The sequence below is a fragment of the Cupressus sempervirens genome, chromosome 6, assembly GCF_028749045.1.
Source record: "Cupressus sempervirens isolate cs-2001-9-10 chromosome 6, ASM2874904v1, whole genome shotgun sequence".
NCBI lineage: Eukaryota > Viridiplantae > Streptophyta > Pinopsida > Cupressales > Cupressaceae > Cupressus > Cupressus sempervirens.
This window is the reverse complement of record NC_143123.1, coordinates 310,510,651-310,582,739: the sequence shown is the minus strand read 5'-3', so window position 1 is coordinate 310,582,739 and position 72,089 is coordinate 310,510,651. Positions and strand designations below refer to the sequence as shown.

The window sequence follows — 72,089 nt, the reverse complement described above, 5'->3', positions numbered from 1 at the left end:
AATAGGGTCATGCTAAGTGAAGTAAGAATGTGAAGGATAGTAATTATGCAAGAGAAATAGAGCAAACAGTAGCTTTGAAATAAGGTATGGTTGAATTAGCAAAAGGAAGCATGTAGTAGGATACATGTGAATGTCACATCACAAAGTAGTTAGAAGTGCACTCATCACTGCATTTAATGGTGATAAGTATTGTCACATCAAGGAACAGTCAAAAGATTTCAAACTTGAATTATTTCTAGTGATACAAGCCATCATGGTCATAGGATATGTAATAGCTCTCATGTTTGCAGTATGAACTTTGTTATATTTTGATCTGAAGATACTTTATTACTCATGTATTTTACATTTGAGATGACCTGATGGTCAAAGTTTATATTTTGATTACCAGTATCATAGATGTTAGATTACTATGTTGTTCAATTGATCATATCTATGTAATAACAAATTTGTTTATATGACAGGATGTTTTATGATGAACATATCCTCTGTTTATGTTTATATCTTGGACTTGTTAGATATTTACTTCATTCTTGCTCTGTGATGTTTTATGTCAAAGTGAGCAATGTAAATGCATTATTTAGTGCAATTAACTAAATGGTTAAATGAGGTGATTTAATATTGCTTCGGCTATATTATTATATGCAATCGCACTTGATAGTATTTTTTAGTGTGTAGGATTTAAGTCCCTAGCTGTGGCACATGGAGTTAGTGATTCAGTTGTTCTTATTTAGCCAATGTTGTCCATGTATGGTCGGCGTATCTTTTTTAATTATTTAAATTAAACTCTCTAGTGATTGAATAAATCCGGACTCATTTTCATTATGTGATAGACCCATGAGCATATCTATGCATTTAGAGGTTTGCAATTGTCGCAAAATTTATTAAAGAATTTTGTTGAGTTTTGGGTTTAAGCGACTTTTGGGCTTTATTTTATTTTATTTTATTCCCGACAATTTTACCATAGTTGAATTCCAATTACTTGGAATAGCTTGTTTTCATTTCGGTTGATTAAGAGTTTTACTAGGTGACCTAGTAATTACCCTAATCCTTTATTCACTCGAAAAGTGAATATATATCCAAAAAGGAATTTTATTCCTCACTTCTCACTTTTGGAATTAGAAATTTGAGAGCAAATTTTCAAAACCTCTTCTATAGTATTGCATTTATGTTTGTTGTAGGAGTTACAGGTGTGGGATCCTCGCGAGATTGGTCTTATTGGATCTAGCTCGATGAGACCTTAGATTGTTGTGATTTTTGGCAATTTTTGTGAGAATTTTATTTTATTATTCAAATTCTCATATTTGACCTATTGGCTAAGTAGGGCTCTCCTATTTTTTTTGTATCTACTTCTATTTTTTGGTATCCATTTGTTTGGAGGTTAAAAACTACTGTTTCTAAGTGTTAACTCTACCCAGTTGGGCAGGTAAGAGCATTTCCCTATTTTTCTAGATGGGGTTTGGGGTTTTGCATTGTTATGCTGATCATTTTTGCATACGGGGTTCAAACCCAATTTTTATTGGATTTCTCTAGCTCGTTTACCCAAGGGTAGAATGGGTTTTATTTTCATTGATTTTCGTCAATGTTGGGTTTTTGAGGTTTTAGCCTTGATTTGTGTGCCACCCTATTTTCTCAGGTTTTCTTGGCATGTTGTTGATCATGGATTTAGATTATCTATAGGATGTCAATGTGACCACTATTTCATTTAATGTTTCCATTGGGATGTGTGTTGCATCTATACTTTCGATCTTCGATTGAGTGTTGTTTTGCTTGTGTTCTCATCAATCCCTTGTTTGTGTGATCTTCATGTTGTTGGTGTGCCACACTTAACCACACACGAGCACATGCATGTGCATTTTTTAGGTGCTTACAAGGCCTAATCTCCCATTTTTTTTCGATGAAGTTATGTTCGTTTGGATTGGATTGGGAATATGCATCACCTATGGGCACTCATTGTGTGATAAGCATGGGAATGTAGGGTAGACAATGGAGGGGCTTCTCTGGTAACCTTGGTGACCTTTTCCTAGTGGGTTGGCATGAAGAATTTTATAAATAAGTGATAACTAAATAAATTACTGGGTAATAAATCTAAGATAATCAAAATGTGAGTACCCGATGGTGATCCGAGGGTATGGGCCTGATGGTAAATTCGAGGGCATGTGTTTGTATGGTTTTGTCCAAGGGAACAGTGTGATGGCTTCCCTAGGGCCTCATGATGCTAAGAGACTTACTCTCCACCAGAGTCCCTACATAGTTGACCCATAAAGTTTTTGACCAAGACTTTTTGTATTTGCATTGTCTCATGATCTTGGTTTCAGTCCTCTTTACTATCTAGCATGAGTGTTAGTCATGGAAGACTTTTTTATGTGTTTCTTGTTGGATCATTATCTCCATCAGCATGGTGGGAGTGAGCCTACGGGTTCCATGTGGTTGGGAGGCGTAGCTACCTATACCACTATTGGGGACCAATGTATAGAGATGGTCTATTTTTAATTGAGATTGATGCTTAACATTCACTTGGTATTTTGAATTTCTGGAGTATGTTTCCTTATGATTTATGTGTTAATTGGAATGCTTGGATATCATGTTAGATGATGTTAGTTTCACTTGGTGCATTCCTTTATTATGATGTTTTATCATATTGGTAGATGTGATTCATTACTAGGTGGAGTATCTATGTTTGATGGATTAGCATGTTAGACCTTCTTGTTCTTATGATGTTACTTACATTTGTAGTAGTAACACCCTCATAAGATAGCTTAGACTATCTAGTTGGTAGTTTGGGATGTTACGCTAGGGGAATGGCTAGGATGTATGCAATCTCATGATACCATTACAGTTGGGAAGAACTAAGCATGAGTTTTAGATGTTTTGGTACTTAGTCGTTTTATGCTTTCCTTCACATGATGTTTGGATTATGAACCATGTCTGTACATTCTCATGTTATTGTCCACATGTTCTTTCATATGTTGTTATGGATTAAATGGATAGATATTTTCCCCTTCCTATGGCATCGTGTCTTGTATTTCATGTATTCGAGTGACCAAGCCTTGATTTTGTGGATGCAGTACTCCCCAATGTGGAGGAATTGTTTTACTTTATAGTTCATCTTTTGTGTTCCTTTTTGTTGTTGTCAAACCTCATGTCAGAGAGGGTTTCCTCGTGCAAGAATGTGTTCCCTCACGCGAGAAAACCATTCTCTCGCGTGAAGCGCAATGAATGCTCATGCGAGATTGTACTCCCTTTTGTAAGACATGGTATTCACTCACACAGAGCTAGGAATTCTCTCGTGTGAGCCTCAGTTTCAATGCTAAGAGTATTGTTGGCCAAATTTTGCATTTCCTCACATGGAAATTATGTTTCCTTGTGCAAGAAAGTAGTTTCTCATCAGCAACGCACTTCCTCGCACGAAGAAGTATCTCTCACACAACTTTGGAGGCTTGTGTTTCCTCACGTGAAAAACATGGGGCATCTGCATTGATTTTTGGGAAATCATTTAGGTGCTTTGAGTACCTTTCTAGGCTTTTTTAAATTGTAAATTCTAGGTTTCATAATTGTCTCTTTTCTCTTTAACAGTTTTAACACATTGGAAAGTAGCGACGCTTGGAGATTGTTGGTTGTTTGGATTGGTTGGTTAAGTCTTTCATCGATTGCATGTTGATGTTGTTTTATTTCATGTTTATTCTTTTAAAAAAATTGTTGGCTATTATTCATCCTTGTTCCAAGGATCTCCAGGTGGGGCATTACATTTGGTATCAAAGCCCATGTTGCAACATTGGGATCTCTATGTTATGCTCCCATTATGATTTTTTTTTTGCATACATTGGTATCTTATTTTAGCTTATGTTTGTGACTCTTATGATTGTTATGTATGACTCTGACCCTTATCTTGTTGCTTCATTAGTGATGCTTTCAGAATGTAGACCTAGTGGTCAAGGTAATAACCAACAAAATAACAATGAAGAAGAACACCATGAGGTGGAAGGTCAAGGAGGTGGGGAAGATTAGGGTATAAATAGTCATGGTGGCATTAGGGTATTGATGCCTTTGATACAAGAGATTATATCTCAGTTGGGACCTTGTGTAGAGGAAAACCAACATGAATGTGGCTAGGAAGAGGGATCTCATCATGGAGATTCCCATAAGTCAGAGCATAGAGAGGAAGAAGAACGTGAGTGTGAATGTCCTCGCACACCACCTAGTGGCAGAGGGCACTATCGGAGAGGTCGAGACTATGATAGTGATGATTCCATCTGCATGGACATGATGAAATCCCTTCAGCAGTCTAAACTGACATACTTTGATAGAAAGGGAAGTGACCTCAGTGCTGAGATTTGGTTACTTGATATGGAATGTTTTGTTTCCATGTATCTATATGCAACCAACTTGAGAGGTTGTTGTACAGTCATGCAGCTGAGAGACTGTGCATTTATTTGGTGGAACATTAAGGGGCAAAAGTTTCATATCAATATAGTAGATCTCACATGGGAGATCTTTGAGGACATATTTAGAGATAGGTTCATATCTCCTCAGTTCAGGGAGGCTTGGGCTGATGAAATCCATTTACACCAAGTGTTGCAGTGCTTGAGAGATCATCAAGTTGTATGGAAACTTGGGTAAGTGTGGATTCTTCTAGTCGGAAGTGAAGTATTTAGGGCACATCATCATAGGTGATGGTATTGTTGTGGATCTAGAGAAAATTTGAGCTATCATGGATTGGCCGATACCCACTAATGTCCATGAGGTTCGCAGTTTCATGGGATTGGCAGGTTACTACCATCAATTCGTGAAGGATTTTTCACATGTGGCTCATCCCATCACTTCTCTTTAGTAGAAAGGGAAGACGTATGTTTGGTTAGACTAGTGTGAGGCAGCATTTGATGCTCTTAAGGATTATTTGACCAGTGCACTAGTCCTTATAGTGCCTAATCCTATAGGCAATTTTGTGGTTTGCACGGATGCTCCGTTGGAAGGTGTTGGAAGGTGTTGATGCAAGATGGTTGTGTGATTGCATATGAGTCTAGAAAAATCGAAGACCATGAGCTCAACTACCCCACTCATGATTTGGAACTTGCATTCATAGTGCATGCACTTGTGCGTTGGAGACATTTCTTTTTGAGACACAGGTTTGAGTTGCATAGAAATCATAGGAGCTTGCAGTATATCTTTACTTAGCCAAACTTGAATGCATGATAGCATTGTTGGATGGAGTTCCTATGTGAGTATGACTTTGATGTTCACTACATTAAAGTGAAAGAAAATGTCATCATGGATGTCTTGAGTAGGAGGCAACACAAGATGTCAGTTTTTTCATTGGGAGTGGATTTATGAGGCTGTATCTTGCAGGCTTTTCCTAGTGACACATGGTATCAAGAGGTAAGGGCAGAGATTGAGTCTGGACGTACCCTTGAGGGGAGGATTTTAGGTTATTCACAAGAGTCTGATGGACTACTGCAACACTTGGGTCATATTTATGTACAAGTGTCTAGTGATCTTTGTACCTTGATTTTGTCAAAAGCACATCGTGCACCGTATTTTGCACATCTCAGCACCAAGAAGGTGCATGTCAATCTTAGACAGTTTTACTTTTTGGTAGGGATGAAGTGTGATGTTTCTAATTTTTTGCTTGATGTCTCGAGTGCCAGAGAGTGAAGGCAAAGCATCAACATCCGGTAGGTCTATTACAGTTGCATACCATTCTAGAGTGGAAATGGAATGCTATATCTATTGATTTTATCACAGGGTTGCCTATGTCATCACGACGACATGATTATATCATGGTGAAAATGGATAAGTTGTCCAAGGTAGCACATTTTTCACCTATGAGGACATCCTACACAACTTCTGTAATGCATGTTTTCTTAGAAGACATTGCTCGATTGTAAGGAATCCCTCATCGGATTGTATCAAATAGAGATCTAGTGTTTACTTCAGCACTGTGGACATCTCTCCAACATGCTTTGGGCACGTAGCTCAATTTTAGTTCGGCTTACCGCCCAAAGACTAATGGTCAAATAGAGAGAGTGAACTAGGTTCTGGAAGACTTGTTTCACATGTATTTGATGGATAGGTAGGTGAAGTGGGAAGATTATTTATATCTTGGAGTTTTCATATAACAATGGGTATCTCAGTTCACTTGGCATGTCACATTTTTAGACCTTGTATGGTAGATTGTGTCATACCCCTTTGAGTTGGGATTGTTTGAAGGACCAGGTACTTTTAGGTCCAGAGATGCTTCAGAATATGGAGGAACAAGTTGTACGTATTAGAGAGCATTTGGTTATTGCTCAAGATAGGAAGAAGAAATATGCAGATGCCCATAGGTTGGATAGTCACTTTTCAGTTGGTGACAGGGTGTTTTTGAGAGTGTGTCTGAGGAAGAGCCCCATCCATTATGGGAAAGGCTCTAAGTTGGTGTTACAATTTATTGGATCGTTTGAGATCCTTGAGAAGATCGGTCATGTTTCTTATCGACTAGCATTTCCACCTAGCCTATCGCGCATCCATGATGATTTCCATATTTTTGTTTTCAGACAGTATATTCCCGATTCGACCCATGTTCTTGATTAGGATGCTTTGTAGGTAGAGGACGGACAACTTTCTTTGGAGCCCATCTGTATCCTTCAACATCGAAGGTTGATCCTGAGAGGTTGAGACATAGAGCAAGCAAGGGTCCAATGAGACTCGAGCAATGAGACTTTTGCTACTTGGGAGGAGGATACATGATTGAGAGATATATACCCCTATCTTTTTGTAGGCTTCTAGGAATAAGCCTATGCCTAATGGGGGAGGATGTAGTGCCTCTCGTGTTTGCAGTCTATACCTCGTTATATTTTGATCCAAGAGATACTTTATTACTCATGTATTTTACATTTGAGATGATCTGATGATCAGAGGTTATATTTTGATTACCAGTATCATAGATGTTAGATCACTATGTTGTTCAGTTGATCATATCTACGTGATGATGCCTTTTTTATATGACAGGATGTTTTATGATGTCATCTAGTTATTATGTATTCAGACATATTCTCTATTTACATTTATATGTTGGACTTGTCAGATGTTTACTTCATTCTTTTATTGTGATGTTTTATGTGAAAGTGAGTGATGTAAATGGATTATTTCAATGCAATTAAATAAATGGTTAAATTACATAATTTAATGCATTTATGACTTCGGATATATTATTATATGCAATTGCACTTGATTGTGTTGTTTAGTGTGCAGGATTTGTCCCTAGCATTAGCACATGGAGTTAGTGATTCAATTGTTCATATTTAGCCAATGTCATCCCTATATGGTCGACATATCCTATTTAATTGTTTGAATTAAACCCTCTGGTGATTTAATAAATCCAGACTAATTTGCATTATGTGATTAGACCTGTGAGTGTGTTAGTGCATTTAGAGGTTTACAATTGTCGTGAAACTTATTAAAGAATTCTATGAGTTTTGGTTTAAGGGAATTTTGGGCTTTATTTTATTCCTGACAACTTTGTTGTAGTTGAATTTCAATTACTTGGAATAGCCTATTCTTGTTTGGGTTGATTAAGGGTTTAACTAGGTGACCTGGTTAATTACCCTAATCCTTTATTCACTCAAAATTTGAATATATATCCAAAAAGGAATTTTATTCCTCACTTCTCACTTTTGGAAATAGAAATTTGAGAGAAAATTTCTAAATCCTCTTCGATATTATTGCATTTTTTTTCATTGTAGGAGCTATGGGCATGGGATCATCATGAGATTGGTATTGATGGATCCATCTTTGGGAGACCTTGGATTGTCGTGATTTTTGGCAGTTTCTATAGGATTTTTATTTTACTATTCAAATTCTTGTATTTTCCCTTTTGCCTATCAGGTAGGGCTCTCCTGTTTCATTATTTCAGCTCTATTTCTACTTTTATTTTTGGTAGTCGTTTATTTGGAGGTTGAGAACTAGTGTTCCCCTCTGTTTTTGATTGCTAGCTCTACCTGGTTGGTTAGGTACGAGCATTTCCCTATTGTTCGGGATGGGGGTTTGGGTTTTTGTACCGTTATGCTAGTCATTTTTACATATGAGGTTCAAAGCCAATTTTTATTGGATTTATGTGACTTGTTTACCCAAGGGTAAAATGGGTTTTATTCTTGGTGATTTTCATCAACATTGGGTTTTTGAGGTTTCTGCCCTAATTTGCATGTCGCCCAATTTTCTCTAGTTTTCTTGGCATGGGTTGGTTGTGGATTTATATTATCCGTAGGATGTCAATCTGATCATTGTTGCATTTATGTTTGCATTGGGATGTGTGCTACATTTGTACTCCTGATCTTGTATCCAGTTGTGTTGTTTTACTTGTGTTCTCATCTAGCCCTTGTTTGCATGATCTTTGTGTTGTTGGTGTGCCACACACAAGCAAGTGCACATGCATTTGTTAGGTGCTGACAAGTCCTGATCTCCTGGTTGTCATCAGTGGAGTTATGTTCATTTGGGTTAGGTTGGGAATATGCATTGCCTACAGGCACTTATCATGAGATGAGCATGGATATGTAAGGTAGACAATGGAGGGACTTCTCTCGTAACCTTGGTGACCTTTTCCCAGTGGGTTTGCATGAGGAACTTTATAAATAAGTGACAACTAAATAAATTAGTGGGTAATAAATCTAAAATAATTAAAATTTGAGTACCCAGTGGTGATCCAAGTGTACGGGCCTAACGGTAAATCAGAGGGCATGTGTCTGTACAGCATTGTCAGAGGGCACAGTGTGATGGCCTCCTTAGGGAGTGTTTCTGCACGATATTTAGCTTGAGTTCCATGATGCCAAGCGACTTATTCTCCACTGTAGTCCCTACATAATTGACCCATAAAGTGTTTGACCAGGACCTATTGTATTTGCATTGTCTCATGATATTGGTTTCAATCCTCTTTACTATCTAGCACGAGTGTTAGCCATAGACGATTATTTTATGTGTGTGTGTCTATGTGTGATTGGATCATTATCTCCATCGGCATGGTAAGAGTGGGCTTACGGGTTCCACATGGTTGGGAGGCATAGCTACCTATACCACTGCCTAGGACCCATGTACAAAGATGGTCTATTTCCAATTGAGACCTTGATGTTCACTTGGTATTTTGGGTTTCCAAAATATGTTTCCTTATTATTTATGCTTTAATTAGAATGCTTGGATATCATGTTAGATGATTTTAATTTCATTTGATGCATTCTTTATTATGATGTTTTAACATATGGTTAGATGGTGTGATTCACTACTAGTTGGAGTATCTATGCTTTATGGATTAGCATATTAGATCTTCTTGTTCTTATGATGTTACTTACTTTTGTAGTAGTAACACCCTCATAAGACAACTCCAACTATCTAGTTGGCGATTTGGGATGTTATGCTCGAGGGATGGCTAGGATTCATGCAGTCTCATGATGCCATTACGATTGGGAGGAATCGAACACAAGTTTTAGATGTTTTGGTGCTTATTCATTTTATGCTTTCCTTCATATGATGTTTGGATAATGAACCATGTATGTACATTGCGATGTTGTTGTTTTCATGTTCTTTCATATGTTATGGATTAGATGGAGATGTTTTCTCCTTCTTGTGGCATGGTGTCTTGTATTTCTTGTATTCAAGTGACCAAGCCTCAATTTTGTGGATCTGACACTCCCTAGTGTGGAGGAATTGTTTTACTTTTCACTTCATCTTTTGTGTTCCTTTTTATTGTTGTCAAACCTCAGGTTGGAGAGGGGTTTCTTCGAGCAAGAATGTGTTCTCTCACATGAGAAAACCATTCTCTTGCACAGAGCATGGTGAATGCTCACACAAGATTATACTCTCTTGCGCAAGACATGGTATTCACTCATACAGAGCTAGACATTCTCTCACTCAAGCCTCAGCCTCAAAGTTGAGAGTATTGTTGGCCAACCTTGGCGTTTCCTTGCACGAAAATTGCATTTCCTCACATGAGAAAGTAGTTTCTCATACACAGCAATGCACTTCCTCGCACTAAGAGGTACTTCCTCACACGAAGAAGTATTCTCTCACGTGATTCTGAAGGCTTGTGTTTCCTTGTGTAGAAAACAAGAGTATCTTCACTAGTTTTTGGGAAACATGTTTAGGTGCTTTAAGTACCATTTTGGTTTGCACACCTAGCTAGGCTTCACCAAATCGCAGATTCTAGGTTTCATAATTGTCTCTTTTCTCTTTGATGGTTTGAACGCATCGGCAAGTAGTGATGCTTGGAGATTGTTGATTGTTTGGATTGGTTGGTTAAGTCTTTTGTTGCAATCTATATTCGATGGCATGTTGATGATGTTTTATTTCATGCTTATTCTTAAAATGTTGGATGTTATCCATCTTTATTCCAAGGATCTCCAGGCAGGGCGTTACAAGACATATGTGACTTCTATTCATACACACTACATCTAACAAGAGTAGCACATGACAACAATATGAAGAAAAGCTAAAACTAGGCTTGAGAATTCAAATTTTGAATTCACAGTTTAGGTTTTCAAAATTGTGTAGACAAATGACTATAGAAGGAAATAATGCTTTAGGAGAAATGGTTAGATTGCAAAATGATAAACAAGAGAGTCAAGCTATGTCAAAGTGAGGAGTGATAGTGTTTACTCACAAATAGTGTGAAGTCACAGATAGTGTGAGAGGGCTAGTGTGTTGAGAAGTCAATGAGTCCAAACAGCACAAGTGTTAAAGCCTGCAAGAGCAAGCAATATAGAGTGTGCAAGTGTTCATGTCTCAAGTTGTAGAGCCAAAGAAGAGGACATAACACAGTTGTAGATAAGTCACATGAGCAATAAAGGTATCTACACTAAAGCTAAGTGTAAAGCTAAGTGATATAGCTATTTCATTAGATCATTCCTTTTTTGTTTACTACTATCTACAATAGTGAATATCATCAAGGTTGACCCTAACAAGTTCTTTGTACTAAATTCCCTAATAGGGTGACTCATTAACTTATGCTCTGAAGTGCTTAAACAAGGTTGGTCATAACTTGGAAAGACCCTCATAGGTCTTATTTAAATCCCTTAATTGAGTGGCACCTAACAATGGCTTTGTAATCTTCTAATAGGGATAACCTCTCAACTACATGCACTAATTTATGAGAGTGCAAGCTTCATGAGGATCAACTCACACACTGTGTTTTTTATTCTAATTGGGTTTTCACGAGATAGATATTGTGTTCTATTGCTATGATTGCATTCATTTTTTTGCTTAATCCTGACCAATTATATTGTAGCTAGCACTAACTTATAAAGTAGTCTAGAGGTGATTAGAAGACAAAGGTTGAAGTGTATCATTGATTTCATTTGAATTTAATTTGCATTCATATTTTGTGTAATCGTCAAAGTTAGTATCTTTATAGTCACACTTGTTTAATAGCCAACAAGGGATCAAGATGGGTGTAATGTAATGTCCCCATCTTTTTGCCTCTCAACAAAGTTCTTAGCCTTTCATCCTTCGAAGGCTAAGTGGAAATAATTAAAATAATTTCTTATAAAGTCATTTAAAAATTAAAAGATGTATTTATATTTAATTAATTTAATATTATGAAAAGGGAATCATTGAGAAGCACAGCCAATTATTGTTAGAAAGGAGGAAGCTTCAAGAATAGAGCAATAAGATAATACTTATGATTCTTCTAGAAGGGGGGCAAGAATAAAATAAATAGAGGAGAGAACCTCATGGGAAGGCATCAAGATTTGATATTGACATTTGTATGTTACTTGTGGAGTCAAGGGCCTGCAGAATAATCAATTTGTCTTTGGGAACAAAAACTCCCAATGATAGCAATTTTGAGGGTGTGAAACATCACCTGAATTATTGCAGATTGGAGGTGATATTTTAGACATTTCATTGTGCCAAATTTGTGGCCAAGGGCTAGGTGTGAAGAGGAAGAATAATTTGGGTGTTTTCTACAGGCACCTATTGTAGGAACGTGTTATTACTTGTCATTAGGGTATCATTTTGGGCACATCATTTTGGAGCTGCTTAGCAACCTCATTCTGAAGAATCGAATACTTTAAGGGCACCGCAACATAACCAGGTTTCCCTTTTTTATTCATGCATCTTATATGCTACTGCTATAGGTGGAGGTCTTTATCAGATTTAAGCATTCGTTCATATATTTAATACCAGAGTCATGGGTTTGAAATTAGCATTGTATTGGATGAGGAAAAAATTAGTAGATTGTTACAAATAATAGTTTTGTATTCAGATCTTGTAAAGATGTCTTGGCTATAGATGATTCATATTCTGTTAGTTGTTTATCTAAATACATTAAAAAAAAGGTGAAAGAAAGCATAATACTTCATTGAGGAGCTTGCATACTAATTGTAGAACTATTTTACAATTAACAAATAAGGCAATTTGTGATCAGTTTTGAGCTAGGCTCATTAGAGTGGTATCAGAGCTTTCATCCTATCATCATGTGATGAGTGAGGGAGAAATTAGATCTTATAATAGGGAACAATGGAGACAGCAATATCAGAATCCTCAGGTCGAAGGGGATACATCCTCAGAAGCATTAAGAGAAAGAGATACCAGAAAACCAGTTCAAAATACGGCAGAAGAAGAAAATAGGGATGCAAGAGCTAAAAAGAAATTTGGTACCATACTTGATATGTTGACACGCTTATTAGCAAAAATGGATCAGCAAGTCACTCAAAATCAAAACACAACTAATCAAAACCAAAACACAGCTGAACACGGTAGAGATAATGAGGAAAGGTCTATACATCACACGGAAGACACTAGAGCATCAACCTCTAGGCCTCTTTTTCCCACCTTTACACCAAGAGAAGAACAACCAAATGTTGCTCCAGCTATTTCTTTTGGAGATGAAGCTAGACAGGCCTACTTAGAGTATACCACTCTCTCTCTTGATATGCGAGAAATATGGACATTTGATCAATTCATAAAGCAAAGGAATAGGAGAGGAGGAAGGAATGATAACTATGCTCCAAGAGCTGCAATAGTGGCTCTGGGTCGAGTTCTCTGGTTTTGTTCCTGTCTGGTGCTAGTTACCGGTTGGGGTCTCTGGTCCTGGTTTTTGGTTTTTCTTGTTTAGACTGTTAGTGGTTCCAGGTCCTTGTAAAACCTGGGTTAGTTTGTTTTTGGACTTTTCTAATGGTTTCAAGTCCCTGTAAAACCTGATTTTGATGTTGTTCTACAGTTTGTTGCAGGTTTCTTTTTTCTGTTGGGTTGTAATGCTTTATCTTTCTGCTTTTTTTAAAGGGTTTTGGGGTCCCTTCAAAACCTGCTTTTACCGTAATCTAAAACTATGCTCCAAGAAATGACTATCAACAAACACTTGGTAAGATTTCCATGCCTTACTATGATGGAAGTAACAATGCACAGCAAGGTCTTGGGTTCAAAAGCTTGATAATTATCTTTCTTTGAGACCAATGTCTGAAGAGGATGCCATAAGATTTGCCACATCTTGAAAGAGATGCTCACGAGTGGTGGTATCATGGGTTAGTCACTCTAGAAAACAACCTTATTACTTACATATGAGGAGTTTCCCAATAGGTTGATTGAAAGGTTTGATGTTAAAGATCCTGCGGTGAGTTTCCGTGAATTGGCACAACTAAAACAGCATGGTTCCCTTGATGCTTATGTGAATGACTTCCAATAGTTATCGGTCATGGTTGCTAACATCAGTAAAAGAAGATTGGTGGTCTTATTCATGGAAGGATTGATGGAGCCATTAAAGGGTTGGTTGAAAGCTTTTGATCCTCCCTCACTATAGGAAGCAATGAAGGCGGCACAAAGCATGGAGTTCGCTGTCCCTACCAACAAGTTTACATCAAAGGGAACATTTTCGAGTCATGACAACAAGAAGTTTCCTAAGAAGGAGGACAAAGCTAAAGATAAGTCTACTTTGCCACTTGACCGTGAGACTCTTAAAGATTTGAGGAAGAGGAAACTATGCTTCTATTGTAAGGGACCATATGATACTAACCATGACTTCCCTATGAAACCTAAGGGGAAGTCAAATCATGCAATGTGGGCACTAATTGAAGATTCTAAAGCGGTCTGAAATTAATGATTTAGAATCAAAAAAATTAGAACATGATGAAGAATTAGAGGAAGAAGTGAAGCTTAAAGAGGCTCGTCTCACAAGTATTTAGTGAGAAGGGTCTTTAAAGATGCGAGGGGTTCTTGCTAGTCAAAAGATTATTACTCTTCTTAATACAGGTGCGACACACAATTTTATTGATACTAGGCTTGTTGAGAGGTGTGGTATACACACTAAGAAGTTTGAGGGAATTCGAGTTAAGGTTGCTGATGGTTTCACTCTTAGGTGTGGCAAGATGATTTCAAAATTGCCCATGTGCTTGAATAATTATGAGTTCAAGGCAGAATTTTATGTGGTGAACATGGGAGACACCGATATGGTTGGGAATGACATGGTTACATGACATAGGAATATTCACCCTCAACCTTCATGAGATGGAAATGAGATTTGAGATGGAAGGAAAAACTCATGTGTTGAAGGCACTTAGAGACACCAGTTGCAAGACTATTTCTCTCAGGAAAATGGAATATCTCTTGCGTCATGACATGGTTGAATGGGCAGCATGTTATGTTTTGAAGCCAACACGGGAAGAACAGCAAAAAACATGCTTATCATCCTGATATACAAGAGTTGAGGATCAAGCATGATAAGGTATTTAGCGAGATTCCACCCTGTAGACCTCCAGATAGAGGGATAGAACACATCATCGAATTGGAGGAGGGTGCTAAGCCCGTGATGGTCACTCCCTACAAGCACCCTAAGCGGCTCAAAGATGAGATAGAAAAACCTATCAAGGAGTTGCTAGTTATGGGGCATATTAGACGGAGTAAGTCACCTTTTTCTTCATCAATAGTATTGGTTAAAAAGAAGGATTGTACTCTAAGGATGTGTATTGATTATAGAATGCTTAACAAGAGAACAATCAAGAACTGATACCCCATTCCAAGGATGGATGAATTGATTGATGAATTGCATGGTGCCAAGTACTTCTCCAAAATTGATCTGAGATCGGGTTACCACCAAATTCGTGTGAGGGAAGAAGCTATTGAGAAGACAGTTTTCCATTGCCACTGTGGACATTTTGAGTTTGTGGTTATGTTGATTGGGCTAACTAATGCCCATGCTACATTCCAGTTTACTATAAATAGGGTATTTCATTCATAGTTGAGGCAATTTGTGTTAGTCTTCTTTGATGATATCTTGGTTTATAGCCAGACATGGGAAGAGCATCTTGCACATCTTGACATAGTTTTGGGTATTCTTGGTAACGAATCTCTATATGCCAAGGAATCTAAATGTGACTTGGGCATGACAGAATTATTGTATTTAGGTCACATCATTAGTGCAGAAGGAGTTCAGATGGATCCATATAAGGTCAAGGCAATTGTTGAGTGGCCTACTCCGACGAATCTGACACAACTTAGAGGATTTTTGAGTTTATGTGGATTCTATCGCAGATTTGTCAATGGGTATTCTTGCATAGCAGTACCACTTACAGATTTGACTAAGAAAGGGGCTTTTGTTTGGACTTGTGAGGCACAGGAATGCTTTGAGATGTTTAAACGACTTATGACTACTTGCCCAGTGCTTGCATTGTCTGATTTCACTAAACCTTTTGAGTTGCAGTGTGACACTTTAGGTGAGGGGATTGGAGTTGTCCTTATGCAAGACAAACATCCAATTGCATATGAGAGTAGGAAGATGAGAGGCCTTGAGAGGAGCTATAGTGTATATGACAAGGAGATGTTGCCCATTATGCATGCATTGGCCAAATTCAGGCAGTACTTAGTGGGTAGTAAGTTCGTTGTTAAAATAGACCATAATAGCTTGATACATTTCCTTAGGCAATGGGATTTTAATGACCGTCAACAAAAGTGGGTAAGCAAGTTGCAATCTTATGACTTTGACATTTCTTTTTTCAAAGGTTCATAGAATATAGTCACTGATGTCTTGTCTTGCCGACCACATTTGAGCTCTATGGCCAAGGTTTCAGAGGATTGGAGTCATTTGATTGTGGCAGAATATGCTAAGGATTCTTGGGCTTCAGGTATTATTGATGGGTCACTGCAAGATGATAGGTACACAGTGGTGAATGATCTTATAATTTACAAGGGGAGGATTTACTTGACTCCAAGATCAGAAGTAAAGAACATAGTATTGAGGTCCTTTCATGATTCACCATTGGCAGGCCATCCTGGGTATTTCAAAACTTATCAACAAGTTCGGGAGAGGTTCACTTGGAAGGGACTAAAATCTAATGTTCTACGATATGCGAGGGAGTGTGTTGTTTGTCAGCAAAACAAACAAGACCATACATATCCTACTGGTTTATTACAGCCACTTCCAATTCCAAACAGGAAGTGGGAATGTATATCTATGGACTTCATCACAAGGTTGCCAAAAGTGCAAGGCAAGGATTACGTCTATGTGGTGATTGATCGCTTGACCAAGTTTGCACATTTTTTCCCAGTCACTATTTCATATTCAGCCACACAAGTTGCTGAACTATTTTTTCATGAGGTGTTTAGATTGCATGGATTACCATGAAACATTGTTAGTGACCAAGACAATCAGTATATGAGAAATTTCTGGAAGGAGCTTTTCACATTGTGTGAGACCAAGCTTTCTCTAAGTACTAGTTACCACCCTCAAACAGATGGATAGACGGAAAAAGTCAACAAATGAGTGGAAGGGTACCTCAGAAATTATAGTGTTGGGCAACAAAAAATATGGGTTAAGTGGATATACCTTTGTGAGTACTGCTACAACACCACTTACCATCTTTCTATTCAGATGACACCATTCATGACCTTGTATGGTTCTGAGGCTCCTAGCTTTCTTGATTTGTTGATAAGTGATAGTAGAGTGCCTAGTGTTGGAGACATATTATAGGAAAATCAGGATATCATGAGGGCTCTTCGTGAAAAAATCTAGAAGGCACAAAATCAGCAAAAATAGTAAGCAAATCAAAAGAGAATGCAACACTCTTTTGATTTTGAAGACATGGTGTATTTGATGTTGCAACCCTACAGACAGTCTACTCTCAAGAAGAGTGGTGCAAAGAAGCTCAAGCTACGATACTATGGACCCTTCCAGGTCATTAGGCGTGTGGATGAAGTGGCTTACAAGCTAGAGTTGCCGACAAACAGCAAAGTGCACAATATTTTCCATTTATCACGCCTCAAGAAGACATTGGGACATCATGTGGCTCCTTTTGCTGTTCTACCACCCTTAGATGATGAGGGTAAGTTGATTTTGATACTAGAAGCTACACTAGATTTTAGAGAGAAGCAATTGAGAAGCCATGTCATTAGAGAACATTTGATCAAATGGAAGGACCTACCTATTGAGGATGCTACATGGGAGAGTGAAGAGATTCTGCAAAATCTAGAGTTGAGATTGCTTGGGGACAAGCATTTTCCAGAAGGGCGGACTGTAATGTCCCCATCCTTTTAGCCTCTCAACAGAGTTCTTAGTCTTTCATCCTTCGAAAGCTAAGTGCAAATAATTAAAATAATTTCTTATAAAGTCATTTAAAAATTAAAAGATGACTTTATATTTAATTAATTTAATATTATGAAAAGGGAATCGTCGAGAAGCACAGCTAATTATTGTTGGAAAGGAGGAAGCTTTTAGAATAATGCAATAAGATAATACTTATGATTCTTCTAGAAGGGGGGTAGGAATAAAATAAATAGAGGAGAGAACCTCATGGGAAGGCATCCAAATTTGATATTGACATTTGTATGTGTACTTGTAGAGCCAAGGGCCTGCAAAATAATCAATTTGTCTTTGAAACGAAAACTCCCAATGATAGTGATTTTGAGGGTGTGAAACATCACCTAAATTATTGCAAATCAGAGGTGATATTTTAGACATTTCATTGTGTCGAATTTGTGGTCAAAGGCCAAGTGTGAAGAGGAAGAATAAGTTGGGCGTTTGCTACAGGCACCTATTGCAGGAACATGTTATTACTTGTCATTAGGGTATCATTTTAGGCACATCATTTTGGAGCTGCTCGACAACCTCATTCTAAAGAATCAAAAACTTTAAGGAGGCCACAACATAACCAAATTTCCCTTGTTTATTCATGCATCTTATATGCTATTGTTGTAGGTGGAGGTCTTTATCAGATTTAAGCATTCATTCATATATATAATACGAGTCTTGGGTTTGAAATTAGCATTGTATTGGATGAGGAAAAAATTAGTAGATTGTTACAAATAATAGTTTTGTATTCAAATCTTGTAAAGATGTCTTGGCTATAGATGCCTCATATTCCCTTAGTTGTTTATCTAAATACATTTTTTTTTTAAAGGTGAAAGAAGCATAATATTTCATTGAGGAGCTTGCATAGTAATTGTAGAACTGTTTTACAAGTAAAAAATAAGGCAATTTGTGATCAATTTTGAGCTAGGCTCATTATAAAAGATGTAAGAGCTGAAAGTGGGTTTATTTAAAGCATTGGTTGGGATTATAGGTAGGCAGAAGAAAAAAATTCATGGACTAAATACCTCCATGTTTTGCCCCATTTGAATAGAAGTTGGGATTAAAGAAGGAAGAATTGAGGATATGCACCATTTGAACAATTAGTTGGGATTATTAGGAAGCAAAAGAAAGAAATTCAAGAGCTGAATACATCCAAACCTGATTTTTTTTACCTTGAAGAAGATAACATGAATTGACAAGAATTCTAAAAGTAAACCTCCTTTAAATGAGAATGTACAAACAAAAGAGGCCTTAAGAGAAATAAATTGAAGCATCTAAATCCTAAGCTAAAATATAAATCTTAACAACAGGAACACTTCGTGTTTATTTTTAAAAATTACTTTCCTCTTGGCAAGATTTACATTTTAGTTCAAATGTTGACTCACTTGGTGATAGACAAAGAAGATAGAATAGAGAGCCCAAGCTTTCAATAGAGAGCCTAGGCTTTTCAAGATTGACAATAAAACCCACGACAATCCTTCATATAGACCAGATAGTAAAACTCATTATCCCTATGTTTAACGAGATTGAAGTCAATTAATTAAGTTTAGTGATTTCAAGGCCTATTCTATTAATATTTTAGTGTTGACTAATGAGATCAGTCATTTTCTTCTGAATTAATAAATGAAAGATTTTAATAACGTCCACAAGCCTAGAGCAGCCTAAGGACCACCTAGAAAAGAAGCCGGGGAATTCATCCAAACTATTTGGTATGGCTTGTTCTTATGTTGTTGCTTATATCTCTACAATTCTGGTACTATTTTTTTAGCTATTAAAAGCTCCAAACCAAACCAAAAATGTGTCAGTTGCATATATTCCCATCCATGACAGACAACCTTTATTGATTTTAATTGTCCTTCTAATTAAATTTAATGGCATAGCTTCCATCTTTCACCTTCCAATAACATAAATTTTCATGTAAATGGTATTTCTTGCCTCGGTTCACATTTAAAAGTAGTATGTATCGCACATCATCATTTCTGAACTTGAGTGTAAGATTTTTTCTGCTTTCTGCTCCACCCCTCTTTATCATTTTGATGATGCACAGAATGTGATCCAAATTGGTGATGCCAAAACTAATCTTACAAGGTTAAATCCAAAAATGATATGTGCTCATTAATATGTACTCTGGGAATCTGACGTGTTCAAGTAAAATACATGCAGAGGTAATAAGATCCAATTACCAACACGTGTAACTTGCATAATAAATCAGTAGACCAAATTTCAACCATCCAATCACGAGCTAAGTATAACACACCCCTTCATTCATCGAAGGGAGAGACATGTCCTTGCTAAAGGCTGCAATCATTTTGGGGAAGAATTGATCACTCTATGTGGCACATTTGATCTCATAATTTGTAATGGTTTGGCTAGATGGGCTAAGTCAGGCACTTTCACTTGCAACACATACAACGGAGCAAGTGTGGTAGATTATGTAATTTGTTCGCAGAATTTGTATGAAAATATTGAAGAAGTTGCAATTGGAGAACACATTTGGGATCTCAAATCAGATCATAGACCACAGTACGTAAATTTGTATTGGGCAAAGGATAGGCGGATTGGAGCAAAAACCCAAGGCCCTCATTACCCCCCTTCTCGGGGCAAATTTGTTAACTTCAGAAAACAGTAACACTTTCAAAACTACTCTTGAGGAACTTTGTATGGGACACCCTGTGTATAAACATGGTGTTAACAGTTATGATTTATCAAATTTGATTCATGAGGCTCTTTCAAAATGCAAGAGAGCAAAAAATAGAAAATCTGAAACTAATTGTTTTCCAGCCAATGCTTGGTTTGATAAGGAATGCAAGAGGGCTAGAAGAAACCTAAGGGAGTCAAATAAAACTAACCTTGACATTAAGGCCTACAAACAGATCCTAAAGAAGAAAAAAACTAATTTTATGTTCACAAGGAGAGAGGAGTTAATTTTCTTGGGCAGAAATAACCCCAAACGTTTTTGAAAAGAACTCCAACCAAGGAGAAAACAAACTGAAAATAATAATATTACTGCCACCCAATGGTTTGAATATGCTAAGAAACTTTATGAACAACAGGGTGGAGTGAGACAGCCACCTTTGGTCAATGATGATACAAATCTTTTCACTGTGCAAGAGCTAGAGGCAAGGATTAAGAAGTTAGGTGGAGGTAAAGCAAAAGACCTTGTTGCGCTCCAAGCAGAATATCTGAAGTGGGGTATGAAAACTCTTGCACCGCACATTATTGAAATTTTGAACAAAATTTGCCAAGAAAGATTTTCGAAAGATTGGACAATCAACCTTGTCATACCACTTTTTAAGAGTGGTGATGTTAACAATCCCTCCAACTACAGGACTATAATGATCAATCCCCTATTTGCTAAACTTTTTGGCAACATGATAGAAACTAGGATCAGCAAATGGGCAGAAGAAAATCATAAACGTGCTAAAGGGCAAGCTGGTTTTAGGCCAAAGCACTCGACAGTGGATCACTGTGTCACTTTGAGACACATTATTGAAAAAGAATGGGAGAAAAATGAAGAGGTATTTTGTTGCTTTGTCGACTTTAAAAAGGTTTTTGACACTGTCCCGAGAGACAAGCTTTGGTTTAGGATGGAAGAATTGGGGATTCATATGCATCTCAGAGCTGTTGTTCATAGGATGCACGAAGAGGTGAAAGTTAAAATCAAAACTTCAGATGGCATTTCAGAATGTTTTAAGAGGGATATCGGGGTCAAACAGGGCTGCCCTTTATCTCCTACTTTGTTTGGTTTATATATTGACAAACTACAAGAGTGGTTAAACATGCAAAAGGGTGAAAGCATTCAACTAGGTGAATTTGTTATAAAGTTGCTCCTATATGCGAACGATCTCATTTTAATTGCCAAATCTGCCTATGGTTTGCAAGATCATCTATTTTCTCTTGAGCGCTTTTGCGGAATGGTGGGGATGCAAGTCAATATCAGCAAGACTAAGGTTATGATTTTCTATAATAATAAAAAACAACACCAACATGAATTTTATTGAAATGTAAGTGTTCTTGAAGAAGTTGCGGAGTATAAATACCTTGGCATCGATTTCAACAAAAAACTAAGCTGGTCTAGCTGCAGGTATAAAAGGATATTAGGTGGGTGGAAGGCTTTTTATGCTCTTCAAAATAGGTGCCGTGAAGCAGAGTTGTGGGATTGAAAAACTATTCAAACTTTGTTCGGTCTTCTTCTGCTGCCAGTTGTTCTTTACGAGTGTGAATTATGGGCCAGCAACACTACTATAGCACAATGGAAACAAATCAGAGAAATCCAAAAGCGCTTGATCACAAGCAAGTTTAAAATCAAAAGCACTGTTCCATATGATATCATGCTAAGTGAAATGGGGGCTGCTCCTATTGAGGCACTTGCTATGGTTCGCCTTCTAAGTTATCTAAAAAGAATCGAAAAATTAGAAGAGGATAAATGGCCTAAAGTGGTCTTTAGTGACACACTATGTCAGCGAAAAAGGACATGGATGCAACAAAACATCAAATGGATGAGTAAATGAAATATTCAATTCAATATGTGCCCCACAAATAATAAAGAAATAAAAGTCTTTGTCATGGAGAAATTCTACAAGAGAAATTGGAGAAGCGAGATCGGAAGGAAGAAATTATATTATATAAATGAGTTCAACCCCGCTTGTGATCAACTCCAAAAAGCATACATAGGAGCCAACATTTCTTGGAGGGCTAAAATTCTTATTACTCAACTGAGAACCAACTCTCACCAACTTCGTTGTGAGACTGGACATTGGAAGAGGCCAAAGGAGGCTTGGGAAGAAAGAATTTGCAGATTCTGCAATTCTGAGAAAGTGGAAACTGAACAGCACTTTATTTTAAAATGTGAAGCCTACAAGAGTAGTAGAGATAAATTTGCGGACACTATATGTGACAGTTCTTGGCATAAACTATTCAACAAAGAGTACATTGAGCAATTGGGTGGACTCATCATCATTCTACACAAGCAACGAACATTGTTACTTAAGTCCGCTTGAGTTGTCTTGCTGTCCCATAGGCTATTTTTAGCCTCGTGGACGTTAAAATTTTATCTTATCTTATATGAAGACAAAGGATTCAAATTAAACACGGAAATAAAACTAATCGAACAGTTGTGGCCTTGCAGAAACAAGGCTGTCCAGAGACTGGCTGGGCGAAAACCCCTCTTGTCAAACATTTCTCGGAAGTCGGAACTAATAACCACACTAATGAAATTCGGAGATACAGCTAGAATATACATAGGTTCTTTGTGATTCTCCCAACAATGTTCTGAATCAAGTCCATTCTATTCCAAACGCAGCATAGAATTGAGAGCTATCCTGCCATGATGACCTGACCAATATGCGTAACAGGCAAGGCCTCCCCACACACACCTCGGAAGTTCAAGCAACATATATTCTAACATAAAGTTTGTTCACATAATTCCTTCACTTTCAAAACCTTCCACTATGAAAGCGAGGAAATTAGATAGTGTATTACTTCACGCAATTGCCATATCTCAATACCTTGCATGATTGCATGATTTTTAAATGATGATTTCTTTTACCTCCTTCCCATAAACACAACTTGTCCTTTTATCCTTACTAATATTTAATTAAATAAGAAAAAACTCATCATTTATCCTTGTAAAATGCAAATCTAATGAACCCTTCATCCAGTTAACACAACGTGACTCGACATCACTACTTATTAGGCAGTATATGATCTGGTGCAGTCCTACCACACATCCTCATCGACACAGTCAGAATCAGATAAGAAATATTATTTTTAACTCAACTCACCAGATTCCTACCCCACAAACACATTAATGAAAGTAAAACTACATGCAAGATCCATGCCAAAGTCCTATACCACAAAGTGCATTCCTGAGTTGATCTCTCTCAATCACATAGTATACTCGTACTACACAGAAAACTTTTGCCATAATATTAATTAATCGAGAAGGAATGATAATATCCATTGCCCTTGTAAAGCCAAGTCACCACCGATTGTATTAACAAAAATTAAACCCAAAAAAACCTATATTAACAAGAGATTAAGAAAATATTTGTTCATATTTTATATCCAAAATCCTAGTGAGAATTGCTTGTGCCTACAACACGCTGTTTTGACCTACAAAAAGTCAAAACGACTTACCTCGTGTATGCAATTAATTATAGAACATATAAACATATTATAAGGAAAATAACTAAGTCAAATTATTTGCATTTTCTGCACCCATTATCTTTTGACATGTTTTCCTTGTCTTAGATGTCCGGACAGATTCATCAAGTCTCTATGGCCTTTCCCTTGCCTGAATCTTCTATATAAGGTTCTTGACCTGGTTTACAATTACGCAAAAAGAGAAAACGCGGTCAGCTTTGAGATGTACCATAAAAACTCACCACCCCCACATTTAACCTAAATGACACATACCTGATTCATCAGCAAGCTGATCTTCAGTACTAATCTCGTCATCTTCAGGCTCGTTATAATCAAGATCATCATCACCACCCACTCCTAGTTTCTGCATATGTATAGAAAATAAATGTAAGAAGCAATGAATTTTAAACTTCCAAACACCATACTACTTACAAGTACACAATCCAACATACCGAGAAATCCATCTGACCAAAATCCATGTCCTTGCCTTCTGAATGCAATATACCCAAGCACAAAATTAGAATACAGAAAAAATAAACCAAGATTCCTAGATTTTTTTAATGAGCTTGAATCATCTCCTATATGTTTCAAACATTCACCTCCATTTTCTTCATCTTCGTCAACCCATTTGTTCCAATCAACTTTTAAGAATGGCAATCGCTTTCCTTCTGTCTTCACCAACTGCTTCCACCATTTCTTTTCCTCCTTTTCAATAATGCAAACTATGTTCCTCAAGCCAACATTAATTTTACTTTCCTGCACCACAACCAACAGTAAACAATTGAGCCCTCCTATCAATTTCAAATATGCTAAACATTCATATTACAAACCTTTTACCTGGCAAATTAGAGGGAAAAAGAATTTGACAAACATTCATCATATATCCCACCTACCTTGACATTCACTCTGTCCAACAAGTCCAGATCAAACTCGTACAATACTTGATCTTTCCCAACTCTTGCAGAGAAAGAGAACTTTCCCTCAGGTTCAACCTTCACTTTCGGATTGTTGGCATCAGGCAGTTCGATAGTAATGTATAACTTATCTGACATCTGTGCCCACTTGACTTCAGGATGTCGACTGCAAATCAGAAAAATAATAGCTCTAGTTAGATAACCATACTGGGCACTATAAAACCCATTTGGCTTCATAGCACAGTCAGGAAGGTCATGGCAATGCACATCATTAAAATTCATAATATTCCAGCAGAACCAAATAGAGTGAAAATTATGCAGGGAGATAGGGTTACTCTAACAAGTCCAGACATTTTCGTTAAGTTTTTATATGAATTACCATATACATATAATCTAAAGACAACACCAGTGCAATTCTTTTGATTAACCAAAATCATATAAGAACATTCAAATTGTAATTTTAGTTGCTGGCCTCTTTCAACGCAACATAAGACATGTTGCCCATTCACAAGGTTAACATCAAAATTCACCAGCACCTCAAATGAAAATTTTCCCTATTCCCATCATAACAGCTTTTCTTGCCACATCCAACGGCCAGGTTGATGGAAATAGCCCTGTGCCATGGCAAAATCCTGCCTTAGATATGAATGTCCTAAAAAGTTGCAAGGAATGTTTGCTTATCATTCTTCCCGTGAACTCCAGAAGTTTATCTTGTTGGAAGCTTCAAAGTACCACAGCCAAATCTCTTTGAAACATGAGCAAGATATGTTGAGAATAACAGATTAGAGTTCAAACACTGCTTCGTCAAGAGTCAAGACCAACAAGACAGCTGAATTTGATGCCTGATCAATCCTCAACTGGAAACCCCTTCAAACAATTTTGCTAATCATTCTGCAGTCAGTCACACATGAGATTAGTACCATCATTTCCCAATAGATTTCTACGGGTACCTTTAAACTCATGCATCAGTACTTCCCTAAAGTACAACATAATCTGCACTTGAAACTTTAAGCAAGTTGAAGGAGCTGTGCCGAGTGTCCTTCCAAAATATCTTCCTGCTTTCGGTGATGAATTGTAACAAAGCACTGTATAAGCAGAGGTGCCCTTAATATCACCATTACACAAGATTCAAAATTTATCAAGAGAGTGAATAAATCCCATGACAAAATACAATACAATTCCTCATGTTGAAGCTGCAAAATTCTGGTAATCCCTAATTTAATTCAGATGATCTTCATCTAATACCTGAGCCATCCTTAAGATATAGAAATCATTCAGTGCTTGAAAAATATTCAAAACCAGTTCTATAAGGTTGCAGAAATAATCACAGCAGAATAAAGTCAGAACGAGCAACAAAATTGCAGTTTACAGCCTTTAAAGAGTAAACACTCCAATAATATTAGGAAAAAAAAACTCCGTCAAAAAAATAGCAGTCACCATTTATTTTGACAATTAATGTAGTATTTTCATGAATGTGTACTGTGGTCCAAGATCCAATGTTTCTCAATATACTGCAGTTTTTTCATAATATTGGCTTCTGTGCTCCAGACCTTCCAAAATAAGTCTCTGATTCTCTACCTGTACATTTCAGCCAATGGCCAGTGGTACAATCAAAGCAACCATCCAATATAACAGTTCTACCAACCTCACTCTACAGCTCAAAGCCTCTAGCAATCCATACATGATGGGCTCAAGACAAACACCTAAACCACCACCAAGCTCTTTTGAAAGAAGAGCCTAATTAGAGATGCTTTATAATGCTACAATCAACTTAAAATCTGTTCTAGAAAATCTCGTTAATGCTCTAGTTAAGAATTTCAATATCATAAGTTACCTGAAACAATCTAGGTAACTTCACTAAAACAAGATAATTACCTCCCATATCTGCACCTGACATCAGCAAACGTTAGAAATTGCATGCATATAAGACACACTATATGCACCAGGAAAACCTTTGAAAACTTCTTGTCAGAGCCATATAACCAAAACTACAATACAATGTAGCATCCTGACATATAACCAAAACTACTATACAATGTAGCATCCGTTTCTCCAAAAGCTAGATGACATTTGAACAAGCCAAAAGATGTCCACTTCACGAAACAATTCATAGAGCCACAATAACCTAGCAAAGACTCTTTGAAGACGATCACCAATGCCCTTACCACAACAATGCTAAGAGAAACTCCATTTGCCAAATGACCAAAAAAAAACCCCACCTCAAATCTCAATGAACTCAAGAATGCTTGCTGAAACTTCAGACTTCCACCATTGATCATACCTAACCACTACCCCACTTGTATAATGTTGACAGTTTTTTATAATGAAATGCTAGATCTGAGCACAAACAATTGTCACAATCTTGAGTCACTTATGATTTAAAGTTAGGTTTCCACTACTTTTATGAATCCATCCCATCTAAGTTACTGCTTCGAGTTCGGGTTCAAAGAACCCGTTCACTGGTACAATGAAATCTTGAAATGGGGTGTGGGTTCATTTGGGTTAGTTAGTACAAAAACATGTAAAAATTATACATATACATATGTATATGTATGCAACCTAGAAAAATGTATTAAGATTAGAATGCTGCATAGTTTCATAAAAACAACAAAAACACTATAAACTTGTAAGCTTAGCATCATATCTATTAGCAACACCAAAATATTAAAATAACATCAAGTTCAAGTATCACTGTTTAGACTTCAACAATTAGAACTTGATGCTAAGTTTCAATCATCTAATGGATTATCTAAATCTTCTTCTTCATCAAAGGCATTAGTCAGTTCACAAACATTGTCAATGTTACTGAGATCAACTGCACTAATATCATTCCTACTTTCCAAGTTGTCCAACGCTTATTTACTTTTTCATTGTACAAAGAGCTTGTTTGTTTGCAATTAACATCCTACTTGAAAATGTTTTATAAGTAGCTTGCAACTCTCTTTACCTATTGAAAATGTTGTTTATTGTTTCAAATATGATTTATCACTATACAGAGCTTCCAATTATTCAGACAGGGGCCATTATCAACAATTGGATATAAAAAATTCACTGGAAGAAATTTTGAGGGCTGGTTTAATTTGATATAATACATATTTGAACTTCAGCCAATTTTGTTTGTAATGTTAAAAATCTTTATTCAAATTCTGTAATAATTGTTTTCTGCACTAAATTATAGAATGTTCCCAATGGAACTGTAATTGGTTCGTACTCGGCCTACCTTGGTCTGCCTTTAGTTCAACCTAGGTTTGACCTAGAGGAACCAACCTACTTGGGTTCAAACCCACATGGAACCCAAAGAGCACTAGACCCAAGACCAAGAACCGGTTTGAAATTCACTTGGTTTGAAGGGCAAAGGGGAGAATTGGGTAGAACAATCAAGACAACCACTTCACCCCCATCACCCAACACATTAGAAAATCCACCGAAAAAAACCTAATGAACAACCTCATACTATCATAATACATACCACATTAACCTCCTAGAAGCTCAACACAATGCCTTGCAAAATTTCACTAAAGAAAACCATGTAGCTACCATATCCTGCAAAATTCCTTGTGCAAAGATTACAAGACGTAAAATCATCTCTTAAAATATCGCATCCATCCACATTAGTCCAACATCCAACAAATACACACAATTAAAACATCATTCTAGTTACCACCTAAAGGAAAATCTTCGTATTCCCCATGGAAGACATGACTAATGAGAAGATCCTTTATAGGGTAGATGATCTCCCTCTTCGCTATTGTCATAATCATGTATTAGTTTGGAGAGTCCTATATGACGAAGGATCAACAGTCAATGTCATCAACATATGGGTAATGAAATTACCAAAATATTAAAAAACATGACCTAAGATAGCATGACTTAATTGTCAAAGATTTGACAAATACAACCAAAAACATGGTTTTTTTTACTTCCTATCAAAGTAGAACTTAATACAAATTTAACGCATGCTCCTCCTCTCCCTCTCTCCCAATCTCCTCTTAGGAAAACCTTCCAACTCATTACATGCAAGCAAACTTGTCTCAAAAGCCAACATATGAGATTCAATATAAACGTAAAGTCAAAATCAATTCATTGGATCTCCCCATCTACTACCCCATGATAGAATTTTGAATTCCCTTGAAAACATTGTTAATGCATACTTGCCCATAAACATCAACACACACCTTAACTTTTAAGTTAACCTTTGGCCTATACATATGACAATGGACCAACTGGCATTCAAAATATAAGTTACACTAAGCATCCCTCATGTCATAACTGATTTGCCACCCCATTTCCCTTGCAATGCTTAATGAATCTTATCAAGTTGGTATCTTTAACGCAATGGAAATAGAAATCTTACTCTACTCTCTCCTTGACTCTTTAGCCAAATTGGCATTACTAACAAGAACTCGCCATATGCCAAACACTCGCATAACCATTCATGTACCAATCCACTTTACTACTATGAAGACTCTAATCTCCCATGCTTGGGCCTAAACCTTAAATGACGCCCATTATTCATTACAAATCTATTGCAAAGTAAACATGACCCAAATCTCCCATGAAAAGGATAATCACAGTTCGAACACTAGAGATGATAATCCTCCCCTAGATAGCAGAAGACAAATCCTACGCAAACAACTTATCTAGCTCTAAACTTGGGGGCATTTTTTTTAAAATCACCTTTCCTTCAAACCTCTTAACATTCCAAAATTAGTGCTAACCAATTTCCCTTGTAGAAATTCAAGGCAAACAAACACAGGGCCAGTCTACAAAGAACCAAGCTAAGGTACAGGTTTTCTTTTATTGCACTTAGTTAGGTATGTATATATTTTTGCATCACATGCTAGAGAGTTGGAAAAACATGCATGATCATCTTAGTTTGCTTTTAATTTGCATCTTGAATTACATTATACTAAAGGATTATAACTAGATTTGCATCTCTACATATATGTCCATTTCCACTATCTCAGCAAGCTCTTTAAATGCCGCCTCTTGCGTCTCCCCTACCTTTGCTTCACTATTTGCCCCTTGAGCTTTTTCGCTACACGTCTCTCACTCACATCCCTCTCTTGTGGCAAATCAAGTGTATTCATCATTTATTTATTTATAATACATGTATAAATCTTGACTAGGCCAGCCATCATACACCCATTTTAAGTACATCCCTAATAAAGAGCACCTAGGATAAAATTCAAGGCCATCCTACTTGAACAATGTCATTTTAACCTTAGTTCATCAAAGATGTATCATTCAAAGGACTAGAAAAAGTTGTCATGTAACATCCCAACAAAAGATCTCAAGTAACCCATCCTTCGAATGTCAATGCTTGTAGAATTGAGGGCCTCGTATTAACATGGAATTTCTGAGGGTATGGCTGTCAGTGTACTAACATAAGCATTTATTCAAGCTTTGCACTACACATTCAAGTACAAGAATCTATTATTATTTTTTTATGCTAAAAAAGTTTTAAATTAAAACAATTGAGTGTACTTTATACTGCATTCAGTTGGTGTAAAAGGTCATTTGGAGGCGAATCTCACTAACCATTTGGTAAGTGGTGTAGATGCCAAGTTTAGTGGCATTTTCTCATGGCTTTATTTTGGTATTATCAAATAGCTTATTATCAATAGCCCAATGCTATTTATATTTGAAGAACAAAATTGACAAACTGCATCTATCACCTATTTAATTTAGGGAAGAAGGTCTATTTAAATTGACATCACATCCATATTTTTTTGGGTTGATTAATTTGAGGGTTAAGGGTCCTTCGAACTTTCTATTATTAAGCTTACAATAAAATAATAACCTAAGAACCAAAGATTCCATTTTGCTTCTAATTTAAGAAATTAACAAATATGAAATAAAGCTTGTCACAAGGTATTAGTTGAGTTTGCAATTACAAAAAAAAGGATTGAATTTGATAGGGAAATTATTCATCAAAATATTTTCATGTAAAAATCAATGCAACACCAGCACTAGGGGATGTCAGAATAAGTTTCCAAGACCGGGGTACAAAGGGTCTCAATTTCAAGATAGCAAGGGGACAACAAGGGATGGCAACAGGGGGTGGGGGGAGTGGAGGTGGTTGTATACTATGCATGTGAAACTTGAAATGCTACTTATGAAATGACATTTCAATATAACATACCAAATTGAAATACTTGAACATGGAAAAATTGCAACACAAACCAAAATCATTGAACATTTGACATAGTAATATAGTACAACCCAATAGTAACATTCAAGAATCTAAATTCAAGTTATCAACAAATAAAACATTCTAGGAATCCTCACATTCCAAACACGTCACAAAATGCAAAGGTGGGGGTACTTGGGTACTCCAACATAATTATACCAAAATATCCACACACTAGGTGCTTTAGGGTTTTTTTTTTTGAGGGGGGGGGTCGGGGGGAAGGGGTGTCTGCCCTTGAGTTTCAATAGTGAAAAGTGGAATTGTTTTAAATATTGTATACATAATAAATCCATAAAATTGTCAAAGGTTTAATATTTCTAAGATATTCGAAAGCTTTATTAAAATGCCACATTTACAACGATGATGAACTTATTAAAAGTTGAATCATAAAAGCATATGAAAAATCACATTTGCAAAGATGCTTTTTTTTTCACAAAGTGACTATCAAGGTCAAGAATCAAACTCTAAAGAAGCTCCAAATCTTCAAGAGCACCTGGTTGAGATGATTTAAATAAAAATAATAAATTCATTAACACTAGATATACTGCTCAATTCATATAACAAATATCAAGGCCATCTGCAACTACTATATTTTAAAATCTGTTTTAGCTGTGAAGCAGTGATGGAATATTTTTCTAATGTTTCATTAAACAATCATAAATAATTGCAAATGTATAAAAGATCTCCCAGCTTGAATGTGATAGAAACAACTCAAATTCCTCTCAAAACTCTGAAAAAATATTATAGTTTAGTAATGTGTGCTCCATAGGTAATCCACCATCTAAATCCTTGTATATAAACTTGTGGCATGTCATATTTGGTTGACATTCCTAGCATGCCTTCAATTGACCTGCATTTCCAACATTGGTCAATTGACTTGCATTTCCAACACAGGTCTTTATTTAGTTTTGGAGCTGTTGGATCTTGTTTAAACCTCTTAATGGCCTCAAGAAATCTTGCCATAACTTTTACACTCACCTTGTCTAGCAATTTGAAATAGCTTAGGCTGCAAATAATAAGCTATTGCATGTAACAGTGAGTGCATAATTTTCCATTTGAAATCAATTGTTTCTTCGTATCTGAATGTTTGATTCTACATTAGTTAGTGTTTTTTGACTAGCATCCTTGAAACAACCCAGGCTTTCATTAAAAATGCCATGGCAAGGGGTATCACCATCAATTATGTGAAGTGTACCAATTATTGCTCCAACTTAATTTTAAAAACTTTGAACATTTCAAAAAACTGTTAATTATTGATTTGCTCCATGATTTTCCCTTAGCCTTAAAAAGGATCATTAAATTTTTCCACTCAATGATAAACTTCAAAGCTACTTCACCAAATTTTTGAAACAATGTAAAATGAAACAACTCTTGTTTCACAAAGCCCAAACAACTCCCTAGATGCATTTTGCCTACAATGATACAATTTGGGGTGATAATTTATTATTATTATTCAATTGTTCTCCCTTTATAAATCAGTTCATCTGCTCGGGAATATAGACAAATCATGAAGCCACAAATTACACACCTATTGGAACTTTAATTCACCCCAGAATTCACAAAAAAGGAATGGATGAGGTTGGGAAATGTAATTGTCAAGTTTTCCATAATTTAAAGCCAGCAACCAAGGTAGTCTCAAAAAATAAATAAACATATGATCCAAAAAAGCCACAAATAGATTTCTAATTCACTCTTATAATATTTGGAGTGCACATAGGTATTCCTTTGAAGTTTTACCCAAACAACTCATCATCGTTTTGGAGCACTAATAGGGGGATCATAGAAGGCACATGGAGTCATTCCTCCTAGCCCATTAGGACAAATAGACAACCATCATTTGGCCTCCTCTCCCTGCTTGGGCCGTCTCCACCAGCATGGCTTCCTAGCAACTTGCATTCCACATATTGACTATCTCCCCTCCAAAATGGGATAGCCATTTGGATGAGAATTTTACGAGTCATTATTTTTGTTCTATTAACCATACACAGAATCAAGGAGAGAATGTGTATATGTACATATGTGTGTGTGTGTGTGTGTAATGTAAAATATTTTGCTTCCAAACAAATGAAAGACCAACAATAATCAACCAAATCATTATAAATTATCCTTTATACTAATTATAAATACTATTCAAAAGCTCTATGCTTGAGTTATATTGATGCGTGCAAGATCTGATTCTTAGTATCATGCACCTTCCATTCTACATCGTATAACCCTTCTCCACCTCTCTCTCTCTCCACACACAAACTACAAAAGAGGTTGTCTTTTGAAGGTTGCTGTACCTTTGGGGGTAGGCAAAACCTTTCATAAGCACTGCATAATACCAAACTTTCTTTTAAAAGCCCTGCTAGTTATTTTAATTGGCTCTCTCTCTCTCTCTCTCTCTCTCTCTCTCTCTCTCTCATATATATATATATATATATATATATATATATATATATATATATATATATGTTATACACACACACACACACATATACATATACATATATATATAAACAAATTACTGCCCTTATAGAAACACTCATCACTGTCACCTATTATTATCTATTAAATACAGTACTTGGACAATCAGAACATCTGTAAAAACATCAGCCACTCATAAAATATGATCAATTTTTCATGTATCACTGTGGTCTTCCAGCAATGAATTTTTTTTGTATTTAGTTGGATTCTCAAGTCTTTCAATGAAATCTTCAGCCCCTACCAAAAATCATAGTCTTATAAATAAGACGATTTACTTAGTGCATCATTATGACAGGGGCATGACAGTCCACCTTTCCCAAGATTGCTTGTGCTCAAGCGATGAGCAAGCGAGCATGGAGTCTGAGTTGCTATCCACCTTTTGCTACGCTAATCTGATATTGTCTTCAGTTGCAGACATGTATGTTTTCTCCCTTATATCAAATGTGAGTTGTAATCAATAATTGGAAACTGGCAAGGTATAATTTAAAACAAGTTCTCTCATATGAGAGAATGATCAAGGTCATTTTATAATAGCAGCAAAACTGGTTTGCATTGCCCCAAATTTGCACACTTTCATGGACACATATTTGTGTTAACACAAGAACTTAACATATATTAAGATGAGTAACAAAAGCATGTCACACATCTATGCAAAGGTACTTAAACTGCTTATTAGTTTTGTATCATGAACCTTTATTGATCAAAGCATTACTCATTTGCTTTAAATGAATTCATCAGATGGATACCACAAATATGAATTTTCCTTTTATGTAGTTGGATTAGCCTTCACTACTTATCATTGCCCTGCATTTTTTCCTGACTTACTGAAGAAGAGTCTCTTTGATACCACTTGATGAAGGGTATTCCCCTTAATACTGCAACAAATAACAGGAATAACGAACAACACAAATTGAGAAAACAAAATATGGGTTTCATGTTATTGCCGCAAATGCAAAATTACAAAATTACAATATGCAAACGCACATGGGCGCCTTCTTTACAACAGTCTACAAGACAGAGCTGCGACTATCACCTAGGACTGCCCCAAATAACCTATAGGCCTTCCTTATATATGCACTTTTAACTGCCCGAGAAGGTTCTATAGACACTAAGCCCTAACCCTTGAGGCCAACCAACCTCATATTATATCATTTCATTAGACTTATTAAGATCAACTCAAGACAATTTACAAATTACATTTTCAGATGGGTCCACTTCTGGAGACCATAACTAGCAAACCATTGCCCTAATGGGCTATTATAACCCCATTCCAGAATCCACGATTAGCAATCTACAACAGCTAATGGACAAGCGGCCGATAGCGCAAGTGTCCATTGGTCAAGGTTTCGCCTCGTTTCAGAGCCATTTAGGCATTCATCACTGGACCCAAAGTTTGGATGGCCAAAATTCATACCGAAATTTTGCAATAACTGCACTTATACATATCATATGACAATAAAACTCATTTGGCAGGCTCATATGTCAAAGATAAACCTCCACATATGAGATTAGAACAATCTGAACACATAATACCAACTTACTAAAATTAGCAAGCTCCCACAAACAGAAACTTTGTACAGGAATAGCCCTTATTCAAAACACAAAAATTGGAAAACTGCAAATAGAAATATTTTTGGGTGATGCAAGATTGCCCTTACACCCAAGATGCTCCTGCATCACTTACAGTCATCACCAGAGGAGACACACATGTACTCTTCTTTAGGTTATTTTCAGTTGCTATCAAACTTTCTAATGTTGGGTTTTAACAAGAATTTAGCGCTACTGCTTTTGTTCCTGAAAATATGTTGTTGCATTGGCTCATCTCTATTTGGTTTGTAGAATGTATCACTATACATTTTGCTATATCATATAAGGTGTTCTTTCCTTATCATCCCATACCAAAAGTTAGACAGTTTTGTTTGTCAAGGAAGACTTAATAAGGGTTGCTAGACTCCCACAACTTTGTGAATACAATTCATGATTGAAGTACTTTTAGTTGAGAATGTGAACCCTCTGAGTGGAAATTTTCAGGGCTTCAGATTTGTAAACGAAACACTCGAATTGATTGCTCTGTTGCAATAAGGAGGTAATATAAATTTGTGAGTTAATAGAAAGTTTTGTTTTATATCTTGAAGATGTCAGAATTAATGTTTTGGCATATTGATATTTTGATATAATTACTCCTGATATCATTGCTAATATTGTTTTAATGTGGAAGAATTAGAGGGTAATAGGCTGCAATGCCATCACCTCTAGTAACTAATCATATTCCGTGTATGACTTCAGAAAGTAGTACCAATAGGGTTACACTTAACTACCTAGTTCTTTGAAGTGGAATGACTGAAATGCAGTCATAAGTATCTGCACACAAAACTTGGTTGTTGCAGAGTCAGAATTGTTAGTTTAACATATGCTGCTCCCACTCAACCCTGCAATGATTTGTGTTGGACCCTTTGGAATGAGATGAGCCTTAATGTAACTACTTTAAGAGTCTAAAGTGCTCTTAAAGAGTCTAGATTGTTTTGTTAATTTAATGATTGTCAGACAATATACAAATACACGCTAAATTTGATGCATCCATGCTTGTAAAACACAGGACATATGGACATCACATATGAAGCATAAGATGCAAGTAGTACTGATACACTTTACTACACGTAATGCATAAAACATATGTAGTATGTACAGCACAAAGCATTCATGTAAGCAGTTGAGCATATATGTAAGATAAAATTCATACACAAAAAAGGTGCTTACAGAGTAAGCATGCTGTAAACACACCTGTGATAAAGCTAACACACAAATGCATGTGGCATCAATATACAAGGCATGCATGAAAAACATACACTAACAAAACATACGTGGAGTATATGCATTGGGCGTGGAGAAAACGCGTGAAGTATGAAGTAAAGATGTGAATAATACATATCTATATGTAAAGTGTAAGGCAACAAGTATACACATAAAACATGAATCATGCACATAAATAAGCTAAGGCATGAATCTTATACAAGAATACATGTGAGGCATGAAGCATAAACAAGAATAATATGAATAGACATAAGGTATGAACTATAGTTACAAGAATCAAACTCGACATGTTGGTTTCGGGCTCAGACTCTGACTCAACCTCTGAACTTGGCAAGGAGTCGGCAAATTGAAATACCCAAGAAATTCAAATAATTTTAAGGATTTAATACTTTAGTCATGAATTATTTAGTCAATTAACATCACAGACACAGTAATTGAGATAAATAGAAGCTACTTTGCCCACATGCACAAGTTCACATTAAACACATAAATATAAATGTGAATTTCTGAAGGAGATAAACTAAATTTATATATAAGGCATAGGTTATTTACTATCATCATGTTGAGTATTATGGTCATGTTGAAGACTATTAGTCGTATCTCTCTTGAAGCAGACTACGAGGTTACTCCCTCAAAGTAGTATATTATTATCAAGTGTTTACAAAAAAAATCAAATTATTTCATAATTGTTTCACTTAAATTTGTTGTCTTTAGTAGATTAGAAAGATCATTATCAATTTTTCAAACGATATCAACTATGTTATTGCTCAAATGTCGTCATCTTTTTACTTTGTCAAATGACCAATTTAAAAAACATTTTTTCCAATCTTTCATTCCAGAGATGTCCAATTCTTTAAAAGGAAAGCATTTTATTTGTTGCAATGCTTTCAAATTGATAGTGTTGTTTTAAATTTGTAACACCTAGTACCATGACTTTGTGATCAAAGTATACGATGGGACACTACTTTGTGGCAAAAAAATTAGTGAAATCCTATTCGTATTATGATATTGCTATCAGGATTTAACTATATGATTTTTTAATCAAACTCATTGACCCATGTTTCATGAGTAGTGTCTCAACATGAATCCATCTCTCATGAAAATAAATGGAACACTACACTCTTTGGATCTAGGTGATGCTCACAAGGATGAAGCACTAGGACTTCCCAAGAGGTCACCCATCCTAGCACTACTACAACCTGAGCGCGCTTAACTACGAAGTTTCCTCCATGGCTAAACCCAAAGCCTGTAACCCCATTTGCAAAACCTTCACCAAGTGTTGTGCCTTATCCTATTTGTAATTTTCTTTATAGACAAATTGTTATGTTTTATACCTGCTACATGCAAGACATTTTTTACTAATCCATATTGGTTGCCTTATTGGGGATCGCCACTATAAATTTTTGGAACTTGAAATTGCAAAACAACCATATTAGCCAAAGAATAATTAAAAAGATGAAAAAAGTTTTTTTTTTAATTTTTTGGCTTAGATAGTCATGGCAGAGTCCTAGCCACAAGATTCTCCGAGTCAAGACAAACCACAGAGTTTGTGAGCCCAACACATCTCTACAGAACTCGGCCAAGTCAAACTCCAATGGCCAAAAAGCCCTAAAGCCCTAACTCAGGTCGAGACGTTTTGAATCTTATAACACTGGTATGAACCATATCTAAGACTTGATACAATATGAATACACATAAGGTATATACTATACTCGTCAAATATGTAAGGCAATACATAATACACATATATCATGTAAGGCTTGAAGGAATACACATAAGTATTAATGAAATAGGGGGATCAGGAGCGACAAACCTCTCAGACAATTTACGTCGAGAACAACCAACAAACCCATCAACTGGTGCACAAGAAAATGGAAATGCAACATTTGTAGTGTAGGATAATTTGGAAGCAACACTAGGGTTAATGCACACTTCCTCTTTTGAAAGCACATGGTGAGAGTCCATGTTTTTGTTGCAAGACACTAAAAATATCAAGTACCAAACTAAATTCAACACTCATTGATGTGTTCCTAAAGACACTCCAATTACAATGCCTTTTGCTTTGTTTGCTAGGCAACAAGTTCAAATAATGCAAGGGCAGCAATATGTCTATACTTGTCTATTGCATCAAGGGAAAACACAAGGTAGGAAATAACCCCATAGCTTATTTGTTCAATGTACAATTGAGGGATCAAATAGATGATTCCATTGGCAAGTTTTTTTACAAATGGCATCCAATTACATGTAGCTCAATCTCCTTAACGATGGCAAGGAGGGACCATCATAGGCGCCACTAGGTGAGCACAAATTGAGGACCAAGATCTTGGACAACAACTATTAAGTATCAAAGTTTTGAAGAAGCAAATGAAGGAATGTTGGATATAGTTTGGATGCAGCATAGTTACTTATGGGTGGATGGACATGACACATCAAACATCATGGTTACATGTCTCATGCCAATTAATTGCATGAGGCATCGCAAAGATGTTAGTTTTTTCAGTTTGACATCCTTAACGAGGTTATTGAAGAGATTGGGCCACAAAATGTGGCCCACATAGTAACAGATGCAGCACATGTGCACAAAGCTGCAAAGAAACTTATTGAGGCAGCATAACAACATATTTGGAGAGTTCCATTGTGTGCATGCCATAAACAATGTAATCAAGGGCATGGGAAAGATTCACTGAATAAGAGTGGTCACAATGCAAGATGTGCAAATGTTTACATGCAACCACTACATTTGACATCTACTCTAGAGGAACTTCACAAAGAAGTTCTTGAAACTAGTTGAGACCAAATATGCATCCTACTACATTCTCATAGAGAAAATGCTTGAGTTACAAGAGTCAATGCAACTCATGTTTATAACGAATGAGTGGAATCAATAGGATGAGGCATGTGTATATATGTCAAATCCTACAAATTTTTGAAGTGTGTTACAATGTGTGGATTTTTGGCTAACGTTGAATGAAATGACACTTGAATAACATCATCCACTTATTTTTTTGTTGGCGTCCAAAAGGTATTCAATTTTCCACTCACTTTTGATCCCACTTGACATTTGGGCATACTAAAGAGGACAACACAATAAATGCCATGAATCTAGATATACTCTCTCAGTTTTCTATTTCATTTATCATTTTCATCTTTCTAAAATCAAACAAGATTGGTCTTTCTACATAGACACTCTTAGCTCTAGAGTCATTTTCTCACATGCAATAAAACCTCTTCATGCACCGTTTAAAAAGCCAAGTGGTCTATTCAGTCACATATTCTCATCACTCAACACTTAAATGATTTTTTAGGAGAAACATTACAATATACTTCTGCTCTGTTGCCTGATTTTAAGTCACCCATTTTTTTTGGCAATATTGGAGTCATATAGTCAGGTCTGGTCATGGTTGAGTCTAGGTCTAAGTCTTCCTTAGGTAGGTTATCTTTGCCAGGTTTCCCTGTCATTGCCTTTCCTTCTCTAAGCCGATTGGGTTGTTCTAAAGGTCTTTTCATATCGGGTAGGTTATAGATCCTAACCCGGCTAAGATAATATGCTCCTATTGATGATCTTTTTCAATAGAAGAATGATGATTGTGAATCATGCATTCAAAAGAAGTAATTTCTTTTGGAGTTGATGGTCCTATTATAATAGAAATTCAAAAATGCAGAAAATATGAAGTAAGGACAGTAGGACAGTGATGACAGAGGTTTATTATTACTTCAGTTATCTTGTTTAATTTTGAAGCAAAACAATACCTCACATAGTGGAGCCACAACATTTACAAATCAGTCTCACCTGATGTTACATTTAAAATGCAAAGGAAATGCATCTTGAGCTCACTATGATTATAATGGAGATGCAGTATTATGGAGATTACGTTTGGCATACATTATATAAATAATGTTGATAAAAAAATCGAAGTCTTAGCACATGAACGCATTTGGGAATTCTGTGATGTCTAAAAGTTCGATCATTTGTATTATTTACAATGCATATTGAGCTGCCTATCATATATATTGCATTTCTTGCTATCAAGCATATGGCGAACAGAAGTCTCTGGAAATCAAGAGCGTAATCAAAAAATAGTGAACATGCTACTTGATGAGCTCTTTTTGAACTTGGGCCTTACTGTCTTGTTTCAGTGCAACAGATGCCAAACTTCATAAAGCTGGTGTGTATATAGATAATCAGCATGATTGAATGATATATGTTTTAAAATGTTGAAAGGTATGATTAAAGGCGCCAACTAAGATTTCAAAAGTGTAACAGGGCCGAATGTGCATTGATCTAATACATTTTTAATAAACAATAACAATTGATATTATTCATGAGATAAAGGCGCATGTTTTAAGTTATAAAAACACCCTCGCTCTTAAGTTTGATGGGTGGAAATACGAGTGAGGGCTACTCCATTTGCAGAAATCACACTAAGTGTGTGCAATTCCCGCAAAAGAGACTTTCTACCTACAAGAAAAGCCTTTGCATGGTGAGGGGCTTTCACAGATCAGTTTAAGCAAACTTTAAGGAACGACCTTATGAAAGATGTCGAACTCGATTGTCTTTGACAATCAGCAGCATCCATCATGTTAATATATAGCTTGTCGCTGTTGATTGAATCAATCTATATAATGAGAGCAGCGGCTTCTTATCAACTCAAAAGTAAATGGCACTGTTTATTTGGCTATGAGAAGTCTGACTTCTCTCAGACTGAAACTAAAAGGAGATTGGGAGTCTGCAAATTTTATTAGTAGTTACGAGGAGGATTAGTTTGAAAACAGTGAAATGCTCGAGTAAACAAAGGATAATGTTAATTCACAGTCAATGATGAAGGCTCGATATGTAAACTATGAAGTTCAAAAGAAAGCATTTACACTAAGTTGGCTCAAACATTAGAGGAAAAGTCAAACTTTAGAACAACCGAGGCCTCAAAAGATTGAGAAATAGGGAATTCAACAATTGGGCCCAGTATATTTGCCCGTGTCTTGCCAACAGATGTTGAATCGCTCCCTGAATTAGAAGAAGTTTTTGAAGCTACATATCCGGCCAATGCAATCACATCCAGAGCTATGAGACAGTGATGCATCTTTTATGTAGGTAAAATGAGAAATCGCCCAAAGAGCGAGACTTTGACTTGCTGGTGCATAGAGTTTTACAAGCAGATATCAATACAAAAATTATGTTCAATTGTCAAATGGGCCGCTTGGTCATCTGGTTGCGAAAAGAGTGCAAGATTCGCTACCTTCGAAGCTGTGTTCGCAATGGGAAGCAGCCAAAGCAAGGGCAAAGGAAGCTAGTAACATCAATATCAATGGCTCCGTTGGAAGCATGAATTCTGACGAGACTGCCTCATTGACCATGGATGAAGAATGGAAAGAAAGCGAGGAACTGGATGGCCTTGACAAGGCCCCAAAAATGTTTGCTACTTGGAAAGAGTCATTTCTCAAGGCTTTCAAGGTTATGGATAAGGAGCTCAAGTTGCATCCCAGCGTTGATTGCTTTTGCAGTGGAATCACAACAGTAACTCTAGTTAAACAGGGTTTGGACCTAGTGATGGGCAATGTGGGGGACTCACGAGCTGTTCTTGGTATAAGAGATGAGGATGATACATTAATAGCAGAGCAGTTGACCATGGATTTGAAGCCGAATCTTCCAAAGGAGGCAGAGAGAATTAAGAAATTCAAAGGAAGAGTTTTTGCTCTGCAAGATGAGCCTGATGTCTCAAGAGTTTGGCTACCACATGATGACTCTCCTGGCCTGGCAATGGTGCGGGTATTTGGAGATTTCTATTTGAAGGATTTTTGCTTAATCTCGGTGCCTGAAATCACATATCACCGTCTCACAAAAAGAGATGAGTTCATTGTGATGGCCACGGATGGGCTCCCACACAATCGACAATAGCCAGATCTCTGGTAGAGTTTGTTGTTCGAGCATGGAAAGCGAAATATCCAAAATCTAAAACAGAGGACTGTGTTGCAGTGTGCCTTTATCTCCGTGACTCTCCTATAGTTGTGGAGGCAAAAACAAAGAAGGAAGGAGGTCTGTTCAAGCATAGCATGTCGTGGAGTATCTTCATATAATCAGTCACTGCCCATGATTGATCTAAATGGTATCTTAATCTATTCTAAGGTTAATCTCTTAGGAGACAGAGAAGTAGATTAAAATTGGTGCATTGAGATAGATGAACGTCCAAGGATGATGATCTAGTTTTGATCGACATTATGATGTTCAAATGTGCAGAAGCAGGAACGTTGGCAGTGGCAATGCTTCTTTGTTGATTCCATTATGCAATTGTCATTCAATATTCCAGGATCAAGTCAACTGATGGAGTCTTTTCATTTCATATTCTTGGAGGCAGATCAAAGGATGAGACAGAGTCTTTTGGGCTTCTCCTTATGGGTGATTTCAAAAATATTATTCAAAGTCTTTCCAAATCTCTGAACTCGAAGCACTTCATATTCTCATGAAGGCTTACGCTGGTGTTTTCTATATAAGCTGTTGTAAAAGATGTAACAAAGGGGGGGGTCAGCAAGGGGTTGGCATGAGGAGAGGTTGCAAAGACAATCATACTTGGTGTCAATTCTTTACTGTCCATGTGCTTCCCTTTTCTGCATATAGTCAAAGAGCTGGAGTGGAGGAGAGAGCATGTTTTATTTCCGTATTTTCATTCATGTATTGAGATTAATGTTCAGCTTTTTGTAATAGGTTTGGCTATAGTCTACAAGCAAATATGATTAGAGTATTGTATCTAAGTATTTAAAACAAGGAAAGGTTTTGTTATGAATCAGAGTATTTGGGCAACACTTTTCTGATTACTTTCAATCAAAGTATTGTTATGATCAGTTTTGAGCACTTTCTTGTATTCTTGGTCAAATGCTGATTGGGAGATAGATCAGAGTACTGTCAACTGATCCTATTGCAAAGGTTTGAATGTTCAATCTTCATTTTTCATCTCATGTCATTGCATTTGCATAACAAATAGCATTCTTGCATCACCAATGTTGGGAAGTCATAGGATGTGTGAGTTCCAAAAATTGGATAAGATTAGAATCTAAATCTGCTGAGTTAGTCCTGGATAGAATTAGCTTGGTTTTACCTCTGCTGTTCTCTGGTTAAGAACATACCTCACAGTAGGAATTAGAGATAAAACATGATTCATTGAATATCATTTACATAGGGAGCTGTACCTCAATTCAGAGGGAAACTATATATTCTTAGAAACGGTTTCCCAACTATTGTGTAAAGTTGTTCTTCGTTATAAATTTGGGCACATAAAAAGAGGAAAAGAAGAAAAACAATCTGTTTACCAACATGCTCCAAGACAAGTAAAAAGATTTGATATTAAAAACATTAACAAATTTTACAATTCAATCAATAATAAACTACTCAATCTAGCATAAATTCTTTATGTAGTAAATAGATTGTTAAATTGGTCTAAATCATTTAATTTTTTATATGCATTGATTAACTTTAAAGATATCAATCTCCACGTCTTTGAAGATATCAATCTCCACGTCTTTGAAGATATCAATCTCAACGTATTGATTTTTCTTAGATCTGTTGTGCAATAAATCATACCATAACTACACTGTGTTTTACTTATAACCTAGCAAGTTGATTGACTTACAATTGCATGGTAACAATATGACGTGTTGGTTATACATTTTAAGAAACGTAAATCAAGCAATACAATTGACTCACAGCATGCTGCAGGTATTTGTTTTATAAAACAAATAAGCCCTTCACAAAAAGCATTCTTCTAAAATATATTTTAGTTATATATGCCTAAAACTTGTTCCGTACAAAATTAGAGTAAATAATAAAGAAAAAAAAATTAATATTTATTGGACTCCTCCAAATTTCAGGCTTCATGCATAAAAAAGGTGAAAATTAATATTTATTGGACTTCTTCAAATTTCAGTCTTCATGCATAAAAAAGAGAATCCTAGGCCATTGAATAAAACAAAGAAGAAAAGACCAGCTAAACATAAAGGAAAGTATGTAGCCTTTCTAATCCACCAAAATCACCACCACTTCCTCTAAATTGATAGAAATGTCTCCCAAAGATTAACCTTTTTAGTCATGTCAGATTGTGATGCATATTATCCTTCTTGCAGGAAAAGGACTACTTTACTATCCCATGTAAGTGCCATTTTATCCATGACTTTGTTTTGTTCTCCAAAGAACCCTTCAAAGGAGGAGATTCAGCTGTCTTCAAGTAAGGCAGAGAATGAACAGATCTTCTTAGAATTATGAGAAAAGTTCCTCAACCAATAAGTTATCAAGATTTGAAGCATCTATTGGATCAGGATCGTTAAAGGTCATCTAAGAAATGTGTTGAAAGTCCAAAGTAGCACCCCCTTCCACCAAGCAACCTACCTACTTCAAAAACAAGTAATCCTTTTTTGTTGTTGTGAGAGTACCAGTGAAAGCATCCACCTAATGCCCTTCTCTCTGATAAGATCTACCCTCAAAGTAATTCCTACATAATCTAAAGGTTGATTGCATAATCTCTAGTCAACCTTGATTTACGCATACATCATATTGGAATGAAGCTAAGATTTTCCAAGAATGATATGTGTTTCCTAATGGAATTTCAAAGGATAGAGAAGTAATATTAACCCCAAAATCTTAACGGAATTAACCATTATCTAAATTGGCATGTTTAAGAATGTTTGTGAGAAAATTTAATTCATGATACTATGGTTTAATGCTAAGGTATGCTTCATTCTAGGACCCTGGCCTCTCCAACATATTTCACTTCTCAATTCCATCACAAATAACTATAAAAATCCTTTTGCACATGGTCCAGGGTAGGTCAAAAATTGTTGAGCCAATGGATTGGTATACATTCAAGTCATTCCATTTCAACCTATGACTCTATCCCCATATTCTGGGGCAAACAAATCAGACACAAAGCCTCGCTTTCCACTGACCAATTTAAGGTTAATATAATTTGACTGAAACTTTTGAGAGAGAAGATATAGATTACCCGCATGTAGATTAATCACCTTCATTTTACACCATAAACCCCAAACTATCGACAAGCTAGAACAATATAAAATAAGGAAGAGCCGCATCATCACCAAAGGATGAACCCAATAAATTTGTCTCAATCCAATTGAACATCCTAACTTTATCCTACCCTAATAAATCAAAAGCGAAGGAATTGCCTAAGAGATTAGTGCACCATCACCATCCGATTTTTGCTTCCCAGAATCGCAGAACACAGTACAAAAAGATCAAAATTGAGGTTTAATTGAAAAGAGAAGTTGCAATTATCCTTAAAGGAATGGCCCGAAGTGGCAAGAAACGGAATTGAAGCAGTGGGGAACCTTTAGGCTAATCTATTTCTTCTCTTATTGATGAGGAGTAAACAAGAATAAAGTCTGTAATAGCTTCACTATGAGATGGAAAGAAGGAACTGGAGAAAACTAGCAATGTCATGAGATGAATAACAAAAACATCAAACACAAAGAGCACCTTACAGGTTGCATCCATTCACTTACGGGAAACACAAAGAGATATTGCCTGTTCACCACACATGTGCCACCTCTATTTGTGACCAATTCCTGCACTTGACCAGAAGCAAAGTATGGTACCTTCTTCCTACCTGTTCTTCAACATGTGCTGGTCTGTTCACATGAAGATTACACAAGCAGGAGACATGATGTCTCAATATATTTTCCAGGCAGCAGTTCAACAACCCATCCTCTGGCTGCAAAGATCTCATTACAATATAAAATTTAAAACATTGGGACTCCACACACAGAGATCAAACAAAAAAATAATAATAATAAAAGCAATTGCAAGAAAGCCAGAGTTTTTTTTTTTTTTTTTTTTTAATCTCTTATTTCATTCTACATAACATGAACAATATCATTCAACTTCTTTCTCAGCCTTCTTGCCACCAGAAAAGAAAAAAAATCATACTCTCCCAGAGGTTTTGGAGCAAATATATAAACATAGGTAAACAGTTAAAACTGTTTTTGGCAACCACCAAACCCGTGAAGGTTTTATTAAATCCTTTACTAAAGTGATAACAAAACATTAAAAAATATGCTTTAAAATTTAATACTAACAAAACATTAAAATACCCCTCAAAACAATACATAAACATTATTCCTGTGCCCAGCACCTGTAGCTGCTCCTGCAGCACTTATAGATTTAAATTTTAACCAGATCCGATACAATTAATTATGAAATGTGCTTTGCTGAAAAGTATTGAATACTGGCTCCATAACGATGGTAACCCCGCACAGTACTTGATTCCTCAAATTTTCAGAATGAAACCAAATAAAAACTCTGGAGCTTAATTCCCTTCGCCGATATATTTGGGATTCCTAGTCTCCACGCGGCACGTAGTTAATCTTGATAAAATTACAAAGAAATGAGCTCTAAACAACGCAGATAACTCAAAGATTCATTTTTTTCGAAAGGAAAATTACAAGCTATGCATGACAATGAAAAGTTAAAATTGAAATAATCCCGGTCTTAAAAAATAAAAGAAATTATACGAACTGTTTGATGGACTCTCCGAAGACTCAAAACGAGACTGCCAATATTGAGAAAGTGTAAACTCTCTCAGAACAATAGCTTCTGTGTAACTATTGAAATTGTGGCGAGGACGGAAAAGAAAAAGAGATTCCGAATGCTGGTGATGATTAAGATGAAAATTTTAAAGTAAAAAGCGCGGTAAAAAGCTAACCTCATCGTGCAGCCGAAGAAATGACGCTCGAATTCCTTTGACGGCAGTAACGAGAGAAATTGCCAGAAAATACCTGCGACTGTAAAATGTATACTACACAGCTCAAAGCTACTGAGGAGGAAGAGTGGTTCATAAAAAGGAATTTATGGCGGCGTAGAAAGTGCTCGAGGGAACACGAAGTATCTAGAAGCACAGGGTGGAGGAAATGAGTGCTGATTTCTTCAAATATTCTTTTCTTTGCTTGATCGGAAGGAATTTCATATTTTTACTGTTGGGGGAAGGACTCTCTTTATATGCCTAGTTAAGTTTCCTTCATTCATTTCTTGTTATAAAATTAGTAATATATATAAATAAATTTTACTTAATTACTAGTGAAAGGATTTGAAAAATATTTTTCTTTTTATTTGATAGCTTGAGGTCTAAAAATAATAATAATAAAAAGTAAAGTTACAAAAGTCTTTGTTTAGTGCAGTCACTCGTAGGAAAGAACAGAGAAGAAAACATCTAGTCTTACTAGGGACAAAGGTCTAACACATTAATACATAATTGAAGAAATAGGGGTTTTCCCCTATTATAAAATTCAAACTTGAGAGCATTTCTTTCAGATAGCTTGTAGAAAATAGTTTTGAAAAAATGAATGTAATTTTATAGCATAAAAAGGTGTTAGTGCATTTATTGCCTTCCTATTCCAACTCATGTACTTTCAATTAGGGGAGAAGTTTTTGATTATTTCTTGTGTAACATGCACTTTTGACCAAGATCACTATTAGGAATGCATAAATTTTTTTTAAAAAAAAAAAATCCATGTAACATTAACCCTCTACCCTTACAATGACCTAAGATAATAGTCTAATCTTTTTAAATTGTTTATCCATGATAGTCATAACCCTACTGACAAAGATAGTGACCAATACAATCGAAATTGTAGGAACCTTAGCTTCCAAAGATTGGAGTGTCTCGTCTCCATACATAATTGTTTCACTAACTCCGGTATAAAACATACCAAGTCCATAATATCATCCATGCAGAGGCATCACTATTTAGAAATGGTTGTGACACACTTTCAATCTAATCTTTAGAAAAAGCATGTAATATGTGGAGTGTGGTTTTCTGCAAGTATGCAAATGTGTTAACTACCTACGTCCTCTTAAGATTATGGAAAATGGCATAAAAGGATGAGATAAGCATATAAATGCTCCATAGGTTACTTGATGTAGGAGCATCTTGGGTTGCACTGCTATCCTGCATGTTTTCAGTTTTTATCTTGTTGCTAAAACTAGGTTTTACTAAAGCTATATTTTTTGGTTTCTAGGTGTCTATTGTAGACCATGTAACTAATTTTTCTTAATAAATGAAGGGTTGCGCACTTCAAAGGTTGAAGAGGGCCTAGAGTACTATCTATGTTCTAGAATGCAAGTTTTAACTCCTTATAGGTTAGGAGATATGGCAATTCTCTCATAACATCAATTTCTGGCAGTTTTGCGTGATAGTTTTCTGTACTCGACTTTTGGAATGGATGCACACTTTTTCTTGATGAATTAGACTTTGTGCACTTAAAGGGTTGTAGAGGACCTAGATATCTACCCACAGTTTGAAATGCGAGTTCTAACTCAATCGGAGCTAGGAGATATCGTGATTTTGCTTGGACATCAATTTCAGGATAGTTAATTGTTGATGCAAGTCGACTTGTGTATTTAATGTTAGGTTTATTTTCATTTAATAACTGTTGAGAGCCGACTTGTGGCTTCTCCATGTTCTAGAATGATCTGTAAGTTGTTTTGGCTAGTATAAATAGAGTGTTTAGGCTAGGAGCTAGGGCAGTTGAGAGTGAAGAGTTTTAGGAGATGATTGGAAAGCAGAACTAGAAAGTGCAAATTTGTTGCTAATCTTTGTGTATGAACGTATTTTGTATCTGGTTGTAACCTAGAAGGCCTTACAGTTGGGCATGTATGTTGAATATTTGAAGAATCAATAAAAGTATTTTGCTCTTCTTCCTCCTTTAGTTGTTGTTCTTTGTGTTTGCTTCCATTGTGTTAACTCTTGCAAGGTGGTTCACAGAGTTGGGTGTGCCCTTGGCCCTAGTCTTCCCTATCCTTCCTTGTGTCATTACTATAGTGAGAACATAACCAAAATATACCTAATTAAAGAAGTTGCATTAGAAAAAGAGAAAAGGAAAGAAATAAACATCACGAATGAGGAATACTAGAAAAATAATGTGTTAATATGCTCATGAGGAATATCGACCGAATTAGATTGCCTTACTAGACAACACAAGGAGAAATGTCCATAGACTAGTTATCAATAATAATGGTACAATCGATCATGAAGTCCTACAAATGATAGAGAAAGAAGGATCAACTTGAAAGTCTACAAGATCACTACCTTAGTAAGATACTAGAGGAGGGTGATGGAAGACCTATAAAATATTGAGAGGAACTATTATTAAACTAAAAGAAGTGGAAAGGAGGATGAACAACTAGACAAAGACAATCTATCCTAAGGGAAGATTGGCTACAAGATGAATGAACAGATGAAAGTTTGAAAAAGAGAAGGGGAGAGAGAGAGAGATTGCACGAAGTGCACAAGAAACTCTGCATATTTGGGTTGACACAGAAGATATCACCAAGAAGGAGAAGGATCAAAGGGATGAAGATCAAAAGAGGTTATAAGATACCTAATAAGAGGTATATGGTCTAAAGGAGAAATTTACAAAACATACAATATAGGGGGATGTAGGAGGATTACAAAGAGATAAATTAATGAGAAGAAAATAATAATGAGGGAGATCATGTGGAAGAAAATAAAAAATCTTTAGTGCCCTTAAGTATACTCAGGATACCAAAGCACTATAGAGGGAGTATGGGAGGGTTAGAAGAGAGGTGCAGACCTATATTGACTTGTGTCACCAAGAGAAAATGATGGGAAAAAGAGAACCACCTTACTCCAAGCAATATCTATCATGCACCCCTTCCTAGAAAAGTGCATGACAGGGATAGATGGGTATGAGACCACAATGGGATATCTGAGGGGATATCACTAGGGGCTCATCCCAACTAATGACATAATGGACCTTCTCTTGTAAGAAATTAAATGATTTTATTAATATTGAATAAAGGGGAAGAGTGAATAGAGATAAGCACTTACAATGGTCCAAGGGGTTTAGCTTAGTTGGTTGAAGTGATGAGTTCTCATTGTGGAGACCCTGGTTCAAATCCCAAGAGGGACATCTTTATGGAATTCTAAGTTGTGACTCTTGGTCTTCTATTGGCTGTATTTGTCTCATTGTAAAAGGTGAATTCTAAGCTTGATTTCGATTTTGCAAAGAAGTTAATGGGAGAGAATCGTGCACCAAATAAGAATCGATTATACAAGTTTAAATTTTTTGAAATGGATGACAACTAAATTTGAGTGAACTTGTTTTCAAAGAGTTCTTTGATAGGATGATTAAAAGTTTGAAGTAGTAATTAGAGATGGAATTTACTCTTAAAGGCAACAAGAGGTAAAAACTTTGAGAGCTATAATTGTTTGCTCATAAAAAGAATGAGAATCTTAAAATAGATATATGATATTGCTAAAGAGATGAAAGATTTTATCCAAGGATAAATTAGGGTAGCTTAAATAATCAAAATGGTCATCAAATTTCTTTAACAATATTTCCCTAATATTGTGTACCTCAGGCTGGTAGCTCCACTATTAATAAAGTGAAGATAATCATAATTAACTAAGGCTTGATAAAATTCACTGGTCTTACAATATTTGATTAGCAATATATTTTCTCGTCGCTATTTGATTTCAACCACATTAGCATGTTAATCCTTCTATACCAAAATCGTGTTCAAAGCATAAATTAGAGCTAAGCAAAATTGAAGGTATTGATAGTTTGGTGTCAATTTACCTATAAGGCTTAACATCCACTATGTTAAAGAGGAAGTTTAACACTATAATCTGGATTGAAGTCTTCTTGCAATTTCATAGGTTAGGTCCATGCATAGGAAGAGATTATGGGGATGGGGAAAGCAATGCTAAATAAATTCCCTTGATGAATGAGTCATTCAAACCTTTATTAGCCAACTCATTAGCTAACGTGTTTCCTTCTCAATCTATGTGTTTGAATTTAGCGTTAGTGAAGTATGTTAGAAGTTTCATACCACGATCTAGTAATGATTTTAATTTCCAACTAGGTGTTTGACCTATTCTAATTACTATGTGTTTCCTTTTCAATCTATGTGTTATCACTATATGTGAGTCATCTTCGATAACTAACTATTTTGTACTAAGTTCTTTGCATAATTGTCAACCTTCCAATAGGGCTATTGTTTCTTCTATATTATTGGCAGTGTAAGTTAGGGTTTGGCTAGTTTAGCAATTACCTTACCTTCTCATTTATGAATTATACACCCAAATCTATCCAAGGATTTCATCTAGATGCTCCATCAAATTTCAACTTAAACTAGTCCATTCTTGGAGGTTGTCATTTGCATTTGAGTCTCTCTTATGTGCTCTTGATTCCCCCCTTACCATACTACAGAGGGATTATTGAACGCATCCAATTTTTATGGACATGACCATGCAATTGAGTAAAAACTCCCTATGTGTGGTTACAATTTCTCAATTTGTTGTTTAGAGTTTCTACTACACTTTCTTCTATTTTATTTCCTATAGATTCTATTATTAGCATCTTGTCTTGAAAAAACTTCCTATTTCATTCTTTCCACAATTCCCAAGAAACTATAGAAGGTATTATTACCCATAAATCTTTGTATAAACTATTTTTCTTTTTTTTAGGTCATTTTTGTAAAAAATTAGCAAATTATGATGGTGTATTGTTGAAAAACTCAAATTGTGAAAAATATTATTCTAACATGTTGTGGTGTAGGGGCAATTAAGGAGAATGTAATCCCTAATTCTTCTTCTTGTTTATAAAGCACACATCTAGATGGTCATTTGTAGCCAAGTTTTCTAGACCATTATGTTGTTAATATACATTTTTGCATAGCTACCCATAAGAAAGTACTAGCTTTGGGTGCACATGCTTTATTCCAACATAAATGTAAAGGATTATCTAAGTATTGATGATTATATCGTTTGATTACAAGTTTATAGCCTTCTTTGACCTTAAAATTTATGTAAATAACTTGAAAAATGTTTTTTATATAGGTAAAAGGTCATGAGACCCATCCATCTCTATTCGGCACCAAAGATCAAACAAAGATAGGTATCCTTGGTGTAGCCCTTATAAATAATTAGAAAAATGTTATGAATGTTGTGTAATTATATATATTTTTTAAGTCATAATACGGTGTACTAGTCAATAGGATTATTTGTATATGTATTTATTTTAAATGATCTTTAGGTATATTTACTAGTTTGATTTAGATGGATCAATAAATTATTTTAATCTAGTTATTGAAAATATATAACAAAAAAAGATAAAATAGCAACCAAAGGGTGAAATTTGTGAAAAGATTAAGAGTGCAAGTGAAAACTACGTTCATGTAGGGAAATATTTAGTCTCAATAAACATTAAAATGCATTTTTAGGAAAATAAGTATTCAAGAGAAAAAGATGTTTCAAATAATTTTGTTTCAGAGAGAAATGTTTAAAAAAGTGAAACTTGTGTAAAAGTGCATAAAACTAAAGAGAAGAGTAAAAACACATAACATTCATATTTACATGGAAAAATCTAGTAAAATTATAGAAAGAAAAAAACCACATGCAAATATCTTTCATATTGATTCTTGTGAATTTTCACAATAACAAAAATCTCCAAAATATATGTGAAAATACGACTTGGTTGCATAGCCCTAATTGAATCTAAATTACTACATATAGTAAGTATGACTTGCACAACTACATGTTTAGCATGTATCATAATGACTATATATGGTAAGTCACTAAACAAACTTACTATTATAGTAAGTCTCCTAACAAAAATATGTCCCACAAAGTAAATCTTTGAAAAAATTGTGTCTCCAATAGAATACCTAACAACGTGGTAGATGAGAATTCATGATGTCTCAACCATAACTAGATGATAATCCCTGATGACTCAACTACATCTTAATGAGATCCATATTGGCTTCATATTCTAATAGATATAACCCACAAGATCCAACTTTGGTTCTAAATGAGAGGTGGATGCTTTATTAGGTTATTTCCTCATTTGATTTGATTTGATATGAGAATGTAAATTCTAGGTAAAGTGGTGGGTTATAAACAACATTTAGCACAAATAGAAAGATACAAAACATTGAACCATCATAGAAGCTCAAGTTTGGAAATGAGATCTAAAGAGGAACTTGTAGGAAAAATTCACTGTTGAATGTGTTGGACACTAAGCTAGGAACCCTAGTCTTGAAGACATGTTTGTTAGTTGAAGTCTTCATATTATAGATTAAAAGTCTCTATAGATATATCTCTTAAAAATTAAAAAACAAAGTTTCAGATACAAGAGTTGAGATCCAATATCTAGGTATTTCTACCTATTCAAAATCTAAGAATCTTTGTCATAGTCTTATTCTACACAATTTTGTAACATTTGACTACTAGACCTATACATACACACATCAAGAGGGAGAAAAATATTTTGTTGTATAGGAGTTTTCCCAATTCAAACCAGATGTTCATGTTCCCACCTCCATAATAACAATGATGATGTACAAGATATGAAAATAGTGTCTCAACTTATTTACATAAGGTTATTATCTATAGTAAGCTTGCATTTGAGCACAACTTTTTCCTAAACTTCCCCTAAAGCTTTGGATGGACTATGCTAGAACTTGCACCAACATAAGGTGCAATAATTATGTTGATAATAAAACTTAATTTGAGCACTATGTTGGAGGGTGTAAAATCATTAAATGTAAAAAATACATTCTTTGGTGATAATTATCTACAATGTTAATAAATTGATTTCAACAAATAAATATGAATATGTGTGTGTGTGTGAATTGTGACATCTCACTAAGGAACCTTAAAGGATATGAGAAAAAACTTACATAAGATTGTGTAGAACTTTTTTTCTAACATTAGTTGTAAGTATGACTAACACACAAAGATATTTAGATCTAGGTCAAGTAGTTGCCATACAAGGACCACAAAACTCAAAAAAAAATATAAAGGTCCTCTAACACTTTAGACAAGTTACTCATGGTACTTGGACTACCAAAGTAATCCATAAAGATGTAGAACTTAATAAGAACATTCAACCTTTTCTTAAGCCTTGTATGCATCACAACTAAGCTTTCTCAAGGATTCACTTGCACTTCGATGTCACAAAATCCATTCTAAATAATTATAAACCTCTTCTAATGGTTTATCTTAGTTTTAAAATACACCTAAAATTGGGTTATTCAAATGTATCAAGCTCCCAGGAACCCTACTAGATAAACCTACAAGACTAAGATGGACAAAAGTGTCCTACACAAATAAAATGTATGGGAAAGTGTTCTAGAAAAATGTAAATTATGTGAGAATGTATTGGATGAACACAAATTGTGTGAAATTGTTTAGGATAAATGTGAACGTGTGCAAGTGTTTAGGATGAATTCAAATTGTGCACAAGTATCCTAGACAAATGCAAACAATACGCAAACTTGTCTAGGATGAAAGTGTGCCATATAAGTTTCCTAGATGATTGTGCACTATGCAAGTGTCCTATTTACATCATGTTGTGCTTTGGACCAATAAACTTTTGTTGTCATCCCTAAGTTGCACATTTGTCTTGAACAATGATCTTCACAACTTCACTATAAGTTCTCTTACACACACTAAACCATTTGGTAGAGAAAAATATGAAACTAGAATTAGAAAAAAAATAGACAAAAACATGCAGAGAAAGTGTATGCAAAGTGTCCCCAAAGTCACCAAGTGAATCTTACAACTAAGGGAAAAATTGGGTGGATCTTAAACATATCCAATCCCGCAAAAAACTCTATAAATAAATCGTTACATACACAAAGGAGCTTGATCCAAATAAATACCATAATTGTACCTTATGGGATGTTGCTCATGTTGTCCCAAACAACCTAGGACTAAATCTGGTTATCTCAAAAGTTTACTAAATTAGTCAGAAATGTATGATCGAACAAGGAGATTAAAGTCAACCTCCATCATAATATAAAACACGTCTAGATTTTTTTTAATTGCTAATGGAAGTGTTTCTAATATGACACCATGATAAATCAATAAAAAAAGGATTGTAAGAATTCGTAAAGCATGTCTAATCCCAACATTGGGTCATTTAAAATTATGATCTACAAATATATGATATTAAATTTACATTATTCTTTTATTAGAGTGTTCAATATACATACCATCCATGTTCAAATTTCTCGTCTAATGATATTTTTGGTTTGAAACTTGAAAGAATGACAAAACAAGAGAGAACATTAGAAAGATAATGTGGAGAAGCTCACTAAGGTCAATCTTGAAACAAAAATGGTTTGCAACACTTAACCATATGGAACTTGTAAACACCTAAAAATGGTCATCTAGACCATGTGCCCCCTTTCTAGCATTTTTTATTAATTTATCCATTGCTTATTCTTGATCAAATCATTGCTTTTCTATTCAATCCATTATATCCTATGGTTTGACCATCTTATCCTTAGTCTTTTATTTAATTGAAATAACTTGCTCCCTTTCAATTAAGTAAAGTCCTCAAAGTCCCACTTATCCTAAGTGTGTACATTAAAAGGTATTTTCCTATTTTAAAAATAAAATAAAAGGATTTTTGTCTCACATGATGGTCACACTTTTCTATGTGAGAGGAACATTTATTTTTGAAATAGCTTTAATTATCCTTCGTACATTTTTTGCCTCTTAAAGTCAATCATTGTTCTTGCTTATCTGATATTTCTTGTGCACATGGATCACTCAAGGCTCATTCTTGAGCCTTGGTTATGCCTCTTAATCTCCACCATACATTTTACTTTAAAAGAAGGTTCTCTCCTCACTCTCTCATCTCTTGTTCACTTATATGATTATTATGTCATACGATTTCCTGGTGATTTTGGGGCATTTGGAGCACTCATCGTACATTTACTTTGAATTCACTTGGTTTACTTGCATTGTAGCTTCATAACATTCTTAGCTTAGTTTCCTTTATGCTCTAGCTTAAAACATATAGCTTAACTAGGAGGCACTTTGTAATACTTCCATTCTTGTTAGTTTTGGCTTGCATTCGTATCTCTTAAATTAACTCTTGAATCTCTCATTTATCTTGCATTTGAATTTCATCTTATCTTTGATTCTTGGATACTAGCATACTTGCTCTTGTCTTGGAATCTCTTATTCTATGGTGCACTTTGCAATGGTTGCATACTAGGTTAATTTGAGAGCCAGTCTCATAGCTCTTGCATGTGATAGATAGGGAGCTCTAAGTCGTCATTCAAGGCTCCTAATCTATTGGATTTGTTGGATAGAATGTCTTAGAGAAGTGTACCCTATTTTTGGTATACATTTTTGGCACCCACCATGGGTCTGAACATCAGCTACATTTTGCTCTTTTTTTAATCTCTTTTTGCATTTACGGTTTGGATTTTGATTTTGTAGTCATAAATATTATTTGACACTTCCTTAATGATTGTACGATAGTCTCTATGAAGGGTTATGATACAAGGCTAGTTTCTTTATCGTACTATTATTTTATATTATGTCGTATTGCTATTGAAGAAAGTGGCATACTATTTGATATAGAGTATCATATTGGGCATAAGTATTATTCAAGCATACTGGGAAGTATCGTACCATATTGGATCAACCAATACCATTATTTTGCCTATTTTAGTTGCTTAATTCGACATTATGATTACATTTTTCATTTTTGAGATTTCATATTTTGATTTATTGGTTTTCTAATAGGTCCTAACAATAGTTTTACAGGGTTATTTTAGATTTCATTGACTATTTTGATGGCCTAACCCTTTTTTTTAGTGGCTTATATTTCTTGCTTGCATTGCAAAAGGAAAAATTGTATATAGATGTATGGATGTATATAGACATCTATGTATATATGTATAGATGTATATATGTATAGATGTATATAGACATATATCAATTTGAAGTTAAATAAAGAAACAAAAGTGAAAAGGAAAGATCTAGAAGTCTTATGTCAACTAACATCATGACAAAATCATAGATTTAATCCAAATGGCGATGATAGTGATAGTTTAAAGAGTCTAGCATCATGATCGAAAATAGAAGTGACACGTTTTAAACAAGATGACAAGTTAGAAGATATAGTTTAGGATTAACTTTATGATTTTAATTTTTTGTTAAGAAGTTAGTATCAGGGATTGTTAGTAGGATATCATTGCCATCAATCCCTTTGTTAGCTAGAAGATCAAATTCTATGTTCCCTTCTCTGTAAACATGTTTTATAATTACTTCTTCAAATTTATCTAATGTTTTAATTACATTTTATAATTTAGAATTTATTATCCAATTTGGTGTCCTTCTTTTCCTTAGAGCATTTAAAATTACCTAGGAGTCTCCAATTTTTTTTTTTTGATTTTTTATTTATCACAGTATATAAGGCCATAGTGTATTACTTCTAGTTTGACGATGTTATTAGAAGTTATACCCAAGGGTTTTTCTCTTTTGAGTATCCATTCTCCTAAGTCATTACTTAAAATGAAACCAATTCTTGAGACCCTTGGGTTTCCTCGAGAAGCTCCATTGAAGTTGAGTTTTAGCCAACATTGTGGAGGTGGTTCCCACTTGCATTCTTTTCTAGCTATGTTATTCTTTTTTTTGATATACAATGGAGGGTTAATTAAATGATGCCAATTCTTTTTTATTTCTGTGTCCCATTCTGAGAATGAGCCTTCTTCCTTAGTTATTTTTCTCAAATAATTATTCATGACTTCTGTTATGCTAGTTTTGATTTTGTTAATGAGTAAGGGTGTATTCATTTTAGTATTGTTAAATATTCTTCTGTTTCTTTCTTTCCATATCTCCTAGACTAGAATGACTGGGGTGATATTCCATAATTTTTCATACACTTTTTTATCCCTATCTATGGGCCAGCCCAAGAGGTGATCTTGCCAATCCCTAGGTAGAGGGGGGGTCTAGTTAAGTTTCCCCTTGAGCCAGTTTCAACACTCTTTAGAGTTTTTACATTGGTAAAGAAGGTATTCAACCATTTATGAAGCTTCTTTGTGTTGGAAATCTGATTGAAAAGATCATTGTTGAAGAACGAAGAAGATTGTTTGCAAAGAGGGAGATTGTTGATAAAGAATGTTTTCAATCATTGTTTTGTCATTGATGTCAAGCCTTCTATTTGTTGGAATGACAATTTCTTATATATGATCCAAGTACTATCACTTAGTTGATTGATGAAGAGGATTTAATCAACAAGATGAAACAAAAGTACTTAAGGGAAAGGTTGAGTTATGGTTTTGTAATGAATTTCAAGGATCAATTAAGACAATGGTAAAATGATGTATTGATAATATACTTGAAGATGCAGAGGTTGGCCACACTTAGACACTTTAGAAGTATAAGTTGTAACAAGGTTGTCTACAAAGCTTGACTAAGTTCATTAGTGAGTGTCGAGCAAGCTAGTTCATGCCGAGCAGATTTTTAGTTAGTGTCGAGCAAATGTAAAATCTAGTGTGTGCCAAGTGATATAGGAGCCGAGCAAAATTCAGGTGTCAAGAATCAAAAAACTTAGCAGATGCCGAGTGAATCTGTAGTAGGTGTCGAGCATCAGTAAAATGTAGTTGGTGCCGAGTAACATAGTATGTGTCGAGCACTAGAATTTCAATGGTGTTGAGCTGCTACATTATTTAAAAAGTCAAAGATTCACCAGATTTGAGCCAACAAGTTTGTTACCTTGAATTTTGTGAACTAGATGGAGGATAAGGATGATGAGCTGGTGGCACAAAATTTTACATAAATTGTTTTTGGGAAAATTTAGGAGGATTCTTCATGATGTTGCTAGAGGAAACAAGATATGGGGTAAATTCATTGAATCCTACCTAATCCATTTGAATCAAAATTAAAAGCAAGAAGATTCGAGAAGGAAAAGTATTCTAGACTTCTATTTAAGGGGTCACAGGCCAAAAAGTTAAGGTGGCTGGTGTAATCACCTAAAAATGGTCATCTAGACTATTAGCCCCCTTTTCAACATTTTGGCTAAATTAATTTAATCATTTACCTAGACCAAATTGCTAATAATCAATTTATTTGATTATAACCTATAGTTTGACTATACTATCCTAAGTTCATTATTTGATTAAAAGAACATGTCCCCTTTTAATTAAATAAAAGACCCCATTCTTCTAACCCACTTAAAGTGCACACATAAAGTCCTTTTTCTATTTTGCAATTAAAAGAAAAGGCTTTGTGACTTTTGTCTTATATGACAAGTGAACTTATATTCTATTGATTGACTTGTGTGTGCACATGGATCACTCCTCTTTTTGAATTCCACCGTTGATCATCCACCATCTTCATCTTGATCTCTACCGTCCATACATCTTTAAAAAGGAGAGAGCTTTCCCCCTCAATCCATCCTCATTTTGAATATTGTTATGCTGCAGGTTTTCTAACAGGTTTCTTTGGAGCTTTGTGGAGAACTTCTATTTCTTGTCTACATTCTCTCATCCATGGCATCATGGCATTCTAGCTTAGCTTAGCTTTCATTTTTACATGTATCTTAATCTCACATAGCTTAATAATGGTATTGTAACACTCTCATACATGTTTTAGCATAGCTCCACTTTGCATCTCATTCTAGCTTAATCTTCATTTGCATTGCATTCTTGAGGAACTCCTTGGGACATTTGCATTCTTGCATCTTGTCTTTGGAACCTCCCATTGCATAGTTTACTAGCAAGAAGAGTATCTCTAAGGCTCATCTGAGAGCCTTCTTATTCTTGAAATATACTCTAAAACATTCTAAACCAAAAATGTACACTTGAATTGTGTCACACTCTAAACCATTCTATCCAAACGATTCCATGAGTTGGAATGTTCGGATGCCGGCTTAGAGCTCCCTATCCACAGAGTGCAAGAGAGTATATTTCAAGAATAAGAAGGCTCTCAGATGAGCCTTAGAGATACTCTTCTTGCTAGTAAACCATGCAATGGGAGGTTCCAAAGACAAGATGCAATAATGCAAATGTCCCAAGGAGTTCCTCAAGAATGCAATGCAAATGAAGATTAAGCTAGAATGAGATGCAAAGTGGAGCTATGCTAAAACATGTATGAGAGTGTTACAATACCATTATTAAGCTAGGTAAACTATCTGAAAAGTGTTGAAAAACACTTGATGTCAAGGTGGGGGAAGTGTTGAGAAACACTATTTTGTGAGTTGTCAAAGAAACCCCAATACACAAGAATACCTCAATAGGCTAAGTAGCTATGCCCCCGAGACAAGGACAAGAAACAATTCCAAGCTAGGAAATGTGTAGCAAAATAGGTGATTGAGAATGATAGACAGAGGTGCAAGGGTCTCAAGTAGCACCTGTTTCCAAGTTTTCACCACTTGATAGATTTTTTTAGAACTTTTTTCAATTTTTTTTGTATTTTTTGTATTTTTTATTCTTTTTTTTTTTTTGAATTTTTAGAAAGAGCTGAAGTTGTTTGAATTTAGATAATTCTCCTATAGAAAAGATAAGTCATGATAAGCCAAGACCATAGAAAGGTATGCTCAAAGATGTTGATAGGGTGATGAAAGAGAAATGGTAGTAGGAAGAGTATATGGAGGATAAGAGTTCATGTATAGAAAGGAGGTGTAAGCTTTAGAGGATTTCATGAGGGTAGAAATATTGGACAAGATCAACATTGACACACACCTTGAAGGGTATTGGAACAATGGAGGAATCATGGATGAAATAGATTGAGATTTAGATGTATGAGGTGGTACAAGAGATTTCGAAAAAAAGTGGAGTGGAAGGCTTTGGAATATTTTTAGGAAGATTTTTGGAAGAAAATGGAATGGAAGCCTTTGGAAGCTTGAATGTCAACTTTGAAGTATTTTCAATATTCAAGTCTTTTAAAAGAGACTTGGGAATCCATACAGCTTTAGATTTTCCTTTGGATACTTCAAAACACATTTCTTCAATAATGGGTTTAGGAACCCATATTTTCTTTGATTTAGCTCTCTTAATAGTGGACCTTTGTGGTCTCTTTTGTGTATTTTCCTTCTTAGCATTCACATGTCGATTAGATGGGACATAGTGATCTTCATTTTTCAAAGAATTCTTATGTTTATTCTCACTTCCAAAGGACTTTGGATTTGTGGATGAATAAGGATTATATGACTGGTTTAGATGTATAGATGGGTGAAAATTCATGAAGGATGAGTGTCTTGGTTGATCTTGAGGTATGATGGGAGAGCTAGGGAATGAGCTAGGAGTGAATGTAGGAGATGGAGGAACATAAGACCCCAAAATGGATGGAAGCTTTGAATGCTTTAGCTTAGATGGATAAGGACCAAGGATAGATTTAGAAGATGCAAAGGGATAGTGGGAAGGGATATCAACATCTTTAGAGTGAGCAACATGGTCAAAGCCAATAGAATCACTTGAAGCTTGAGCACAATTTTGAAGTGGATGTGGAGAAGTAGAACATGAGGGGATGCTTTGATCTTGACAAGTAGCTTTGGATAGCATATGAAGAGAACTTTTCTCATAATTTTCAGTAAGCTCAAGGGAGATAATGGAAGTGGTATCTTCATCATAGTTAGGAGGTGGACAAGATATAGGATATGGAGGGGGGAAATCTTGAAAGAGATGAAAGGGTGCTTGATCTTGATCTTTCTTGACATTTATAGCTTTTTCTTTTTGAGAGTCCTCTTGACATGGAGCCACTTCTAAGGACAAGGGAGAATGAAGAGTGAATGGAGTAGAGCATGAAGGTTGAGGATGTTTAGGATTGGTAGCATGGAAAAGGTTTGCAACCAAGTGAAGGTTAGCTTGAGTTTCTTTTAGAGGTAGCCCTTGAGGATACATGTAGTCAATGTGGAAAGCATTAGATTCTTTATTTGATGGAGACATGTTGGAAAGATTTGAAGTGTTGGGAGATGCACGAGTGTTGGAAGAAGTGGAGGTATCAAGGAAACTATCACTAGACATAGGTTCATTAATATGATCTTTCTCAAGAAAAGTATCCTCATCACATGAATCATTAGAGGTATCAATAATTCCATTATCATTAAGATCTTGGATTTTATGTTTTAGCTCAATGCAATCTGATGTACTATGCTCATTATGTTGATGATAAGCACAATAGATATCCAAGAATGGGTTTCCACATGAGCTAGACTTAGGTAACATGATGATCTTATTGCCAAGAAGTTTTTGCAAAGTGTCATCATGAGAATCTTCAAGGGAGAAAAAGTTCTATTAGAAGTATGTCTAGAGTCCTTTTTTTGTTTCTCAAGTGAATAGAATGCATTCATGTCTTCATCATTATCTTGGTCAAAGATAGGTCCATCATGAAATTTTGGAATAGGCTCAAAGTAGGTATCACTTGCTTGTCCTTTAAAGAGGTCTTTAGATCTAGAAGATGAAGACATTTGATGTCTTGAAGTAGAGCATGTAGACCTAGAAGAAGAGGATGACCTCAAAGAAGGTGACTCACATGCATGTAAAGACCTTAAGGAAGATTCATGTAATGATGCAATCTTCTCCTCTAACCTTTTCTCAAGTTTAGACTTCATTTCCATCATGCGCTTAGAGAGACGAAGGTAAGAAAGATCATTTGTCTCTTCTAGTTCTTTGTATTGTGCATATAGATCTTGAAACTCTTTAGTGACATGGAGGATATCATGATCATCTAGATTTAGTTGAAGTTTGGTAGCACAAGTTTTAGATCCCATAGTTTTAGATGCAAAGCCAAGAATAAAAGAGCCTAGAAGATAACTTTATGTTGAAACTATAGGAGGTAGAGTGTTCACTTGCCAAGATAGTAGAGAGAGATTAAAGTGACTTGTCAAACAAAATGTCCAAGAAACTTACGACATGAATGACTCAAGTCAATAGCTAGGCAAGATGCCCAAATAGCCAAATAGATAGAGCACGCAGGGTGACAAGTGAACAACTCTCCAACCCAAGAGTGTAGTCAAGAAATCAAGGCAACCATTTTAGCAAAAGGATAACTAACAAGCATGCATAGACCATGAAGACAAAAAGACCAAGAGCACTAAGACCAAAGAGCCACTTTAAGCATGTTCAAGAACTAGAGACATAGAAGATAAAAATCAAATTATGAGACTCCCCTTAGCAAGCAACACAAGAAAAATGTTAATACTTGATGTTTTGACTTGGTTGACAAAGTTTGACAATAGTTGATAGCATAGCAAGTTTGATTTTCAAAAGCAATTTCTTTCCAAGAAAGATAGTGACACATGGAGTATTATTCAAACAATCAAGCAAGGGACAAAGCAACCTTGCATGATACAAGCATATGTGATGTCTCAAAAGAATTCTCTAGAATTATCGTCATGTGTATGTTCAAAAGATTTTCACTGGTATACCACATTCAAGAACACATCAAGCAATATCTACCTAGAAGTCATGGTTCATTACTCAACAACTTGGCCCACACTTGATGCTCCTTTGCCTCACACCAAGTGGTTTCTCACAAGAGATATTGGCTTTGTCATGGAAATGCCATAAGCATAACCAAGGGAACACAGATGGTGAGTGTAAAATCTTGGGGTGATCCGGGTAGTCCACTAGGACCGATCCTTGCACCAAGAAGTTGAGCGGCTAAAAAAGGTAGTTACTAACTTAGGATGTTTAGATAGGGCTTCCGTTCATAGTGCTCCTCTTGCTCCCAATTACGGGACACCTCACCTTGCGATGAGTAACCGATCTCGCGATCACAAGAGTACCTTAAGCATTCTTGCCTAGTGATCTCCCTATGGTTGAAATCCCATAAGCAATCACACTACGCGAAGACAAACACTACGTCTACCAAAGTTTTGTGTCCTTGATAGCCTTGAGTTTATAGTGGGTTGGAAGAGCTGGGTAATCTGCTTGTCCCCCCTTGGGTCGTTCCTCTCAGGTTGTTCGAGAGCAGGCCCTCTAAAGGATTCTAACTACACAAAGAGTGGATCAACTTTCGAAAGTCAAGATTTCTGATTCGCCATAAGGGTGAAGAGCATACTCTCCTATTCCAATCATTTTCTCCCAAACACGCTAGGAAGATTCAGTTGCCTCTTACTCTTGAAACCAAATGGTAAGTCAAGATTTATGATTCACCACAAGGGTGAAGAGCATACTCTCCTATCACCAAAAGATCCCAATTGTAAGTTTTAATGTGCCTAAAATAAACAACTAGTATATGCCGCACATGTAAAAGTAAAGAACAAGAAAAATTGGGTTTTTATGCGTTGGGCAGCCCTGCAAACAATCGTTAGTAGCCCTTGTGCATTTGAAGCTTTGACATGCGTTCTTTTTATGCAATGTTTCAATTTTTTTCACAAGGATGGCAACCTGCAATCACAACTTGTTAGTACCACAAGTTAGTGTAAAATAACATAAAAATCTACAATAAAAAGTATTTAGTTGCCTCAAAAATCCAATTTATCTTCCAACCAAGTGCATGCAAAGAAAGTGCAAATTAATCACAAATGCTCTCATTTTTACTCTTTGATTTTGACCTAGTCAACAAGATTGGACTTGTTTGCTATGATTTTGGATCTATTGTTGATTGTTATACTCTATCACTTCTTAGGAGCATTTGTTTGATCTTCTCACTTGCTCTCACTCTATCTACTTTTCTAGGTGTTAACATTCTTCTTGAATTCTAACATTGTTCTCTTCCTAGTGTTCAGTACTACCACTATCAGGCTATGCATTCACAACTTGCTATCTATTTTTGCATTTCATTCTTTGGAATCAGATATCTATATCTATCACTGCCTACTTGGCTTTCTATTTTCTTTGACATAATGTGTTCCCAGATCGATCACGCATTAGTCAAAGAGGGGCAAATGTAATCACCTAAAAATGGTCATCTAGACTATTAGCCCCCTTTTCAACATTTTGGCTAAATTAATTTAATCATTTACCTAGACCAAATTGCTAACAATCAATTTATTTGATTATAACCTATAGTTTGACTATACTATCCTAAGTTCATTATTTGATTAAAAGAACATGTCCCCTTTTAATTAAATAAAAGACCCCATTCTTCTAACCCACTTAAAGTGCACAGATAAAGTCCTTTTTCTATTTTGCAATTAAAAGAAAAGGCTTTGTGACTTTTTTCTTATATGACAAGTGAACTTATATTCTATTGGTTGACTTGTGTGTGCACATGGATCACTCCTCTTTTTGAATTCCACCGTTGATCATCCACCATCTTCATCTTGATCTCTATCATCCATACATCTTTAAAAAGGAGAGAGCTTTCCCCCTCAATCCATCTTTTGAATATTGTCATGCTGTAGGTTTTCTAACAGGTTTCTTTGGAACTTTGTGGAGAACTTCTATTTCTTGTCTACATTCTCTCATTCATGGCATCATGGCATTCTAGCTTAGCTTAGCTTTCATTTTTACATGTATCTTAATCTCACATAGCTTAATAATGGTATTGTAACACTCTCATACATGTTTTAGCATAGCTCCACTTTGCATCTCATTCTAGCTTAATCTTCATTTGCATTGCATTCTTGAGGAACTCCTTGGGACATTTGCATTCTTGCATCTTGTCTTTGGAACCTTCCATTGCATGGTTTACTAGCAAGAAGAGTATCTCTAAGGCTCATCTCAGAGCCTTCTTATTCTTGAAATATACTCTCTTGCACTCTGTGGATAGGGAGCTCTAAGCCGGCATCCAAGCATTCCGAACTCATGGAATCGTTTGGATAGAAGGGTTTAGAGTGGGACACTTTCGAGTGTACAGCTGGGTCAGAATTGTTGAAAAGTGTCAAAGAGGTGAAGGAAGATCAGAGCACAAAAACTTTTCTTCGATAAGTGGTCATATAGGAGATTGCACGGGTACATCGAGCATGAAGACTCGAGGAGATGAAGCTTGAAAGGAGAACAAGTTGTTAGAGCTGAAGAGATTGAAAGTTAGGCAAATTGTGAAGAGATGAATAGAGATTTAAAATCTACAGGTTAAGTTGTAAGTTGTATTAGGTCAAAAGCCCTTATTGTTACTCTCTAACAATTGTGTCAGCTAGGGTAAAATCCTATGGACTTAGGTTGGTTTAACAACCATTTGTAAATCCTTTGATAGGGTGGCATTCCAAGTGAATGTTCTAAAGTCCTCTAACAAGGCCCACATCTAATAGGGTGGTTAAATCCTTTAACCAGGTCACATTTAACAATGTGTTGTAACCTTTAATAGGGCAGGCTTTTCACAGGGCATCACTTCAGAAGAGTGAGAACTGAGTAGCATGTTACTGGTGGTTTTTTTCAAATTGGGTTTCCACATAAATCATTACGTTATGTGTTGATTTTTCATGTGTTATGTTTGCATATTGATTTTCAGTAACCTACTAAAATAGGAAAGTTTAAGCTTGGATGCATGAACAATTTAATGGGCTCACTTTACTTGATGAAAAAGTTGTAATTGGACATTGGGACCTTGAATAACTGATTCACACCCCCGCCCCCGCTCTCAGTTATTCTAAAGCATTTCTAACACTTTACAAAGTACACATCTTGATAGACCTTCAAAACCCAATTTCCTTATCATGTCTGTTGTAAGGATTCTATTCTGGACTACCACCCATAGGAAGATTCCTGCTTTTGGAAGTCCTGTTGGATCCCAGTGGAGGTTCATAGTTATATTTATCTCATCCCATCTTTGGGAGTTGATGATTAGCTTATATATTTCCTTCACTCTATAGGTTCCATCATTTGATGTTGCCTAGATGAGCTTATCTTCTCTATTGCGATAATAGATAGGACAATTTCTGAGTATACTCTCTAACTTTACTTGTTCCTTTTAGTGGAAGGTCAAGGTTGTCAAAGGATTTCCATTTCCATGGAGTAACTTCATTAAAGGGATCAAAATACATATAATCTGAAACTTTAGTTCCCTAAATTATTGATAGGGTTTTTTTAAAGTTATTGGCTAAATTATATGAATCTAAGTAGGGGAATCCATTCCACGAGTCCTCCCAAAAGAGGGCTTTATCTCCTCTTCCTAAGTCCTAGGTTACGTATTTAGATATTAGTGGATGACATTTTTGTATAATGTTCCAGTTAACATAACCTTTGGGGGGTTTTTGGTTCTAAGAACTGAGGTGTAATCTCCAAAGTCTAGATATTTGTTGTATAGAATTTTGGCCCATTTTCTATCTCTTTCTTGAAGCATTCACCAAACTTGTTTGGCCCCTAGATCTTTGTTTTTCTATTTTAATTTCTTTATTCCTAATCCTCTTGCTATTTTTGGTCTACAATTTTTCTCCCAGTGAATTGAGGCAGCTTTATTTTTGTCTTATGTTGCTTTCTAGAAGAAGTCTCTTATTTTTTCTTCAATTTTTTTATTGATGTTTTTAGGAATTTGGAGGCATGATAGTTGATATGTGGGTAGTGTTGTAAGCACTACTTTGATTTTAGTGGTTCTTATGGCTATTGTTAACCATTTTCCATTCCAAGCTTCTATTTGTTTGTTTATTCATTATATTATATTATTCCATCCTTGGTTCTGTTTTGCATCTTTATCAAGAAAGATGCCAAGGTACTTACATGGAAATGTGCCTTTCTTGTGGCCTAAAAGATTATAGATGAAAGTTTCCTCTTCTTTGGGTGTATTAAGGAAGAAGATTTTTTATTTTTCAATGTTGATTATTTTTCCTAAAGCTTTTGTGTAATTGTTATAATATTTTTGTGTAGTTTTTTGCTTTTGTTCTAGACCTGATCCCAGGTAGGATTGTGTCATCCACAAATTGTTGATGTGTGGTATTTTTAATGTTATCGACTATCGTTATGCCATGGATTTTTGCCATATTTTGGGCATGCTTAATAGATCTTCCAAAAGTTTCAGCCAACATGATAAAGAGGAAGGGTAATATAGGATCCCCTTGTCAGATACCTTGTGTGATACTGAAAAATCCTTTAGGGGTACCATTAACTAGTACATAAATTTTAGGGGTTGAGATGCACTATTGTATAAGGTTGATCCATTGATGTGAAAATCCAAAAGCTTTTAAAGTGTTACACAAGAATCTCCAGACCATTTTGTCATAAGCTTTTTGGATATCCAAATTCATGAACATACATGCTTCCTTATTTTTTAATGTTGAGTGTATTGTTTCTTGGATAATGGAAATCCCATCCAATATGGATCTACCTAGTACAAATCCTATTTGTTCTTCTAAAATTAGTCTAGGTAGGAAAGTTTTAAGATGAGTTGCTAAAACTTTTGAGAAAATTTTATAGAGTGTATTGCAGAGTGCAATAGGTCTATAATCTCTAGGTTCTTTTGCATTACTCTTTTTAGGGATTAATGTGATAAAGGTGTTGTTGATCCCTATGAGTAGTGCCCCACCATTTCTGGTGGCTTCAATTGTAGCCCCCAGATCTTCCCCAATTATATCCCAACATTTTTGGTAAAAGAAGGCTTGGAATCTGTCAGGTCCAGGTGATTTGTCAAGGTTAATATTGAAGAGAGTAGTCTTAACTTCAATTAATGTGAAGGGTTTATTTAGAGATTTTTTATCATCTTTAGAAATGACTTTAGGGATTACTTTAAGCATTTCCTTTTGGGCTATTAGATTTGATGAATTAGATTTGTTGAGTGTGTCTTTGAAGTACTCCACAAATTCTTTTACTATCTTGTTTGGATCTGTTTCCGTGTTACCTTCTTTGTTTTTAAAGTTTGTAATATTTTTGAGATTTCTATTTTGTATAGTACTGTTATGGAAGAATTTGGTGTTTCTATCACTTTCTTCCAACTATTTTTCCCAAGATTTTTGTCTCCAAAATACTTCCTCCTTTGCTAAGATGTCTTCCTATTTTGCCAATAGTTTTTTTTCTTCCATATATTTTTTGTTATTGATTCCATTTTTAATAACTTCTATGTTCAATTTTTTAAATTTTTCTTCAAGATTATTTTTTGTTTGAATATGTTGTTGAATTGAGTTTTATTCCAATCTATTATTTTTCTTTTTAGTATTTTCATTTTTGTTACAAAACATAACATTTTTTAATCCTTGGACATGTTCTTCTTGCCACCATATCTTAATATTTCCCATGAAATTTTGGTCTAAAAATCACATTTTTTCACATTTAAAAGAGTTTCTAATAGGTTTTATTGGTTCCATAATGTCTAATTTAATAGGGAAGTGATCCAAACCTGTTATTGGTAGTATATCAGCTTTGATCTCCATGTTGGTTGTGCTTAAATCCCCTTTGAAATGGAATCTATCTAGCCTTTTTGTGATATAGCTGAAATATTTTCTTCTGTTAGTCCAAGTGAAAATTCTATTTTTTGTTGGGATATCTGCTAGCATGTTTCTTTCTACCCAACTTTTGAATTCTTTTGAAGCCTGTGAGGTGCTTTGTTGTCCCCCATATTTTTCTTCTCTTGACATTATTGCATTGAAGTCACCTCTTATGAAGATTGCCATATCTCAATGCTCATGAATGAAGGTGTTGATTTCATTCCATACTATAATTTTTTTCCATTGTTGGAGTAGGGCCATATATATTGATTAATATGAATTCTATGTTATTTTTTAGGCTTGATACTTTACATCCCATCCAGTTGGTGTTTATAGTCATCATATTAAGGGTCATTTTCCTTGGATTCCATATTATTCCCAGACCACCTGAGGCTCCATTTGATTCTTTATATTCTAACTTCCATTGGCCTAATTTTAATCCCAATTTTTTACTTTCTTCTATGTTTAATTTTGTTTCCTGTATTGATATAACTTATGATTCAAATGTTGTTAAGTTTTGCTTTAGTAAGTGTTTCTTGCTAGAGGCATTTAGGCCTCTAGCATTCCAAGTTGTAATCTTCATTAGGACTTGGGAAGGACCTTGCCCTTCCTAGTCTATAGGATTTCATTGATTTTTGTCTATTCTTTTGCTTGACTTGCAACTTCCCTTAATTCTTTTAGGGATTTTCTTCCTCTTCTAGCTTTTGGTTTTCCACATTTTGGTGTTTTAATGCCATCTTGATTGATGGATATTTCAAGATTATTCAGATTTATCTGCTCACTAATTTCTTAAGGCTTTTCTAAGGCTTATGTGTAAAAATTTCATTGATGAATTGATTCACATCTGCATCATCCTTTGTCTCTATATTGTCTTCATCCTTCTCTATTACTATTGTTTCTACTGCTTTGCTTTTTGTCATAGGACTTTCCTCCATGATTCCAAATTCTTCCCATTTTTGAATGCCACATTCCTGTGACTTTGTTGGATTGCTTGTTTGACTACTGGTTAGATCTGTATCCTCTAAGATAGTTTCAATTTCCAAGGGAATTATTGTTTCCTTCAACATTTCTTGTTCTGCCATATTACTCTCTTTCCTTTCTGAACCAAATATATCCTTTCCATTTGAAAATGTTTGCCAAAATTTGTAACTTTTCCTTTTAAACTTTTTCCAAATGGTAATATTGCTCCATTTTTCTAAATCTATTGTTGGAATAGTGTTGATAAGGACTTGTGCCTCTGTATTTATAGTTTCTCTGTTAGTCAGGTTTTCCTTTTCACTACTTGCAATTTCTCCTTTCTTGTGTTGATTTTTACTCATTTCTCTTTCCTCTGCTTCCTTTTCTTTCTTCTTACTTATTGTTCTATCTCTTGATTCTACTGAAGAGTTTCTATTTTTAGGGATTGTGCTAGTAGCTAATACATGGTCTACATGCATTTTTTTTGCTATGATAAGTTGGTCTTCTATGTCACTCTAGAGGAGTAGAATCTCATGTTTTAGAATGTTAATCTTTTTCTTGTTGGCTTCTGTTTCCTCTATATTTCTATTGCAATCTTTACATTCTTTTAGGTCTGAAGGAATTGTAAAGTTTTCTTCTCTAGCCCTCTGTGCTTGTTTTTTTCCTCTAGCTTCTCTTTATTTTCTAGTTCCATCCTTCTTGTGGTTCTATCTTGCTTTTCTAATTTTAATTCTTCTATTAGATCCTCTATTTCCTTTATTTGCACTCAAATCTTACCCCTTTCTTGTTCCTATTGATGCAACTGAGAGTCTCTTTAATGTTGGTTGCATTGAATCCTATTTCCAAGTTGGGATTTATGATATGAGAGATTTCACCCTTATATTCAGTGAATTATAAATTATAAATTGATCTATTAGTGATAAGTTTTTTTAATTACGGAACCCCTTTGCATGTTATCAGATTCAACCAACATTTTGATGTCACTTGATTTGTAATAATCCAAATCTATGTCAGTTTGTCGACCTATTGAATTTCCTATTTTTTCTAAGGTTTTAAGGTGTTTAATTTTTGGAGGAAATGTTTTACATTCTAACCAGATAGGGGTAAGTTTATTTTTTTCTTCATTCCAATTAGGCTCCCAAGCTAAAAATATAACTAGGAATCCTTTATAATAGTAATTGCTTGTAGAAATAATAAATTTCTAGTGAACATAGATTTACATAACATGAACAAAGTGTTTTTAGCAAAGGGACATATACTTACCTGCCGCTGACAATATTTCTCTAATCTTTTTAGGAGGTTTGGGACAAGCTTGCTTGGTCCACCCTAGTGAGCATAGACTCCCTATTCTAAGGAATTCATCCATTTTTCTTCTATATACCTGTCACTAATAATAAAAAAAATTAGAGCATTTTTTAGTATTTATCAAAGATTTTGCCATAGAATTGAGATGTATCGAGCCTTGGCTTCTTTTGTGTGGTGGGATATAAACATTGTGATCCTTGGTGGTAATATTGAGAGATTTTGTGTCCAGTATTTTTTGTTGTTGTTGACCTAATGGAATACCACTGGTAGCTAAAATCTTCTTTGGAGGTAATATCGGCTGTGACTTGGCTTCTTCTTGTATATTTTTTCCTTGTTTGTTATAAACCCTTTCCTCTTGTGCTTTTGTGTATCTAGTTTGTAGGTGAAAACTTTCTTGTTTCTTGATATGGTTTCCATCCTCTCCATTTTTGTTTAGATTTGGTAATGTTTTATGGGGGAATTTGATTCTTTCCTTCTTTCTTTTTACTAGTTGCCATCCTTTTTCTATTTTCCTTATTGTTCTAGATGTGCCTGCTACTTTGATTAAAGCCCTCCTCCTTTCATCATATGCTTTGACTGTGTTGTTGAAGGTATTAATATTCAATTTTTTGGCTTTGTTTTCAAAGAGTACTACAAATTTGTTGAAGATTGCTAATGTCATGGATCCTTACAAAAGATTTATGCCTTCTATTGTGTGAGAGGATTTCTTTCAAGTTTTGGTGAG

General features: G+C 35.5%; 1 protein-coding gene and 1 pseudogene across 2 annotated transcripts; one reads left to right on the top strand and one right to left on the bottom strand.

The window, feature by feature from the left end:
• Positions 1-23,420: 23,420 nt before the first annotated feature.
• On the bottom strand, positions 23,421-46,847 carry LOC149552440 (co-chaperone protein p23-1-like). Of its 2 annotated transcripts, none has more exons than XM_089787998.1 (6): positions 46,744-46,847; positions 24,553-24,739; positions 24,259-24,415; positions 24,112-24,149; positions 23,933-24,023; positions 23,421-23,837 (listed from the first exon to the last, which is right to left on the bottom strand). In XM_089787998.1, exons 1-6 carry the CDS (start codon positions 46,746-46,748, stop codon positions 23,785-23,787), a joined length of 531 nt encoding a protein of 176 aa, XP_089644124.1. In that variant the 5' UTR covers positions 46,749-46,847; the 3' UTR covers positions 23,421-23,784. The 2 variants fall into 2 exon arrangements, with proteins under 2 accessions (XP_089644124.1, XP_089644125.1); XM_089787999.1 differs by having other exon boundaries at positions 24,112-24,146.
• Positions 33,586-42,115, top strand: LOC149552441 (putative protein phosphatase 2C 66 pseudogene; annotated as a pseudogene).
• Positions 46,848-72,089: the final 25,242 nt, after the last annotated feature.

What these genes read in the sequence shown, in the direction of transcription:
- LOC149552440 (XM_089787998.1), bottom strand. An exon ending in CGAAGATGAAGAAAATGGAG is followed by an intron (nt 24,150 to 24,258) that starts GTGAATGTTTGA and finishes TATTGCATTCAG; the next exon opens with AAGGCAAGGACATGGATTTT. An exon ending in TCAGCTTGCTGATGAATCAG is followed by an intron (nt 23,838 to 23,932) that starts GTATGTGTCATT and finishes ATTGTAAACCAG; the next exon opens with GTCAAGAACCTTATATAGAA.